Raw genomic sequence first — 70489 nt, forward strand, 5'->3', positions numbered from 1 at the left:
AAGTGCTTTCTATCTAACATTCACACAAATCCATACTCTGATGCAACTTGGGGTTAGTATCTTGCCCAAGGATATTTGGCATGCAGAATGGAGTAGATAAGGGTCGAACCACCAACCTTCTGGGTAGTAGGTGACCTGCTTTAAACTCCTGAGCTACAGCCACCCCTCACCCAACCTGTCCCCTCTTCCTGATCCAAGAGGTTTCATCCTGTCAAAAGGGAGTTTTTCCTTCCTACAGTCACAAAGTTTTGTTATTAGGGTTTTCTTTAGAAGACTGTGGGGTCTTTACCATAGAGTATAAATAACCCTGTTGATGACTGGTGACTGTTATTGGAAACTGGTGCTATGTAAATAAACCTGAATTGAAAATGAATTGCTGGCTCCAAAAAAGCAATTCAGCTTTACAGCAGACGCAGGTTTATTCAGCCTGGTGCAAAAAATTGTGTTGTTTTTTTCATTTCCTCCTTCGCAACAGCTGTACAGGGAGTAGTCTTTTATATAACATGCTAATTTAAACTAATTAGGCATTATTGACATGTGGCATGTGGGTGTTGTTGAGCCTTGTTCACGTTCTTGTTCATATTCAGCTGTGGGCATACATGGTACCAAACATGGACGGAGCCTCTGTGTCTGAAACGTGAGGCCAATGCAGAAGTGCCATGAGATGGCAATAACTGGGGTTGCAAAAAGATTAGTTACTATTAGAAACTTTAATAAAACCCTTCAATTTAACCATTTTGCCTCCTTTTGTTTCTTTTTCCTCATTCCCTGGAACTTTTTAGAGCAAAGCAACAAGTGGGGCTCGTCCGGGATTTGAACCCGGGACCTCTCGCACCCGAAGCGAGAATCATACCCCTAGACCAACGAGCCACCGATGAGTTGCTATTGGCATGAAAGATTGGTGTAGCTACATCTATTGTTGGACATAAAGAGACCAGTTTAGCTTCCAAGCAGCCTACCTATTAGCTTAATTTAATCATCTTTAATGCCCCATTGTTAGCATCTTCTTTAAAATCATGGAAAACAGGATGAACCTTACTAACGCAGCTAACTGATGGTTAATGGCTAGTTGGTCTATCCTTTTCCCCTCTAATTGCTGGCTTTGAAAAAAAACTCAAGGGTTGAAAACACAACTTGATGTGTTCATTTTTTACAGTCTGTCCTTGAAGCCACAAAGGTCAGCTTCCACTATTGCCAAAGTTATCTAGCCACTATTCGTTTCTCCACGAAAATGTCATTGTGACCCACACAGTGGTTGTTGATATTTCAGTCTAGAGTGGCAGAAGCCAGTTTATCTCTAAAGCTTTCCTCCTATAGATTATTAATATCTTCTTGGAAAACAGATGATAGATATCTTTTATTTCTTCTTTTTTGGCATCAAACACAGTGAGAGCCTCGAGGGGATTCTTCTAACCAAACTCTCCCCTTTCAACAAAAAATCATAAGACAGATAAAAGGAACTTACTTAAATTACAGCTAAATTTGGTGGGTTTTTTTAAAGCAGCTTTAGAGATAAAAGTGCAGAGAGTGTAGACAAAAATTGCTGGTCACCAGACTGTAAAGGTTGGGTTTTGAGGAAGTCACAGGAAACCAGCTGAAGTGAGATAGAGAACTTTAATGAAGTGTTGTGCAGTAGGAGGTTAGACTTGAGCTCACAGCTAAGATGAACCGATCGCCAAGAAATGTGGTGTGTGGGCAGATGAGCAGTCACGAATCGACATGATCTTCGTTAAATTTATGAGTAATCTATTATGTCTACATCAGCGGTCAGGATTTCTGTGGAGTGTCTTTGCTGAGTACTGCCTCCATGTAAAAGACACACTCACACACACGTGCCATCTGACAGCAAATATGCTGTTAATCCAGTCTGACACACAACAAAAAGAGCTTAAATCCTTTTCTTAGTGTGTGATTATGTATATATATATATATGTGTATAAAGGCTTGCAGGCTGAGTGCAGTTGCTTAATTGAAGAGTAATCCGGATGGCTTGGAAAGTCTGAAGGAATCAGCCACTCAAACCCAGCACACACATCCCACACTTTCTCTTTTTTTTTTGCTTTTGTTTTTTGACGTCATGTTAGAAAGCTGCGACTCCAGAACTGTTGTCATAACCACTTTATTAGTTTTTATCCACCTATTTCACAATACCAAAGAAGATCCATGAAGATGCAGATAAGGACAAGCGCAACACTGTCACAGCCATCAACGACCAAACAAAACCGAGAGAGAGAAACAGAAGAAAGAAGAAGAAAGAGACGACGAAGAAGAAAACTCTAAAAAAAACCATTCTGTGGGCACGAGAGCCCTGGCAGGCACTTTACAACAGGGTGTCAAATTGTTTGCGGGAATGATGGATTGAGGTAATAAGTGAACAGAAGCACTGAGTGTATCTTAACCACAGTTCATTTTGCTGCACAGTGTTGACTGGATACATTTTTTAGCGTAGCTAGACGAAGCGAGAATTAAACCCTCGGCCCTCACAGTGCATCTGGCTTGCTCTTCCCTCCTCTATTTCCTGTGATGTCCGCCTCGCATATCCGCCTCAACTCCATGCAGGCCATTAAGCGCATCCATCTCAAGCTGGCTATGAATGATACAAATCAAATGCCAGACATCAGAGGAATACAGTCGTGTGACTTTACAGATCCCCTGCAAAAAAAACCAAAACAAAACACGGGGCGCACAGAGCATCACAGTTAAATGGGATTTTTGAATTATTTAATTAAAAAAAGTCCCGTATGATCAACCTTGGAGAAAATGTGCTCAAAACCAAACAACTTAAATCAAGGGAAATATATATAACCCTTCATTAAATGAAAAAAATGGGACTCAAATGCTTCCATGGTGCATAACTATCAATAAAAAATCCAACAAACTAAAATAATCTAAATCCTTAATAATTTTACTATTTATTTGTTTGGCTTGTAGTTCTTCAGGTTACTTAAAAGGTGGCAGTAGTTTGAGTTTACTGTCACTCAGTGGAAGCAGAGTCTTCTTTTCAGGCTGTGTTTTCTGCACAGAGCCAGCTGTTAAGTACAAAATGGCCATCATGGAATCAGTCCACCTCACACCCTCCCCCTCAGTCTGTGAGGATTTAATAAAAACATGTGTAGAGTGGGGCAGTGTGGGAATACGTACACTGTAATTTTCACCAAAAAAACAAAACAAAACATTTACATTTCGTCTGATTTACATTCAGTGATACCACAGTTATATCGTAATACCAGTTCTTGTAGTGGTGCTTAGTTAGACATGACGTTTTTATGTCAGGGGTCGGCTGAGCGCGCTGTTTGATCTAAGCTGCAAACAAAAAGAAAAGAAAAACGCTGCAACTTCACTTTGCTGGGCTGTGAGATGCACGAGAGGCTACAGCGGGCGTGGGGCAGGGAGGAGCAGACATTACAGAGCAACATTAGCAGAAGTACATTACACATTATACATTTATAAGTCCACTGGATTACCGAATCGTGGTATGCAATATAGAAAAACCGAATAGCACACAGACTTTACTCGACAGGATCATATACAGTTAGAAACGGACCAAACTCAGTTTCCCCATTGAGTAATAAAAATAGATATTACCACTAGAACATGTCAGAAATCATCTGTAGCATCATAACACAACCAGCTGGACACGGGATGAAGAAAAGATGGAATTTTGTGTCACTGTGTTGCAAAAAAACAAAAATGGAGAAACCCTTAGATGTGGCATCGTTAAAGGTTGTTTCCATGACTGCACTGAAACCTTCTCTTGGAATAATCTCGTATGGCTGACTGGCCCTAGAGATTATCATCTAAACCACAGATTCCACTCTATCAATGCAGAGTCTCCGTTTAAACAGGTTCACGCCAGAGGTTGATCGACCCATGCAAGCCTTCACTAAGGTGATTCTGTGACTAAACTCACTGTATCTCACTGCAGAAGTAAACACATGAGCGTGGACACCAACACAAAGAACAGAACAGATACACCACGCTTGACAATTTAATAGTCCACTGGTAGTAAGCTTACCAACCCCCAACAAGCAAATTATACTGGATGCTCCAACTTGGAAAAAAACTCTTTAGACTCTTGAATTCACTCCTAAATTGACCTCTTCCAGTCATTCTTCACTGTTTGGGGCCGGAGGGGTTGGATCTCTGGGCAGCGTGGCACGGGTCCAGGGACTCCTTGGTGGCGCCGCCGTAGACATCTACGTCGTGGTCGGTCCAGGGCGCAATGTTGCCCAGGGCCGAGGAGCTGCAGTCGGCCACTGCGGCCACCTCGGCTGGCTTCAGCACCCGGTCCCACAGGTTAAACTGTGAGAGCTCCCCGACCAGGGCCTGGGAGGCATCAAAACGCCCACCCAGTGTGTCCTTGGGTAGAAGAGATAGCACAGTCAGAACTTCAACACCTGCCATTTTAAACATCATTACTTTATTATTTATGGTGGGAAAAAACGATTTCCATTGGAATATCATTTGGCAGCAGTTTGCTTGACAAAGTTTTTAATTAACACTAAGTAAATAACGATCACCCACTTCTTTGGATAAATACCAAAACTATGCTTTAAATGTCAAACCAGGTAGCTGGTGAAGGCTGAGCTAAAATAAAGTTTATTCTGCAGGAAAATATTCCATTTTTTCTTGATTTTGCACAAATACAATTAAAAGCATTAATTTCCCTCTTGTGTCCTGGGAATTTTTCTCCATTAAATCAAGTCAACACATCTCAGCCAGCAGCAATCCATCAGCCATCCTCAGAGGAGATTAATAAAATACTTGCTCCCTCTCGAAACTATCCATCAAATTGCGTCGTGCTCCATCAGTGTTTTTGTCCTTTATGCAAGGACAAAAGGGCTGCAGGACGAGCTTTGGGTTGTTCTTTCGACACCAGGGAGGAGGGATAATGTCGCGTTTCGTACCTGTTTTGTAATGTAGTTGTTTCGCTAGTGAAGCAGCCAAGCGTGAAGATAAACACCATTAGGTTTCTGCCTCTTCATGTGTGAAAAGCTAATGGCGGTTCCTTAAAATAACTCTCCTGGTTTCTCTGTGTATGTTTATCCATGGATCATTCACCTATAAATCATCCATCCATGCATCCATGCATCCATGCATCCGTCTCACCTGCTCCTGTCCCAGAATGAGGACTCCCCCAGGTTTGATTGGGTGCCAGGCCGCCAGTCCCTCCCCTCGTCCCTTCATCTTCCCACCCTGGTAGGCCTTCCAAACCCCATCTCTGAGGGTCCAGCTGACACAGATGTGCTGCCACTCATCCTCTGGCAGGGACAGGGGCAGCTGCGCCACCTACAGGCCAGAGGAAACAGCAGCCGCAGTTAGAATTTCTCAAACTTGCAGACACTGAGCTCGCATGATAATTGGACCACCTTTCACCACGGTAAACCTCCACTACACTGCACTGTCTCACGGGAACTATACAGCAACTATATGAGCAATATTAAAGGAAAACACTGGCGTGCCGTGTTCCTCAATAATGCATGTTTGCTGTGGGTCCCGCCGCTACAAATGCAGAAAAACACAAACAGAGGACGCGGCCTTCTTATTTATAATCAACTTTAATCGAGGCTTTTGTTCTGGACGAAGAACAATTTTAGGCAAAGTAATGTTGCAGTTTGTGATTGAATTATGGCCGTGATAAATCACAAAAAAAGTCTGATTTTTATGCTCTTTTTTCCCTCCTATCTTGCTTATACTTGTAAATTTTTAATGTGTTGTTGAAGCGCACCGTCTGTTTTAGTTTTACGTTCTCTGCACTGTGGGAATGCACTTTTTTTTTTATTTTGGGGGTGGGGGGTTGCAATGATCGATGGTGGAAGTGGGATCAACACCAGTGCACACCTGAGGCTGAGAACCAAAACCCAAACTTAATGTAGATGGTGATTCACGTGCTGTTCACTCAAACAACAGCACACAGCTGTGACATTTTCAGGTTTGCTTTTTCCATCACTCCTTTAAAATTCCATAAGTCTGTGAGAAAGAACATGTTTACATCGCTCACTTTAATAACAGTAAGCCATCAACTATACTCTACTGCTCTGTGAGACATCATAATTAGCTTCCTTGCGGGCTTCTGTGCTTGAGTAATTACAAGAGAACCTTAAAGGTTATGAGATATTAATGATTTTCCCGAGAAGAGCCATTAATTTTCCCATGTAAAATGTTCTGACTTGTCCCAACGTTCAGATATGAGCACAGGTACAACAGACAGGTAGGTCTGAGAAACCCTCGTTACCTTGTCGTTGATAAGCAGCTCCACGGGATTGTGGACTCCCTGTAACAGAACCAGCTCATTGGGCTGCCCCGGCACAGAGTAGGAGAAGGGGGTCCCAATGCCACCCTCTTTGGCTTTGAGCCATAGGCAGGCAGTGAAGGCATACATCTCAGTAATCTCTTTTCTGACCAGGCCGTACATGTAGTTGGTCCGCATGGGGAAGGAGATGACAAAGCCGTCAGGGAACGGTGGCTCCGTCATCGCTTTGGAGACACATGAAGGAGATGAAGAGAAAGAAGTTAGACGCTGTAAGGCAGACCCAGAGAGAAAACAGCGAGCGATGTTTGCATTAATTTATACAAGGACACTGAGGCTTCTCTTCTCACTTGTCTCTGTTAGTTTGCACTCAAGCACACACTCGGGCACAGAGTGCCTGGCAAGAGCTCAGATGTTACAGTTAATGATCACCCTCTCTAACTCGAGGCCACACTGCAGCTCTTAAAGCTGAGAAGGTGTAGAGGTGGTCAGAGAGGTTGGGAGAATGACAGAGTGGTGAAAAAAAGAGGATAAATCAGTGCTTTTTCCTATTAACCTTCCTCTTGGCACCTCGCAAACTCTCAAACTCACCTCTGAGCATCCACTTCTTCCATTATCAAACAGCGTATACTCCTTTTTCGAGAAGCTTTCACCTGCAGTAACCTTATATCTGCTCAGAAAATCTGCAAATAAAGCCCTTCAAAACCAACGTGACACAACCAGACCTCGTTCCTGACAACCGCAAAGCAAGAATCCTTCCCGTGAGGATGAAGATGAAGATTAAAGCAGGTAAAAGCAGCAGATGATTTCAGATAAATTATTCTCCCCTTCCTTTATTTTTGTATTTTTAGCTCTCAGCTCTCACTTTGACATTTTCCCACCCTTAAACACTCATTAATCATCTAATTTTAATCTAAAGCATATTCTCTGCTGCTGAGATGACCCAGTTCACCCGCAGAGCTCGTTAAACTTTCATTTCAGCCTTCTCTTGCGATGCTCTGATCTACGTTCAGCTTGATGTTGCCCTTGTCTTACTACCCCTTTACATCAGTTAATCCGTCCCTTCCTTCATTTATTTATCCAACAATGTCATGTCTTTATTTCACCTCCTCTTTTTTTCTTTTTTCCCAGACTCACTGTGTTCCAGCTCAGTGACGCGGTGGCTGACGTTGTCGATGCCCTTGTTGATCTTCTCATGCTGGCCCTGAGTCTCCTTCCTCATGGCCTGTCTCTCCTTCTCTAGCATCTTTATCTTCCTCTCCAGCTCCCCTTCCAGGTCCTCCACCCTCCAGGTGCTCTTTCCACGCCCAGGGGGACCCTTAGCGGGAGGCCTGGAGGCAGAGGAGCCTGGGGAAGCGGGACGGCGGCCCCCTGGGGCAGACCCTGCAGATGGGGAGGAAGCACTGCCGGAAGGCGGAGCTGGAGCCTTGCCGGTGTTACCAGCTGTGCTGCTGCTGCTGCTGCCACTGCTGCTGCCGCCACTACTTACGCCCACAGATGTGTCTGTGAGGTTCAAAGCAGCAGGGCCTATCTCTGCCTGTAGAAGAGAAATAAGAAACATGGCATCTGTGTTAGCATTGATGCTAGTTAGTACTGGTTAGACACATTTGCAGAGGCGCAGAGAATAAAAATGATAATAATAGGAACTTGGGGGAGCCGTTGGGAACAGATGTCACCTGTGTGCATGCGCGCATGAAACCAGAAACACCCACACTTAATGATGTGTTCATAATATAATAAAATGAATCAGAATTTGTTCCTCTATGAATATTTTAACCCACTTAACTCCATAAAGTAGTGCCCGGCTCAGATTTGAGCCCAGTTCTAACCACCGTGTGATGTGGAGAAAGTCTGCAAAGGAATATGTTTCACTTTTCTGTTTGCAAAGGTAGCATTTTATTACTGATTGTAAACATTAGTAGCATGTAACACTTTTTATATTTACTTACACTTAGTGTAGTTTTAGAGTCAGGCTGGGAGAGTGGCAGAAGGATTCTAGATTATAAACTGTGTTTTGTGTTCACTGTTCAAAAGTAAAGTCATGCTACTATTTAACTGCTTTCGCTTATTACATGTGGCCCTTTAATGATTACTTTTCTAGAGCACGACCAATCATATTTGCCTATTTGCTGATATATCAGTATCAGCATTTACAACTGAAGATAAATGAAAAAATTAAAAACTAACGAAGACGTGGGAGAAACACCCTTCAGCCATGTTACTAATGTTGATGTTACATAGTTTGTCCACCAGAGGGCACTCTGCAACTTCCTTGTTAGAGTGTTTGGAACACCACAAACACATCAACCAGCTGATCCGAACAACTTGTTACAATAACAAAAAGATTATTTCCAAAGTTCACTGTCATCTTAGCAATGATTGATAAATAACTGAAAACAATACATTTTAAGCAAATCTGTTTATGATTTGTGTTTTTTAGAAGAAACATCGGCCAATATATTGGATTTCGAAATCACTAAATATCAGTATTACTCTTACATCAGTCTGGCTCAAGCCTTTTCTTAAAAGAAATGTTTTCTGTGCGTTAACATCGAACATTTTGATCCTGGCAGCATTTTCACAGCTGTTAACCAAGAGTCAGTCTGCACGGTAATGTTAGAGCTTTTTATTCAATGTCAAAAGGAAATGACTTTTTCTGAATTTCCAGCACTGAAAGACATCCTTGTCAAACAACACGGTGACACTGAATGCAGCCTGTCTAGACACAGAGGCATCTCCTTGTAAGCCATTTATCCTAGATGGTGCTGTACTCCTGGCTTTCCTGACCCATGATGTCTGGAAATATCTGCCCAAAAATATGTGTTGTTACATGCAGAGACACATTTTCAACATGTAGGCTTTGTGCCAAAAATAATATATTTAGATATAACTCATTTGTTGTCATGAAAATTTACATTAGTAATTGTAAATGACTACAAATTTTAACATTTTATAACAAACCTATATTCTTACATGGTATCTATGTAGATTAATAGTTGGTTTTCTATTTAATTGCTCTCCTTTCTTTTATGTAGTTTTTATCTTACCGAGACATCTGCCACTGTGATATTTTAATTTATTAAGCTGTATATTTAACTACATCATTTTCAGCTTATTTGCTTTTGGGATGAGTAAATTATAATTTACCATATTTCTTTATGGCTTTGTGGCCTGCTTTATCTGTAGCACTGAAAATAATCTTGCATCACCGAAGCTTCCTGTGAGCTGATTTTTTTCCACGTATGCTTAATATGATGTAATCATTTAGTTCTCCTTTGCCAAACATCTGCCCTGATCTATGCCTCAAGATCTGAATCTTTACTTTGTAATTAAATACTTGGATTACACCCAGGCTTGCAGACGCGTCCTTTCCCAAGATTAAAAAAACACAAGGACTCTGAGCTCCGTCCTCCTCAGAGCGTGTTGTCCAGATGTCGATGACCACTAATCGTATTGATCACTTTCAATTTTTAATGCTGTTTATTTGCGCCTTAGGCTGGGTGTAGAGATGCCTTGAGCAATGTCAGTAAATATTAATTAACTATTTATTATGAGAGCTGAGGGTCAGAATATTGGCTAAAAGTGGAAAATGCTGTTAAAAAAGGCTGTCAGTGCAGTTCCTTTTCACTCACTGTGGGGATATTTGTGAAAAATACATGAACAAATTTAACATAATGGCAATGAGCAGAGCTCAGTCTTGTCTTTATTGCCTCTAAATATGGCTGCCATCGATGTTAGATGTAGTGGTGGTTTAAAACTGAAATGAAACTGCAGGGAAGGGGCTCGACTAATAAGGCAGCGCCATGGAGAGAGCTATTGTAGCAGCCGGGCACTGGCAGTATTAGTAGCCTATGCAGAGCATAAGTTGAAAAAAAGAAAGGTGTTGGTGGAGGAGCAGTAAAGAGAGAGTGTGGATGAGACGGCTTCGGGGGCGATATATAATATCAAGAGAGTTGCTGAGGCAGGACTGGATCTGGACGTCCAGGATATAAATTCTCACTGACGGAGACAATCTTGTAACTGACTGTGCTTGGAGAGCACCAGCAGTGATGCAGCAGTGTTTGTGTGTGGGTGTGTGTCTCAATCTTTGCACACACACACACACACACATAGAATCTGACCCCCCTACTCCACCTCCCTCCTTCCTGTCCAGCCGGCTTCATGTTTTATTTATGTCTCCATCCTGCTGTGGGAGATGCGGTGGTACAGGGTATGAGGCAGCAGGGTGGGGGGATGCGGAGGAGCGTGAGGGCCAGCAGGTGGAAAGATTTCCCATGGGTCCACGTGGAGCGTGCGCAAGAGATCAGGGGTATCTGTGTCACGAGTTACTTGTCAGAGGAAAGAGGAGCAGAAGATAAAAGAGGGAGGGAAGAATGAAAAGCGGTGTAGAGGGATAAAGACCAGAGCACCTGTGATGAAGACAGAAGCCCTTCTTCAGGCTCAGAGAACCAGCAGAGCTGTGGCACTTTAATCTGAATCATAAGTCAATTCTAAGGGTTAGTCCTAAACTATCACAGTGGATATCAAACTAAAATTAGGATAGCTTTTGAAATGAGCCTAATTTAGACTGACTGACTCATCTGCTAATGCATCATTCTGGTGCCTCTCCAAATCTCCCGCTGTCAAACAAAACTCAGACAGGAGGTTAATCAGCGACAAGCCCGCACTCAGCATCCCTGTGTTTACCTCCAGTTTCTCAATGCGATCCTTTAGCTCCATGATGGCCCGGGCCAGCTCCTCCACGGCCCGCGCCGTCTGCAGCTGTGCCGCGGCGGATGAGGTCACATCATCCCCGGCCATGACGCGGCGGTTCCCGCTCCAGACCCCGATGCTGCGCTCCGGGACGCTACGCTCGTCCTCCAGGCCGCTCTCGCACTCGCTGAGCTTCCCGGTCAGCTCCCGGATGGTCCTCTGGTCCATGAGGATCTGGTCGTTCTGCTGCAGGACCATCTGCCGGAGTTCCTCCGCGGTGGTCCGCAGGTCTTCATCCCCGGTGCCGTAGAGCGGATCCTCCGCCTGCTGCTGCTGCTGGTCCCTCCGCTGCCTCAGGTCTTTGGTCTTACACTCTCCCACCGGCACAGGTGTACAGATGAGTCGGCTGAAGCTGAACTGCTTCGCCGGCCCTCCACCCGTCTCCTCCCCAAGGTTGAGCTCGTTCAGAGTGGGAACCTCCACGCCGATGCCGCCGAGCCCGTTTCCACCATCGTACGACTCCGCGCCATGCAGAGCGCCCAGCGGCCCGGCGTGAGCCACCGACCCCGGCTCCAGAGGCTGGAGCAGCGACTCCGACGTCAGGGTGCCGTTATCGCTGACGAGAGCGGCGCGTTTGCGCGGATAAACGCTGGCGATGATGCAGATGACCGCGCCGAGGAAGGCCAGAGTGCCCGCTCCCACGAGCACCACTGCGAACTTCATGGTGACCGTGAAGAGCAGTGATGTAGATCAGGAGTTCAGACACAAGATGACACACACACGACCCTGCAATAAAAAACAAATAAAAATAAAAATCCTTATAAAAAATAAATAATTAAAAATAAAAACAAAGACTTCTCTGGGCTTTGGAGGCTGGAACACAGAACAGCATGTAGGAAGACTGCAGCCCAACCTCAGTATAATCAAAGTCTCAGCCTTACGTGTCAAATAAAGTCGCTAGATCTTTCAGGCGGAATGTGACACTTACTGTAGGAGCGGGTAGATCCGGGGCTCTGCTGCTGTTGTTTCCTCACCACCCTCTGTGTGTACCTAGTGTTGACGGCACCGCGCTGTCTGGAGCAGAGATGCTCCGTCTCCAGTCTCCGTGTTGCTAAGCTGCTCTCCTCCGCGCGTTACTATGGGGATCTCTCGGAGAGGAGGAGCGAGGATGTGGGCATGCGCGGGTCAGAGCCTAGGTGAACCTCCAGCAGCAGCCGAGCAAACAAGGCGATGATGGATCAGCGTGTGACGGCACTGCCTGAGCGCACATCCTGTTCTGGAGGCTTGAAAGATAAAAGGAAGGGGGAAAGGGGGGAGGTGGGGTGGACACATTCTTAAAACTAAACATAAAAACCGATGTAAAGAGTCCAAACTGCATTGATAAGGGATGCAAAATCCCAGTGTGCAGCGCACTTTTTCTTTCACAACTATGTGTACAGCCTGAGTTTATTTACATGCGACATCTGATGTAAGAAATCAAACGTAAGACGAGCTGCAGCAGAAGTGGAAAGGCTGGATAGTGTAGAGGAGAAGAAGAAAGGAAAAACAGAGATGTGGGACCTTTAACACCAGGGTTTTTGTAGTGAGTAGGAGGAAGAACATGTTTTCCTCAAGAGGCAGTCCCGACTAATGCAGCACTAACGCCAACAGGAATGATCCAACCCTGACCCTCTGTCCTCTGTGGCTCTGTTCAGCAAACAAATCCTCTCCGCTGGATGGAAGAAAGACTTTTATAAAGTTTTCTCTGCATAGCAATCAGAATAAAAATGCATAAATTTAAATAAAAAGAAAGAAATGTAATCTACCACTGTAAAAAAAATCTGGTACTATCAGTGCTGAGAAGGGAAAGCAAACCTATTAATATGTCATTCTTGCTTTGTAATGAAACAACTAAAATCAGCGAGGTCACTTCCCGTGACATACCTTTCACCTAGCTTACACTTTCCAGAGATATCTCACAAACACATACTTGCTATATCCACCCTGCCCAATGTGGCGCGCTGCTTGGATTGCAGAGAATGAAGCAGAAACTTTTCACTGTGTTTTACAGCAGCAGCCATTGTGTTGTGAGGTCTGAATCATCTGCAGTTTTATAGCCTTCTTACTCACACAGACATCATCGTGCTTACGTCTTCCCCTGACTTACGACAGAAGTCGACCGGCTGAATGTTGAAAAACTGAGACATATTGTTGAAAGTGCACTTATTTTTCTCAAGCAAGCTCAGAATGCTCATCACGTCTTTTGAAAATACATGTTTTATTCAATGTTTAATTCCAGAATGAGTTTGTACTTCCTTATACTCAAAGGAATGGAAGCAACTTCTATTCTTTTTCTTGTTATGCAGCGCTTTTATTTCAGTCTACCTGAGATCAAAGATCTGTTTGGGCTGTAGGTGGACCATGAATGAGTTTGACAACCCTGGACTTCAGTGTTCTCATTTTAAGGCAGGTCAAATGCTGACGTTTGACACCAAGGTGTACTTTGCTGTTGGTGTCACGAATTACCGGATTTATGGCAGCAGGGTTGTCTTTGTTACATCCAGCGCCGCTGTAGCTAAAGGAGAATTTGTGTATCTCTGCGTGTATCACCAGCAGCTTCTCACAGAACAGCAGCTTTTGACACCCTGGGATTGCTACGTCGTTACTGCAGCAGTGTTTACTGTATTTGCTGTGATAGTGTAGGAGGAGAGTAGGTTTTATTAACATTAACCAAAGAAATTAAGGTTGATGGATATGTTAAACAGGTTCAGGGACTTGTTCATTACTTCATTTCTATTTCATTCTTAGGGGCTATTGATGTCTGTAACACACTTTCCAATAAATATTTCTCTCACAGCTGTTAATGTAAGCCTCAGCCTGGACCTCTCGATTCACAGTGACAGTTTTCATTAGCTAATGCCTTATTGCCTAATAATGTGTTGGTCCCCCTTTTGCTGCCAAAACAGCTCCGACCTTTCGATGCATGGACTCCACTGAAGGTGTAATGTGGTATCAAAATGTTAGCAACAGATCCTTAAAGTCCTGTAAGCTGCCAGGTGAGGCCTCCATGAATCTGACTTGTACAGCACATCCCACTGAAGCTCGACTGGACTGAGATCTGGAGAATTTGGAGGCTAATCAAAACCTTAGAAGCCACAGGCATGAAAGGGTGTATGTGATATGCAACAAAGTAATAACTGCCTCCACCAGCTTGTCTTCTTCCCATAGTGCATCCTGGTGCTAGTTGTTCACCAAGTAAGCAATGCACACACACCTGGCCACCTATGTGATGTAAAAGAAAACTTGATACATCAGACCAGCCACTTTCTTCCATTGCTCTGTGGTCCAGTTCTGATGCTCATATGTTCATTGTTGGTACTTTCAGGAGTGGACAGAAGTCAGCACAGGCACCCTGACTGGTCCAACCACAACAGTTCAAATAGCTTAGTATCGAACCACCAGGTGGCAGAGCAGGTCAGCCACCAATCAGAAGGTCGGTGGTTCAATCCCAGGCTGCCTCCTGCTGCATGCCAAATATCCTTGGGCAAGATACTAACCCCATGTTTGCCTACTGGTGGTGGTCAGAGGGCCCGGTGGCGCCAGTGTCCGGCAGCCTCGCCTCTGTCAGTGCGCCCCAGGGCAGCTGTGGCTACAATGTAGCTTGCCATCACCAGTGAGTGAATGTGTGTGTGAATGGGTGAATGACTGAATGTAGTGTAAAGCGCTTTGGGGTCCTTAGGGACTGAGTAAAGCGCTATACAAATGCAGGCCATTTACCATTCACCAACCCCTCCACTCATTAGCAGATGAACCTATTGAGCTACAGCCTCCACCCAAGAGTAAGTGGCTGAGGAAATAGGGTTTCGCATTTTCGTATAGCTGTGCATAGTAAATGAATTAAAGGTGTGGAGTTAAATCTAAGCTATTTTACAGAGTGGAATAAAACACACACTCACACTGTTTGGTGAACACAAGTGACTTTTTTTTAAGGATTTAATTGATGCCTGGAGAAAGACAGTGCAAGCAGCCCCATGTGTCCCACCCAGTCGGGTACAATGATGACAGCATTCAGGCAGTGAGCAGCAGTGCCTGAATGCACTGGCTAGATTCACAGCAGCCAAAACATGGTTCCCAACCAGCAAGGTTAAAATTGCAGTAAACAATATTTTCATGTGGATTATAGATGAACAGATGATTTAGAATATGAAACCAGATCCGTAGCTCCGGCAGCCAAACATTTCCCTCTGTGCTCCTCGTCTGACGTCTCTATTGTCAACACCACTCCAGGCAGCCAGTCAAATTAAAAAGTGCAGCTGTCAACTCCAGGAGATCTAAAGTGAGATTTATCATCTCAGGGCTGGTTGTGTCAGATTTTGAACCCATCCATGAACGGCATAAGTGAAAACCCGGAGCAGCTGGTGGCACTTTGTGTTTGTCAAAGTGATTCGAATTCACCGTTTGTTCAAAACGTCATGCCTATCTGTCCGGTGTAAAGCGACGGACCGGCTAAGTGAAACCAGCACTGCCGTCTGTGTACGGTTGGGAAGCAAATGTAAACACGTCCTCCGACTGCTTTCCTTCCAGTCTGCAGAGCCAACGAAGGCATCTCTGCCTCTTCTCCTCGTGTGCTTGCTCCATAATACAGGAGGTGAGGTGTCACCCATTGATTTTGCAGGGCTTGTGTTTGAGAGTGTTTTTTACATTTTTTTCTCGATGCAGCTTAACCTTGTTAGTAGTCTGTTTTCAGTGTGGAACACTGCAATCAACTTGACCCAGGCTTTTTGCTGTGAACAGGCTGAAATATTTATGAAGCAAACAGAAAAGATTCACTTTTATTACTTCTTTTGCAAGGACACACAGTTTAAATTTTCTATTTAACGGGGCATAAGGAATACTGTGGAACTACACTGCTGTGTTAGTTATTACCCTCAAGTCAAACCCCTGCAAAATGAAATAACATGAAAAATACGGAATATGTATCTATAACCATCAGAAACTCAAACACCAATTTAGATGGGCTTCAGTCTAATGACCAGTAACCCAGATTGTGGCTTAATCTCCAGAGGTGACTGATCTTGCACTCACTAATGCACATGTGTAGGTTATATACACACACAAACACACAGATGTCGGCCACTGGTATCAAACTCTGGGTCTGTTTTAGCTCCATCTGGCTCATACAGTAAGCGCCTGTGGTATCGGACCAGGAAGGAAACAGACAGAGAACCAAAGGCAGCGCGGGGAAGGAGTGAAAGGAGACTACATGTGTCTTTCTGTTATACATCCAACAGTCTGAAGGGTAGAAGAATAAAATGAAATACTGCCTGTGGAAAAGAATGAAGCTGTTTGAACTCGACGTATTCATCTCCACATCAAAACACAGAAAGATGAATACACAGGCGTGATGACCTTAATATGACCCCCAACCCTCACAATCCATCTGAAAACACAGATGCTGCTGCTCCATTACTCTGAAAGAAAATGAGCAGCTCAACAGCGCCCCACAGTGGACTCTGGCAATAGTGCTCGAGTGAAACTGGCCTCTTTTTTCCCTGATGGTCCAAGCAGGATTATTATTAGCCATTTCTGCCTTATCAGAGTAAGAACTTGTCAGTGTTTTTAAGTAGTGTTAGTAAGTGCCATCCATGAGTAACTGGAAGCCTTTTCATGCTCTATATTTCTGGGGTAAAAACACAAACTAACTTTCATATATTTTTTTAAAAGGATTCGTTTTCCAATAACAGCACTGGTCTATGTGCAGCCGGCTGTGAGAGGCCCGTTACACATCGGTGACACTGTCTGAGAACAAGTTATAAATGAACATTTATATATGTATTATATTTTTGTTTGTGTTGTACTTCGTACACACTGCCATGTGAAATGAACAAACGTGACAAACAGGGTGACCGATACGGAGAGATTACCTGATATGAAGCTCTGGCAGTCAAACATTTCCGGCACAATGTCATATACACACACACACACACACACACACACACACACACTTAAACATTCCATTAACTCAAGTACTTTTTGCACAACCCTTTGTCATCGTTGCACTTTTCTGTTGCACTTTTCTGTTGCACTGTCTTGTCTCTGCATCTTTCTGTTCGGCCTGGTGTCGCACTGTTTTTGCAAGTTTTGCACACGTGCACTTTATGTAGTCCTGTGTTGATTTTCTGTTACATGTAGCACCATGATCCTGGAGGAACACCGTCTCATTTCACCGTGTACTGTTCCATTGTATATGGTTGAAATGACAATAAAGCCACTTGACTTGATTTCCGTCTCCACCTCTTTTCTGATACAGTTAGGGCCAAGTTTTTGGCCCTTTCAGACTGATGTTAGGGTGAATTTACTAGGTCATACACTCCTAGAAAGATTTAGCACACCAGAACACTCCAGAGCAGCAAACTGTCAAAAAAGTCTAAAGGTGCTCACACTTGCTAATGAATTGAAGGAATCGCATGTCTGATTAGCAGCGCCCGGCTGCCACTTTCACTCTTAATTCCTGTGAAAGCAGTAAAGGTACACTTAATTTTTCAGAGAAATCCAGAGTCCTGTCATATCTTTTTAAACAGATGGCTGTAGCCCGGGTAAGGTGAGGTTTGATAAGTTGATCTGGAGTTGATTTTAAGTGTTGAAGCTGAATTGATGAGCCTAACTGTAGCTCTACTGTCAGCACCACTTCCAGCACCAAGTAAAATGAAAACAGCAGCTGTTAATTCTACACTCTGCCTCTTATGTTAAATCACACTAAAATATGACAACAGCCCAAAGCAAGTTTTTTTTTTTTTTTTTTTAGAGAGCTTTTAATTAAAAGCTTTGTACGAGAAACACACAGAAAGCAACAACAGTAACAGGTAACGTGACACTGAATACATAATCTGTACAATAAGGGTTTGTAAAACATGCTTCTGAAGTTCAGATACATTACAATGTCAGCCTCCAACTCCTCGTCTTTAGCATCAATACAATGTACATAATTCATATTAGCATAAAACCAGACAAAACTGCAGTCTTGACATGTAAAAATCAGTGAGAGTCCTTCTGATCAAACCCATCTTGGACTACTAAAAAAGCCAAAAGAAAATGGCATTCAAATAAACATCATCACATCGACAATGTTATGCATATTTCAAAAAAGTACTTAATTACAGTACAAACAACAAAATAATGCTTGTTTCCATTTCGTTAAGCATCACATTTCATACGTTTAAACAAGGATCCTTCTTTTTCTTCTAATTAGTGCCAAAATGAATCTAGCACTAAGATCACATAGAAAACTATTTAAAAGGGGGGAAAGAAAAGCTTTAAAAATGTGAAATTATAAAAATCAAGAGCCCTATTTGGTTGAAAGAGGCCACTAAATTGAGTTGTGCTACTCCGTATGACAAAGAATAAGCAAAAAATTTAAAACTAAAATTAAAAAAAAACATCACTTAGCAGTCTAATACCTTACAAATCTACCAACTGCAAGAGTCACTTCTATCCACCACTTAAACATATTATAGAGTAGATGAAAAAATCTATTCCAAATTACAATATATCCATTTGAGAAGAAAATAATTCTAGAAAAAAATAGGACCGCTCTGTTTTTACGGTGTCAAATATGGATTTAAGTAGTGTCATTATTAACAGACAACGATTCAAATTTGAACTACAGACCGTTTTTCTCTTTTTCTTCATATTAATGGATGTGTCATTTTGGAATAAATCCTTCCAAGTGTAACCTATGAGAGAGTACTGAAACAGCATTGACAACAACTAGAACCATTCAGTATATGACAGGAACGTCGCCTTCGCCTGTTAAAAGACACGGAAAAAGCGGTACTCGCAACTTCTGGAAAAGAAGACGACAGAAAACTGTTAAAAACTCATTACAGTCTGCGATCCTTAAAGTCACCGAGCTAAAGTCGAGATTTAATGACGTTTTCAGCCGTTCTCTTTGATAAGAGCCAAGTGTGATGAGGTTACAGTTGCCTCGAGTGCAGCCGACGGTGAGCTCTAAGGCAACGCATGCGGAAGCTTTTAATATATTCTAACACATACTGTAGATAGAGCGGAGTTGAGAGCCGAAGAGTCTGGGAAGGTCTAGAAAGAGCAGGGGGAAAAAAGAATCTGTGTATAAAGGGGTCTGTAAAGGTTTCTTTAAAGTACGGCTGGTGCGTTTGAAGGTAGGGTCAGAAACTTTGATCAATGTTGAGCTTGAGGGATTTAGCTGGAAACAACCTCCGGTTAACGTACCCGGCAAAAGGTTTACAGCCAAGAACACAAGGGCGCTGGATCAAACCGTTAGAGATCAAGCAGCTTTTCTAACCATCCAGCTCCCCGACACACCAACTGTACTGTGATCCTACTGAAAGACAGTCTGTCTGATGTGTCTGAAAAGGGGAAGACAACTGTGCCAGCATCCTCTCCAGTTATTAAACAGCGGTCCAAAGGTTTTATCCTTCATAAACGGGTAAAAGCAACAAGGCAGGAAACAAACAAACAAAACGGCGCTTCATTTAGGAAGTAAAAACAGTGTTCTGTTTGGACTGGAACATCGAGGCATCCTTGGTCCTCACTGTTCCTCTACATGTGTCCAAGAGCACTGTTTACATTAAGCTGACATTAAGCTCAACTAAGTCTAAAGCCAGGACTTAAAAGACATGTTGGGCCTCACTCATAGCAAAACAAATCTTGGTACAACAGGAGCAAGAGGCAAAGTTGTCTTACTTCTCATCATGATGACTAGAGCCTGATGGATATAGGCCTAGATTAACCCTTTTCCACTACAGTAGTGCAGGTGCCCCCTCTAGAACCAGTTTCATGCATTTCCACTACAAGAAAATATCAATGCTGGTTCCAAAAAGCCGACATTCAGCAGCTTCACAAAACTGACTGCACCAAAAGTTGGAACCACTGTTGTCTCTCAAGAAATTCACCAAATACAGATTCTCCTTCCCAAGTAAATCACCCCAGCCTTTGTTACATAACCCCATGTACTGTTCGGTTATGAATCTGTGGAAATGTAGGCTTGTCGTCGTAAGGCACCCGAGTTGGAAGTGGCTTCGCACCGGCTCTGCATCAGTGGAAAGACACGCGCATGCCCTATGGGTAGCAAGAATAAAGCACTTCTATTGACGTTACTACCAGAGCACATACTAATAAAGAACAGTTACGAAGCATAAAAGGACAAACTGGCAACATCCACAGGAAGTAAAGCATGGGAAACAGTTTTTAACCAGTCAAAAGTGGAAGATAAATAGACAAAACTTAACAGTCGCTACATTGTACAAGCCACAGCTGCCTGGATTCATGTTCCACAGATTTGAAACACCTGCCGCGGAGTCAACTTCTATTTTTAGCTGCATTTTGTCGACGGCTTCAGTCTGAACTGTGTTCAGCTCATGGACCTTCTAGACCTGGACAGTTTGAGAAGTTAATTTTTGCGATTACGGCGTACAGAGGAACTGTTAAAATTGACTGCAGACCAGTTTAGGGTCTTGGTGGACGTTACGGAGTCGAAGTAGGTGGCGGGATCCGAGCGAAAAACAAGGCAAATACGTAAGAGACTGCAAATGGCAGCAATAACTTAAAAAAAATTACTGAATTTCATATTCTTTTGCAGCCTTTATGGTTGTGCGTGCATATAAATACTTATATGTATATGCATGTGCATTCAAGAGAGCAAGAGGAGAAGGCTTTGGAAAAAATTGATAAACCACACAGAATAGGTTGGTTTTTAAATGATGCAGTCAAGTGCATTTACCTCGCTATTGCATTGATGCAATATCTGAATCCAGCTGTGTCAAGTTCACTGAGTTGAACTTCCAACGAGACTAACAGGTCAGGACACCTGCAGGCTGCTGACAGCAGCCTCCAGAGCAGAGCTTACATCTAAAAATATTATGTTTCTTCCACACAGGCCAAGTATGCCTTCTAAAAGTTCAACCTGCACACTAAACGGGCAACGGTTCCACTTTCAGGACAATGTTACATTGTACCAAACAAGACAAACTCAGCATGAAGCAAGTGAAAGAATTACCACCATTTCCATCCAAGCCAAACAGTTAGTGCTGTGCAAGTGGACAAAATATGGCAATTGAAATGACAAGAAGGACGTATTACCTGCCCCATCTCAAATTTATATAATTCTTCTAAAAAAAATATGTCATTTTTTTTTTTAAATATTCAATGACAGGGCGGTGTTGGGTTACATTTCATTACACAAATATGGACATACCCTTCAAGGTAAAGGTAGAAGAGAGTTGAAGTGGCTTGACACTTTTTTTCCTTTCTTCAATGGCATTTGACTTCATAATGTCCGTCCTCCTATGGCTTCGCTGGGGAGGGGTCGTCGGAGGCGGCGACAGGAGGGGGGGACGAGGCATTTTCGGGGCTAGCAGAAGGTGAAGCAGGGCAGGAGGCAGGGGATGGGAACTCTTTTATGGTGACGGTGACAAGGTTGGTGGTCACATCTGTGACCACTACATCCTTGCAGCTCGGAGCCATTTCAGGGTGCCAGTCGGGGTCTCCCTCAGCGGGCACCCTTTGGGGTTCGGCGGGGGCAGAGGTTTGGTCCCCGGGAGCGGTAGGGGGAAGCGCGATGGGCAACTGGTGTTTAGCCCTGCGCTGGCGAGGATTTTTCCTGCCTTCCTCTGAGGGCACCGTACGGTCCGGGGCACCCTCGTCCTCTTCGTCTTCCAGGGAGGAAGAGGGAGAGGAGGGAAGGAAGGGGGATGATGATGCAGCCTGGTTTGCATCTGAGGACGGGGCAGGGGTGGAGGACTTGGTGCTCTGGCTCTTCTGAGTGTCTGCATGAGGTTTGCTGGACTTGGGATCCTTGCTAGACGGCGAGGCCCCAGTGGAAGGCTGAGACTGGGCAGCTGTAGCATTGGTGGGAGATTTTCCTTCAGACCCACTGGAGCTGGAAGGAGAAGGAGGTGCCTGGTACTGAGAAGGGCTGGTGCGGCTTTCCCTAGCTCCTGTGCTAGAGCATGAGCCTGGGTGGGAGTGAAAAGGCACAGGTCCTCCGCACTGCAGCCCGAATGGCTTCCCGTACATCGGGAACCCCAGCATCTTCAGAGGAGGCTGGAAAGGTCTATATGGGGCTTCCCTCTTCTTCCCAATGATGCGATTGCGGGATGGGATGTTCTGACGTCCTGCTGAAATATTCCGACTCCCCGCCGCTGTGCCACCCCGGCCCGCTTTGTCGATGACCTTCAGATTGAGGATGATTCTGCCTCTCTTGACTTCCCGGGGTTTCACCCTACGGTTAAGGATGCGGACGGTTTCAGAGAAGGGGGAAACGTGCATGCGGGACGGGAAGCCACCAGGGTTGGAGAAGGTGGTCGCCATGGGGTCTGTGCGAGGCAGAGGGCGCCGGGACATCCGGTGGCAGCGGTGAATGTCTTTCTTCAGTTTGTGTGTGGCCGCAAGGGAGTTAAGTTTAGGGGAAGGTGCGACAGCCGAGCTGGAGGACGACGGTAAAAGATGCGCTGAGGCGGAGGAGGAGGAGGAGGAAGTTGCCCGGTTAGAAGTGGACGAAGTGGGACGCGAAGTGGTCTGGCGGGTGTTTGAGGCGCGGCTGCTGCTCTCTCCTTTCTGACCACGAGCCTGCGAGACAAAGCACATTTAAGAAGCCATTTTTGTAGAGTGAGCTTTTTGAACCTCTAAACTCGTTTATGGAGTGATACACAGCAACAGCAGCCACTTTTAAACATCTGGCTCAACTCCAGCGCCTCGGACTGCAGCTAACCATGGTAGCTCTTGCTCTGCTCTACAGCAGTGTGTGAACCACATCTCCTCCAGCTCATTCTAGCTACAATTCTGGAGGGTGGAGCTGAGACTATGTAACCATGGGCACTCGCTCAAGTTAGGTTTTTTTGGCAACACTAGAGTCACAATGATTTATACCAACCATTAAAATGCTTCTTGGATGACAGCTTTGTAACTAATGCCTCAAAAGTGTACACATTCCAGCTAATTTAGCTTATATTAGACTAAAGTTAATTTGAGATCAAAATTAATAAATCAGTTAATGCATCCAACACCACAAAGTTTAGCCGTGCTGAATGTAACTTCAATCAAAAGTGTCTCCTTTCTTACTCCATTTATTGTTGTTGATATAAATGACCCTCCCTTCCCAAAAGATAGTGTGGCCCCACAGACTGGCCAGCTTACAAAACAGGATACATTAGATATTGAAGTTAAAGCTTTTAAGGCTTTCTGAAAGCACTTTTCTGTGACCAAAGGTTGCTGCAGTATGTGCCTCGGGTAAAATGTCCCTGCAGCTCACGCTTCTTTTCATGTCATTTTCCAAAGACAAAGCATGCACACTATGTAGATTTAAATAACCTTCAGACACCGTTTGAGGTTCAAGTAGGTTGACCTTTTTCTCAGCTTTAACAGCAGAAACCACAAACAGAATGTTCCACTTTCCTGCAGGGTGATGCAAACCGAACAAAGGTACAGATTTCAACAAAGCTGCAGATTTAATTCATGCAAACTAGTCGTAGTTTCCAGTTCACTCGTCAAAATTTTAAATATGATTTCAGATGCAGCAGCTCCTCCCTGTGGAGGAGCATAAAAAAAAAAAGAAAACTCCATAAACGGTACCTTCATTACAAGGTTCTTGGGTTTTGGTCCCCTTTTCTTTGGCCCGTGCAACTCTCTTTCCCGCTCTCTAAAACAGAAAAAAGTAGTGACAGTTAGAATGGTATTGACCACAAACGAAAAGACACACACAACAAAAAGAACAAGACAACGAGAGCAAATAGAATGACTCAAAGGAGATGACAGACATGAAAGCTGTGGGTGCGCGTGGGCAAAAAGAGCATCTCTGAAGCCATGTCAGAACACAGGTTTCCTTTAAAAAAAAACAGTTATTCTTATTTTTTGCTCTTATTTTCATCAGGGACAATGTTGAAGAAGGACAGGAAATAGAGGAATGACATGTAGTGAAAACACCCTTTCAGTCATTTGTCTTATCCCCCGCCTGCCATTAAAAGTTTTCTGATACTTGAACTTTACTCTAAACATTTCCATGAGCAGCACGAGGCTTTCAAAGAGCTTGGCAACAGACAAAAAGAAGTTCAGTGCAGATTTTTTTTACAATTAGGCAGCAAAGAGGAGGAATGTAAAGACACGAAAGGGGGAGGCGGGGGGATGAAAGTATGAGTAAACACAAGCACTTAGAGGAAGAGACACTGGAAGTAATTTAAAACAAGAACACGTGATAAAAAGGTAAATGGGGGCAGGGGGACTGAGCAGACATGCTTTAAACTTTTCAAGATAGGAGCCAAAATATGAGAAATAAATAAATAAAAATCAAGACTCTGATTACTCAAAGCACACGCAGGGCTCCTAATGAAGCAGCTACACTCACTTTTGCTCAAACCCCAAAATCAGCCTGTCATCCAGGATGTTCTCCTCCGGCTCCCAAGTGCTGTGCCTGAACACAAATGCAGCAACATGAAGAAAAACACATGCATTCATTTTTGCTCCAAAGCACAGTTAATGTGCATTTTTCAGCTGAATCAAACCGATGCTTGCTCACATAAACACTTTGGATTAAAGGCACTCACTTCATTGCCCATCCTTTCCATTTCACCAGGTATTCGAGCCTTCCCTGAAAGAAGAAGACAAATTTTAGAATTACTAAAACAGTTCATATGACAATAGATTTTTAAAAAGGGGGGAAAAACATTCAAACACAGGGTGAGTCTTTTAATTACAAATAGGATATCCTTGCCTTTACACCAACATGGAAACAAAGCTCTACATGCTGTTAATGCACAGCAACACCAAATCTGCAATGCAACTGAATGCACTTTAGCACATTTCAGTCCAAGTTACAGCTGAAGATGACTTCACTTTTTTTTCACGTCTCCGCTAGGGTTAAATCTTCCTATGTTTTATAATAAGATCAAATACATTTCACGTTTGGGTGTCGTTTATTTTAAATCTACGTTTGTCCGTGTGTTGCAAGAAGGATACGCTAAAAACTCCAAGCAGGGACTTCTGAAACGACTGGAGCCACGGTGGGCCTTGCTGGTTAACTGTGTATACCGGCAACTTCAGAAGGCAACATGCCATAATGGACAGGGTCTCTTACATGCAAATACTGAAAACACACTGGAAACTCTCTAAAGTCCTTCATCAGCTATGGTTGAAGACTGCTTTCCCATCACCGGCGTATGAGAACTTGTGCTTCTGCAGCCACCTTTCATAACTCGCACGATAAAGTAACAAAGTCAAGCTGTCGTTAATGTGGCTGCTACACATAAACTGGGCTATGAGCTGCTGACTGTGACCGTATAGCTTTAGCTACCATTAGCTGGCAAGGAAACCAGGCCTCTCCGTTTCACAGCACAGTCCACAATACCATCAGCGGGGCTAGCGTGTCTTTGCAGCCACCCCGTTCTTTGTGTTGTTGTTTTTATTGCCCTGTCGCTGCCTCAATGTACGCGCCAGCCTCGCTGCTCTGATCTAGCTCGGACTAGCGAAGTAAAAGCATACGCAAGAAGGCCTCTGCAGTATTACATAGGCGTAAGATGACAGCCCTGAGCCTATGGACTGAAGCAGTGCCGCGCTGCCGACGGCCAACATCTGCACGTAGTCAAAACACGCGGGACAGTGGCGGCTGTAGCTCACCTTACGGACGCGGCGTTTAAGTATGGCTTCCGCGGCGAAAATGCGATCTCCCGCCGCCGAGAGCTCCATGTTTCATACCCGAACTGAGCTACCTGTCTCGGTGTCCGTCTCTCCAGACGACAAGCTCCGCTGTCTGCACGGATCGACCAAACCGTGTGAAGGGCTGCACACACACGGAGACGGCACAACAGCAGCGGCGGCGGTGCGACCTATCTGGTCGCAGCCGGCAACCCGAGGAGAAAAAAAGCCCGCGCGGCTCCGAGCTTTAAACATCAGCGTCAGAAGACACTAATACCCGCCGAGTTTAGAAGGTTATTAACGCTAATTAAATTATTACAGACCTAATTAGACTTCCCACAAAGCAAAGTTCATCGAAGGTCATCAAAATTTTATATTGCATTTATATTTTATATTGATAACTGGTTTAATAATATTTGCCGTATTCCAGTCACACAGTGGGCAGTTTAATCAATGGTTCTTTTCAAGTGTCCCACTAAGCCACGAACATTGAAAATGCCCTTCTATGCCATGAAATGGACAAATTTTATTTACATTACTTTTTTAAACTTGTATTTATTTATTCAACTATTTTAATCATAAACATAAAATAAACGTTCGGCATTTGGTTTGGATGCAAAACATTAGTCCTCCAAGTTAAAAATTCCCTCTGGTTTGAGCAAGAAGCTTTTTATGAAACAGTTATTAGTAATTGGGGGGGTCGATACAGCATAGTATGGCAATATTTTGCATGGCAAGATTGTATTGATACAGGCTCAGAAAATACTGATATTTTATTAAATCACTTAAATAATCGCTGAATACTATGAACAAGAGGGCTCATATCATCTGGACACTGGACACGCTTAGCTTGATAAAGCTACCTCCTAAATCAGAGCAAACTAATGGCTCAGTCACATAAGTAAAAACAGCACAGCGACTTTCTTGCATCTACAAAACAAAAAGGCTGTATGATTGGTGATTGTATTGCTTTGTTTTGTTCTTTCTATTCTGCGCTGATTGCAACTTGTGGTGAATACCTGGTTGCCCATAGCTTGACAAGTTTACACTCTCATGACCACTTTGGATCACAAGACGATTGCACAGGTCACCTGATAGGAGGCAACCTCTCTGCAAACAGTGCAGTCTGACTTGGACTGACTGCAATCACTGTCAGAGGGATTGTTCAAGTCTTGCAAATGATTGCTGTCAAAGTTATAAATGCAGACAGATTGCCAACATGTTGCCATCAGTCTAAATGAGTCCTTGTAAATGAGCACAATATAAGTGGACTCATCCCATCTGCCTCCCAGCTGTTGAAGTCCGCTTAGATTCCTCTAGAACCAGAAGGTCAAAACTAAAGGACGTTGAGACCTTGTGTGACCCTCAAGGAATCTAAATCTGACAGTTTGGAAACATGCATGAGTGTCCCACCAGAGACTCTGGTGGTCTCTGTCATTGGTGGGTTGATCCAGCTCTCCTCATGCCTAATGGGATCTCATCTATACTCTTAAGACTATGGGGACCCAGCAAACCTTCTTGTGGAGGCACGTATGCCATCCTAAAACAGGAGCTGCGCTACCTGTGCAACCTGAATGTGCTGTTGTGCTACCAGCAGTAACAATGACACTAACAAAAACAGAACTAGAGAAGGATCAGTCAGGTAAGATAAGGAGAGAGAAACGATCTATGGCCACCTGTAAAACCATTCCCATACCATTGTTGTTGCCTCTCAATGGCTTGTTATTCCTGAGTGGACTGACTGATATCCCTGAAACTTAACTGAGTTGCTGTTATACTGTGATAATCACATGCTCCCTTAATTTTTGGTTTTGTTTTGGGTTTTTTGCAATGTATATGTGACTGGTTTGCATTAAGGCTTTAAGTATTGCGTAATTAAGGAGTGTTGTCAAGGGAGTGACAAAGCTGACTTTATCACAGTTCATTCAGCTTGTTATTGTACTGAAAGACGCAGGGCTTTCAGTTTAACTCGTCTGATAAGTACACCCTGTTATAAGCACGGTTTAAGTGTAAGTGTTGAAAACTCCCAAGCTCTAAACTCTTCTTCAAACATGATCATGTCTGTCATAGAAAAACAAAAAACAAAAAAACAAAACAAAGATAGCAAAAGCCAAAATGTCACAAGGATTCAGAAACAAAGGTGATATATGCTGGAGGCTGGTGTGAACATCAGGTTTTTGTGGAAGGAAAAACAAACAATAAGTTTAGTTTAATAAGTTTATCATAACAGGTCACTGTTATGATTTATCATAACAGGTCACTGTTATGATAAACATGTTGCTTTGAAACTTACTTAAAGCCAAAGAGCGGTTTACATTTTATGACACAGTCATGGTACTATTAAGCTTCTTGTGGGGTATGTTTTACAATAGCGTTTGAACCAAGGACTTGCTGACAACTAAAACTGCATTCAGGTTGACCTTATAATAATAATAAAAGTTTTATACCGCACGACTTTTATTTGGTAGCTTAAATTCAAGCTAAACTTTCCTTTATATCAGTCTGTCATCTCGCCTTTAATGGAAACACAATTTTTTACTCAAAATATTTTTATTGAGCAATTGTGGATACAGTTAACAAAAAACAAAACAACTAAGGGAAACATAAAAACTGGTTACAAAACAGAACTTCTCACGTTGGAACAAAACGGACATAGATAAGTGGGCCCTATGAACTACTTTGAATTGTAATAGGGAGTGACGGGCGCAGAGTGACTTAGAATTTACCAGAGTGAGGACTGAATCCCAAACGTCATCTGACATAGATATACCTAACTCCTTCCCCCATGTGGATTTCAGGCCTTCAAAGGGAGCTGAAGTTACCCTGCACAGTTTGTTATAGATACAGGAGATTATACCTTTGCCTGATATTTGCAAACTAAGGAGCTTGTCCAGTAAGTTAGAAGCTGGAGCTTCTGGAAATCTGGAGAGGTTGGATTGCAAAAAATGTCTGAGTTGTAAAAAAGTGAGATTTGGGAAAAGTGTATTTTGCTGACAGCTGATCAAATGATGCTAGTTTATTGTGTATAAAGAGATCTTTAAAGTAAATAATACCTGGTCTGAACCAGACCTGAAACAAGTTGTCCAAAGCTGGAGGGAAGAGTAGGTGATTTAATAACATGGGACTTTGAAGTGAGAAATTCTTAAGATTTAAAATAAATGGTAAATGGCCTGTATTTATAAAGCGCTTTACTAGTCCCTAAGGACCCCAAAGCGCTTTACATATTCAGTCACCCACCCATTCACACACTGGTGATGGCAAGCTACGTTGTAGCCACAGCCACCCTGGGGCGCACTGACAGAGGCGAGGCTGCCGGACACTGGCGCCACCGGGCCCTCTGACCACCACCAGTAGGCAACGGGTGAAGTGTCTTGCCCACTGTCCAAGCTGGGGATCGAACCGGCAACCTTCCGATTACAAGGCGAACTCCCAACTCTTGAGCCACGATCGCCCTGAGCCCACACCCTGAGGAAGTGCTGAATTATCGGCTTAGATGTGAAATTGTCAATTGACAAAGGTAGAGAAGAACCCAGAAAGGAGGCAAGAGAAATACCCTGAGTTGAGTCTAACTCCATAGCTAGCCAAGTGGTGTGGCCTACACCCTTCCCAGATTTTAACCAGTAGGCCAGGGAGCGAATATTGGCAGCCCAATAGTAAAAGCGAAAGTTAGTAAGTTTTAGGTTTCTGTAAATGCACCTTAGCAACTCGAGGTCGTTTACCCTTCCAAATGTAGGAGGAAATTAAAGAATCGACGGTGGCAAAGAAGGACTTAGGGATAAAGACTGGTAAAGATTGAAATAGGTAAAAAATTTAGGAAGAATATTAATTTTAACCTAATTAATTCGACCAGAGTTGTGTGGAAACACAATTTAAATTTAAATAATTAGTTTTTTCATTTCTAAAGCAAACAATTAGTTCACGTGCTTGAAGTCAATTATATAATACTGTGAATTCCTCACAGGTCGCTAATTGGTCGGTCAAAAGTCGTGTCGTTGTTGGTGTGACTTTATTTTATGCCCCGCCCTTTCTACTAAGAACCTTCACGTTCTTAAGCTGTGATTGGTTAAACACACGTCGATCAATTTCTGTTGCAGGGTTGGTTGCAGGGAGGCGGTTGTTGATGTATGTGTCAGAAGTCAGGCAGTCGGCACAGAGAGCAGCTAGCAGGTAAGCAGACAGCAGCAGGCTGCTTTTTTACTACTTAATGCGATTAGCCGCACTTCACAAGTAGCCCACTAACTGTACTCTGTGTGCTCTAAATGAGTTTGCGATAAATAAAAACACATGAACTAAAAGGGTGTTTCGCTCACAGTGTTCGCCGTCTGCGGCTTTTTAGCTTTGGTATTTTGTCTGACCGATTGTAGATAACCTGAAACTCGTGAATGAGCAGCATGAATGGAGCCACTTATTTATAACTCAAACGACAACTAGCCTCTTTTATACTCAGTGTTCACATCAACAGAGCAGGTGTTGGAGTGTGAGAGGAAGTGGTGAGTGGGCTCACCTACACTCAATTGCTAATAATAACTGTAATATAGCGCTTATATATACCTGATAAAGCAAGCTACTGTACTTGTATTTCCACAAAATAGAAACAATAAGTATTATATGTATGTATCTCTTGCACATGTCGCTCCTGTTCAGTGGTAACATGCACTCCTGGGGTGAAATAAATCATTCATTAATGTTGACAGCAATACTACAGGCTGCTGTAGTTTGTTTCAGCCTCCCCTTTGTGTTCCCAGGTAACGATGCAGTTCCTAGGGAGGCTGCTGGACACAGTCTCCTCTGTGTCAACCCTCTTCACCAACCCTTATCGGGTCCGAGATGTGCAGCTGTCTGACTATGGAGGAGGAGGGAAAGTGAAATTAAAAGAGGAGGGACGCATAGTTCTGTACAAGCACACTCAGAGTCAGTCATGGGACTGTCTCCTTACGTGCCCAGAGACACCGAATGTGGCTTTGAGGTCTGTATTGATCACATCAATACACTGTTCTGTGTGTTCTGCAGACTCTGACATGGGTGTGAAAGTTCAGTGTCAGCTGCAAAAACCTTTAGTTTGTTTTTATCAGCATAGTTGCTAATTTCATCCTGTGTCATCTTACTGGTTTACTGGTTTATTCTACATCACCATTACTCAAACATGCAGCTAAGGCCACACCTTTTATTTTATCAGCTATATAGCTTTATAGCAATCATGTAATATCCTAGTAACTGTGACATCATCCATTTTTTTGCGAAACCCTGTTTTCAGCCTTCAGTTTTAACATTTTGGGAGGCATGTTGTTGGATTTTGTGCACCAGAGTTGACCTTATGTAGACACAAGGAGGAAGTACTAAATTATAAACTAGTACTAGCAATCTTGCTTAGGAAGTTGAATCTGTAAAGTACATCTATATTTGCTATTTAGTGCTAAGTAACATTTCAAGTAAAATGTTACAACTTCAGTCATAAAAATGAAAGTGGAGACTATCAGTCGGGATTATCTGGACCATCTTTTAGTAATACAAAAAGCATATAGGTCCTGTCAGGTAATTCCATTACAAATGCTCCTAAAGTATCAAAGACCACAACCAAGCTGAGAGGTCCAGGTTTGTTATTCCTATGAGCAGAGGTGAGGAGCAAAGGTAACATGAAGTCTCCTGTGTTGTCACAATTGACAATCAGAGTAGCCTTACCCCTAACTTTAACCCTTAATAAGTCTTCACTTTAACTTGAACAGTTGTCGTGAAAAGGATTAGTCATAGAAACCAAAGCATTTGATGTACCCAGCTGTAAACATGTTTATTTCTTTCGGCTGTTAAAGTTGGCCATGAGCGTATAAGGGAGTTGACCTGCTTTTGGAGTTGGCCTCAAATTGCCACTCCAGGAGCTGCAGAGTTTGGCAGATCTGCGCTGGCATAACTTTTCAGCTCGGGATGTTGCTGCTTGGCTACAGATCTGAAAGACAGGTTTGAAGAAAGATAAAAAGAAGGTCTTAGAATTGGCCTCAACTGATACCAGACATGTCAAATATTATTAGTTTACTAGCGCAAACCAGATCCTTGTTGGGAGTAACCAGGGGGGACAGGATTAGAGATGAGTGTATCAGAGAGACAGCTAAGGTTGAGTGGTTTGGAGAGAAACTAGAGGTGAGGTTTGGGATGGTTTGAGACACAAGCTGAGGATTAATTGTGGATATATTGAAAGCAAAAGTAAAATAATTTTTATGTACAGTATGTAAAAAAAAAATTAACATTTTGGAAGCTAAAGCAGCAAATAAATAAGAGGAATAAACTTAAACTTAAACACTAATGCTTGAAGCTTTTTTGAATTATTTTTCTTAGCAGAGAGAAATACTTTTTATTCTTATTTGTCTACTAGTTCATTGGTACCACATTAGCAGAGTTTTTGTTATCTATCCACATTTGCTCTTCTTGTAATCATTGCTTTGCCTGCAGGCTGTTTCAGGTGGTGTCAGAGGAAGATGCCATGAACTGGTTCCCGCAGTACGCCCTCAAACTTCGACCTTTCTATGAAACGCTTCTTCTGAAGTGTGAGTCGACACAGCCAATCGTGGACTGCATCCGTGCTCACCCGGACTGGAGCTCCGCCCACATTGCAGTGGAAACAGGCCTGAGAGAGTGTCTCAAACATAACTATGTGCAGAGGTAAGATAAGCCAAATTGATTTTCTTTTTTGGGTTTCTGTGATTATTTTGTATTTATTGTCAGTTTAGTGAGTGAAATGTCAGACAACAGTACATCTCACAGTTCAAAGTGAATCTTCAGGTTTATGGTATTGATGGATAGGTGGATTAATAATGCAGAATGAAGAGAGATGTGACTTATTAGTCAGGAAGTCTGTGCTAGCTAAATGAATCCAGTGCAACAGATGGTATTGATTATTTAATTGGTTTATAGAAAAGCCTCCTGAAAGCACTTATGGTAATATCGAAGCTTGTAGCTCATTAGATACAAGTCATTTATTTTTTCACTGTTTTCTGTGGGAAGGGACAACTGATGGTCTTGTGCATTTTTTGAATTGCTCCCTTATTGGCAAAAGTTTCTGCGTTATTAATAAAAAATGTGACTTTTGAGTCATTTTGAGCCAAAATTAAAAGCTAATTGATTCATTTAGTCTATTAGTGGACATTTAGTTGTAACAGTTTCACAAAAAAAGTCTCTGATTCAGCCTCAAAATCATCCTCTATAAGTAGCGTTGCTGGGAAGTTTAACTTAAAAGACACAATCTGGACAGTAGGTGTGAATGTGAGTGCGAATGGTTGTCAGTGTGTATGTGTTAGCCCTGCGACAGACTGGCGACCTGTCCAGGATGTACCCTGCCTCTCGCCCTAATACATAAAAGGCAGTCCTTCCTTGACCAAAGCAACAATAAGACAAGTCTGCTTAAAAAACAAAACAACAAAAAATACCTGCTCGCGATCTCTCATGCTTTATTGATATGACTTGAAAACTTATAACTGAAGAAATTAGGAAATAAAAAGATTCTTTGGAAAGTTTGTTGGCTAAAGAACACAGAATGCCTCTGTGGTGCTTCAGGGTGCAGAGCTCCCACAACATCAGCTCAAAATCTTTGCATCTCCAGTCAGATCAACGCTCGGGACGCATCAGGTCAGACGCCACTGCATCTGGCATGTGAGCGAGCTGACGCCACGTGTGTGAAGGAGCTTTTGGAAGAAAGCCAAGCTCGCACCGACATTAAAGACCGCAACGGCGAGACACCGATCCACTACGCTGCCAAGCAGGATTCTACGGTAATCATCCAGGTGAGACTCAGCTAAAGCAAGATGGTAGAGTCAGACCTCAGACCCTCTAAAGTGCACATTAAAATGATTTCTCCCTCTCTCCACTTTTCCTGCTGTTTTCATTCTCACCTTTCTCTCCTCATCCAGGTCCTTTGCTCGCGGTTATGCTCCGGTGTGAATGAACTCAACAAGAACGGGGAGACGCCGCTCCATGTGGCCTGCCGTACAGGCCGAGTGGAGGCTGTCAAGGCCCTGTTAGGAGGTGGGGCCAAGTGTGACATCATTGGCGGTACAGGTTACCCCATCCACAGCGCCATGAAATACAGCGAGAAGGGGTGAGTGGGAGGAACGATGAGTTAGTTTTGTGTCTATAGATCAGCAGAATTTGCCGACAGTGTGTCTGTGTTTTACTGCACTAAAGATCACTGAAAATGGGAACAGCTTCTCTGCTTCTCCTTTTTGACCGGTTTCTAGAAATAGTCTGTCTGTAATGTGTGACTGCTCTAAACTATAATGAAGACTGTAGTACATATTGAATGTTGTTGTTTTAATTTCGTGTTCATCTCTTAGTTGTGTGGAGGAGATCCTCAAAGCAGATCCAAACCAGCTCCAGGCAGAGGACTCTTTGTATGGAGGGACGCCTCTCCACTGGGCTAAAACCGCTGAGGTTAGAAACACTACGTTGTGTGCTGTGTAGAAATTCATAATGGTGTGTTTAGTTTTGGCATTGCTCTTGCAAACATCCTGAGAAATTCACATGTCAAATTGATGTTTGACTGAGTTTAATCCTGAGTAAATCTAGCTGCCTGCCAGTGATGGCTGTGCATCCTCTGGTCTCTCAAATCAGCACGTCTGCGAGGGATTAACACGAAGCCAGAGACTTGACTTCATGTTTCTTTCTGTCTTCATGTCTGGGTGATAGATGTGTCGCATGCTGTTAGAGTGTGGCTGTGAAGTGAACTACCTCAGTAAGACCGGAGAGAGCGCCCTGCACATTTTGACCAAGAAGGGTCGCTTTGAGGCGGCTATGGTGTTGCTCACTCACGGAGCGAATGCAAACCTGAGGGGCCAGGATGGAAACACAGCTCTGCACCTAGCCATGAAGGTGTGTATACGATCTGCAAAATGTTCATGAGGAAAAAAGAAAAGGGTTACTGTTTGCAAGACACTGTGAGATTACGGGAGTTGTAAAGTCCCAGCACGTTTGAAACCAGATTGCAACACTCATAAAGAAAACTGAGGTCATGCTTTCTGTTACAGCCAGCGTGTTCACACTGCAAAATCTCCTTCCAGTCTGTTTCGATGAGTTCTTATTCAACAGCAGATGTTTGTTTGTGGGGCACATGGTTAGCACTGCCGCCTCACAGCAAGATGATTCCTGCTTCAAATGTCCTGGCAGGCTGGTGCCTTTGTATCTGGAGTTTACATATTTTCCCTGTGCTTTCTTCCCACAGACCAAAGATGTGCATTGTAGGTTAGTTGGTGATTGTAAATTTGCCATGTGAGGTTGATAGTGTGTATAGCATTAAAGGACTGCATGAATGTATGGTTAGAGAAATATGGCTAAAGCTAAAGTGCAGTCTGAATTGCCACAATGTTTCCATTTTTAAAAATATGTATTATTTTAATGTGAGCTGCACAACTGAGATTTTTCACAATGGGGTTACAAGCCCAGCTAAGCTATTGCAACAAGTACTGATTGTTCAAATACAACTGCAAAAAACTTAAGATGCTGTGTGAAATGTAACTAACTACAAAATGTAATGATTTGCAAATCTGATAATCATATTTTACTCAAACTAGAACTGTGAAAGAAATGTTTTTTTAAATGTTTAAACAGTGAAAATGTGCCAGCTTAAGAAAAACATTTGCTTATTTTGAATTTGATGGCAACAACACGTCTCAAAAAAGTTGCGACATCACTGAGTAGCAGCCCCTCTTGTTTTGACAGCAGTACGCAAATGTCCGTAGAATCAGGAGACCAGTTGCTGGAAGTCTAACTGTTGTCTGATTTAGGATTCTAGCTGCTCAACAGTCCTGCAGACTGCAGGCAGGCCAGCTCAGCGAACTCTTCTCCTACAAAGTCATGCTGTTGTAATAATTGCAGTATGTGGTTTAGTATTGCCTTGTTGAAGGGAAGCATATGTTGCTCTAAAACCTGCTAGTACCTTCCAGCATTTGTGGAGCCTTTCCAGATGTAATAGTTTCAACAAAAACTTCTGGAAGTCTTCTTGAGCCCAATCAGTGAGTTCCTCTATAAACACATTTTTTCCATATTAGGGAACCTCTGCCTATCTTCACCTATGAGAAACTCTCAGAATTACATTCTGTTTTTATTTACTTTTTACCCAGCATCCCAATTTGTTTGGAATTGGGGTTGTATTTTTTGTGTTATCCTTTTTTCCATATCAATAAAAAAATCTTCTCATTTGTTGTGACTGTTCAGATGGACCACATAGAGTTGATCAAAGCTCTAATAGTGTTTGGTGCAGATGTGGAGATTCACAATGATTTGGGGGAGACACCTGGACTCATCGCTGCACGCACCAGCAAAGGTAATGAAAGAGAGAGAGTGAGACGGGGGTTAAAAACGAAACATTTAAACATATAAAGAACGTAGAAGACTGAGTGTGGACTTGTAGTGTTAACAGTGAAATTAGGAGTTAATGTGCTTGACCTAACAACCCTGTTTAATCTCATGTAGTCTGATTTGAAAGCATGTGTCCACTGTGGATGATATTAGTCTGCATGTTGTGGTGGAGCTGTAATTAAGGGTTTATAATCTGCCATTTTATCCCATTATGTATTAATATTAAATGATAACACTTCCTGTTACAGATATATTGCTTCATTGCTATGAAGCCATGAAGCAAGAGTAGTTATTGCTTATAGTCAGTTAAACTTTGTGATCATGCTTTTTTTTTCAGTATGTAATATTGCAACTTTTAGTGAGTGATCCGATTAGATTAGGTTAGATTTTGGTCCACAGAAGCAGAAAATAGAAAAAAGCATTAAAGTAAACTCACTAACTCTAAGTCATCCCACAGGAAATAAAAAAAGTTTCTAATTTCTTTCTGTTGATATATGCAGCTGTTAAACAGTAGAGGGCAGTGCTACAGTTGACTGATATTTAATGTCTTTGTTGTGCCAGACTGTAAAGGTCATATTTAATTGCTGTTATTTTTCTGATCACCCAGTTTTTTTGGCAGAAAGATGGAGACAACGACAAAGATTATAAATTTCACTCTGATTTCTTAGAAAAGCTCAGAGCATCGTTCCTGCTAAATTGTGCCAGCTAATGGATGTTTGCTTTCAAATACAGAGACTGTGCAGGAAACCATTCACAAAGCAGAAATGGCAGTAAACTGAGTTTGTATTGACTTACTGATTTTGAAAATGCATGATAATTGCTAACAGCTTGCTTATGTTCTTGCTTTCTCTCTTCCTCTCATCTCTCTCCGTCTCTCCTCTTTATGGCGTGTGTGCACATCTAACTTGTTGGCTGCTGCTCTGTGTGTGTGTGTGTGTTAACATGAAAGGTCCTAATAGAAAGATACTGCTGGACTTGCTGTGTAGTGTAGGAGTACAGCGTTGTCTCCCTCCCTCCCCCGGCAGTCCTCCTCCTCCTCCTGTCTCCAAGAAGGTCAAGCCTCAAGGCATAGGTAACACCACCACCCCCTCACCTCTGCTCCCCCCTAATGGTTCTCCATTTCCATTTTTCTGTCACTTTAAATGTTCGAGTTTGTGTTGTCAATCAATTTTTTCCCCTTTTTTTCTTAGCTATAGATTATTCTTTTTGTATTATATATTTAATGATTGATTTGAGTAGGTTTTCTAATACAACTTGTATAATCTTAAATCGTTGTAAACGTAATGTAAGAGCTGGATTCAAGTGTTCCTTCATATTTAAATTTAACATGACATTTAACCCTTTAAGCCCGAACCATAAAATAATTGCCTGAAAATTCACATTTTGTGTGTTGAGTCTTCTGACAAATAATAAAAAAAATATAAATTAGCATAGTTGATTTTTAATTGTATCATTTTTGCTATATTGTGCATTATTGGCAATTTTATGCTTAAAAATGTATTGCACAATTTTTTTTAAGGTTCTTTGGGGAGAATAAAAATCACAGTAATGTAGAAGTCTTAAAAACTCATAAAAACCGCATGTATATAATCTGATAGATGAGGCGTTAAGGGGTTAAATGATACAAAAACAGTCTTCAAAGACTGCTCTTAAATATTTTTAAAAGGCTGTCGTAAAATTAGGGCCCAGTAGAATTTAAATTTTTTCCGTAAAAGGTGAGCTGCATGGTGTGATGAGCTCTCCAACACTTCCTAAAAGCAGCAGACTGTGGCAGAGTGTGTGTGGTGATGGTTTTTAAAATAGTGAAACCAGTACATGCTTCATCCCTGCAAAGAATCCTGGCGACCCCATTTTTTTCTTATCGTTTATGCACGAATGTGATGTCACCTGGTTCTCCTATACCAACACCTGTTGTGATTGGCGTTTAGGATTTGAGGACATCATGTATGTGGGGGCTGCAGTGGGTGCAATGAGCAGAGGCATTTCTGAAATAGACGGCCCCCAAATGGAAACGAGAACGTGAGTATAAGACATTTCTGATTAACTCGCAGACTAAGCAACACATGTCCTTTCTGCCACTGCACACCTCTAAATCAAAGCACTCACAGAAGGTTGTAGGCAGACACTGATTATAAAAGACAGACGTGGCCATTGTGACTTTAGCTACAGCTATCATAGATCTGATATTAACTGTGCTGTAAATGTGTGTCTTTTTTCAAAGTGGATGTGACGTTAAAGAGTGGATGTGATATTCCTCATACTTTATCCTAAATCATACTCTGCTTTATCTATACTGTCTATCTAACTCTAAGTGGGGCCATCATTTCTAAAATGATCATAGTGTGTTCAGTTTTTAGATACAGATGTGACACTCACACTGTGACTGTGGCCATAAACTCCTCATGAAAGTGTTTATAAATACAACATTTTATCATTCACTTAAAAATGTAATTAAAATAAGTGTATAATTACTTCACTTTTTGCAGGAGTCACCTACTGCTCACTTTTAGAAAGAATTCAGGCTTACGTTCCTTCTGCTGTTCTGTGCTGCACAATAATAGGTTTCATAGTGTAGTAATGCCATTGTTCAGTATGCACTGAAAGCCTCTGCCCTCCTTGATTTCTTTACCATTTGTTGCCTTTGGCCTGCATGCGTTAAAGGCCTTTCTCTCCAGGTTTACTTTGCTTTGCTTTATTTTTTCTTGCTGTTCTCTGTGTTGTGATGTTTGGTTTTGCTGGTCACATGACTCTTTTCAGTAAACTCTGTTTCAGGGATTCTGCTCTGTTCCAGAGGATCCAAAAAGTTGGATATGCAAGTGATTGGCTGGATAAAATTCACCATATTGGTCATCTGACAGGATGGACAGACTGCTGTGTCTTGATGGTGGCGGTATTAAAGGCCTGGTGCTGATCCAGATGCTGATCGCTCTGGAGAAAGAGGCGGGCAGACCCACCAGAGAGCTCTTCGACTGGGTAGCTGGCACGAGCACGGGAGGCATCCTGGCTCTGGCTATAATCCACGGTGTGTCTGTGTTCTCTTTTCCAGTGCTCAGGGTTTTCATCACATAGCATCAGAACAACAATGACACTTCTTCTATGTGTAGGTAAATCCATGGAGTACCTGCGCTGCCTGTACTTTAGGATGAAGGAGCAGGTGTTCAAAGGATCAAGACCCTATGAATCAGCACCGCTAGAGGACTTCCTCAAAACAGAGTTTGGAGAAAACACCAAGATGACTGACATAAAGTTCCCCAGGTAGATGTCTGAATGTGATAATAGGCAGAAAAATGCAAAATAAAAGCTAAAATTCAAACCAATTGCAGACCTCTGCGCAAGCTGCTTGTCATCTGGGCAGTATTTAATTTTAAGCGAAAAGTATTGTATGTTCTGTATAAACATTGTGTACAAGTAAGTAATAGATAATAGGTATTGATTTGTAAATAACTGAAATAATTTGAGCTTATTATATAATATTATAACACAGTTTATTTCTAACCAACTAGCAGCTCATTCTTTATCGTTATAATACTTTCTTTAAAGCTAGCACACGTTTTGGAGTCAAAGTGAAACAAAGGCAGATGCGATACGTAAAAGTGAGGTCAGAGGTCAAATGTGACATGATGTTTAAATGCTAACTATAATGTGATATTTAGAATCCCCATATAGCAGCATCATTTACTAATTAATGCCAATACAAACGAAGGCAGCAGAATTTTAAACACCATTTTTAAAAAAAATGACATTTTATGAAAGTTTGAACCTATCTGACCTTGAAGAAGACGTCAGGGATCAACAGTAACATGATATTTACAATCCCCATATACCATTCCCTATATAACTATATGTTGTCAATACTAACAATGGCAGCAAAAGACAGTTTTAAATAGCTCTAAATAGCATTATTATCACTTTAACCTTCAGTTTTACATTGAAGGAGAGGTCAGAGGTCATATGTGACATTATATTTTAAATCTTTATGATACTTTATATATGTTGATGTGTTACATGGCACACTTGTAAGAATCACAGTTTTTAAGTTGTAAGGCTATTTGTCTATTTTCGACTAATAAATCATTAGGTTGGCCTTGAACACCTTAGTGGATATAAGCCAAATGGATTATTAACATGAACCCACTCTACACTCCTACAAAGTTTTACTATAATTCATTCATAACTTTTCGACCTGTCACGCTTACGGAGAAAACGACAAATTGTTGCGTTCTAAATGTTATGCAGCCATCTGCCACAAGATGGCGCTGCAGCTTTTACATTGCTATAGAAAAGCACTCCTACAAAGTTTTATTATAATTCATTCAGATTTAACTTCAGACCTCAGTGTTTCTTAGGTTTTATACTAATCAATTAGCCCAAAATTTTCGTTATTTAGTCAACTAAGAATTTAGTCGCCCTAGTTTCTGCTGGTGCTAACAGTGTCATATAAAAGCTTTAAATATCCCACTCTTTTGCTGTGATTGGTCAGTTTTTGAAACTTTGAGCTGGTTTTACCCTGATCACCTAATTTTTTTACTTCCTGAGAATTAAAAAAGAAGTACTGACTGGCTTAGATATGTGTAGCATGGCTCTGTAAACACTAAAATAATACATCAGGAGCCAGATTTTTAAAAATATTTTTGTAATTTGGTTGAAATGATGCTGTTCAAATTTTCAGGTGTTTAAGGAGAACAGGCAGAAGTTTACTATGACATCATGACTTTTCCCTTCTTTCTTTCTTTACAGGGTAATGGTGACCAGTGTTCTGGCAGACAGACATCCAGGCGAGCTTCATATATTCAGGAACTATGACCCTCCATCCGTCTCCAGAGAGGCCCCATACACCACCACTGCCACATTCAAGCCTCTCACCATCCCACAAGGTACATCAGATATCACCTGTGTTTGTTGGGCTACAGCACCAGCCCTCAAGTGTCAAATGTATTAAATGGGATAGTGAACATACCACTGGATGGCACCAAAGGAATTTTCAGCACTCATATTTTAATGTGAGGGTTATGTACTTTCACTTCACTGAGGCAATAAAACCTGAAAACTACGCCTGTGCATGAACACAACACTGAAACTGAGACTGTGTGTGCTGTTCATGAAGGAGTCGTGTCCTCTGCTGTTTGAGTCCCAGCCATGTTGTTGTTACAGGCTGGGAGGATGAGGATGTGTTGATAGTACGATACACAGAAGAGCCACCCAGAAAGATAAGGAAGGTGACAGATGAAGGTGTGTGTATGCGTACAGGACCAAGTCCTGGAAAGTCGTGAAAAATAATAATTAAAAAAAACAGATTTTAGACAGACAGGAAGTGATAATTATGAACTCAAAGCAGTGTAATTGCATTGACTATACATTACTGTCTTACTTATATCCTTGTGTTCATATCAGAACAACTTGTATGGCGAGCTGCTCGCTCCAGCGGCGCTGCTCCCACCTACTTCCGACCAATGGGGCGCTTTCTGGATGGAGGGCTGCTGGCCAATAACCCGACACTAGATGCCATGACAGAAGTCCATCAGTACAATAAGGCCTTAAAAGCAGAGGTAAGCAACTGGAACTCTATTCACTTTCCTTCCTTTATGCACTTAATGGACGTTAAGCCACATGGATTTGTTCATGACTTCTTCTCTGCACGTGTCTCTCTTAGGGCCGTGAGAAGGACACAAAGAAGCTGGGTATAGTGGTCTCTCTTGGAACAGGTGAGCCAAGTAACTTTGTGTCAAATTGTTAAATTGTGTGTGTCAGGAGAATTATTCTAAAACACTTCTTCAGTTGAGAATCAGAGAGGAGAAACACACACTGCAGTTAGTTACTTGCAAGCAAGGGCAGCCACAGCACTCGCACAGAAGTACGGGCTCTGAGACTCGCCCCGTGCCACTGCCCTGGTCTTTATTTATACATCAGTGGGTGTTTGTTCCTTACATTGGAATGTGAATGTTTAGGTGTGTGTGTGTGTGTGTGTGTGTGTGTGTGTGTGTGTGTGTGTATGTGTGTGTGTGGGGTCAAAGCATGACCCCATATATGACTTCCCTAAACCTGCTGGCCTGGAAGTCCAGCAGTTCATCTAAACAAAATGCACTTAGAGTAAAACTGACATAGCTACGTTTATAATACCATAAAACAATAAAAGAAGGTACGACCTCTCCCATGCTCCCAGGATGTGGGGGGTGAATACCAGAACACTCTGGAATCACACAAAGCTCCTAGGATGAGACATTCTTTCAATATACCATCTACTACATACTTCTAAACACAAATGATTACATGCAGCATTCTACCATAAGTAAACCTATATAATTAAAAGATTATACTGACATTATATTGACAATGTGAGTGATATCTCTTCTTCTGTGTCTTTAATATACATTAATGCAAAGAAAACTGATATATACACACACTGGCCACTTTATTAGGTACATATCACTAGTACTGGGTTGGGCTCTGTTTTGCTTTTAGACCTGCCCTAATTCTGTGTGGCACAAATTCAACAAGGTGCTGAAATGATTCCTCAGAGATTTGGGTCCATATTGACGTGACATCACAGAGTTGCTGCAGATTGGTTGGATGCACATAAATGATGTCATGTTCAAGGAACCAGACATGGCACATTGTTCTGCTGGACACAGCCTTCAAAAGATTGGTACAGTGGGATCATAAAGGACCACATAGGCATACAATATAGACATAGCAACAATAGTCAGGTAACTGTGGTGTTTAAATGATTTCATTTAGCACTAAGGGGCCCAAGAGTGCCAGGAAAGTATCCTCTACACCATTACACCACCAGTAGCAGTGCAGACGTTTGTGTTTTTCATGCCAGATTCTGACCCAACACTCTAAATGTTGCAGCAGAAATTGAAACTTATCAGACCAGGTACTGTTTTTCTAATCTTCTGTTGTCAGTTTTTGGTGACATGTAGCCTCAGTGTGCTGTTCTTAACTGATAGAAGGACACCTGTTGTGGTCTTCTGCTGCTTTATCCCATGTGTTTGACATGTTTTATGTTCAGAGATGCTCTTAGTTACCTTAGTTGATACTTAGTTGACCATTCTCTTGTAAACCTTAGAGACGGTTGTGTGGGAAAATCCCAGCAGATCAACAGCTTCTGAAATACTCAGCAGCCTGTCTGGCACCAACATCTGTGTCACTTAAATAAAGTTTCTTCCTCATTCTGATCCTCAGTTTGATTTTCATGTCTAAATGCACTGAATTGCTGCCATGTGATTGACTGATTTAGATATTTGTGTTAACATGCAGTTGAACAGGTGTACTTAATTAAGTGGCCAGTGGGTGTATATATCAGTTGTCTTGGCATTTAATCTATATTTAGATGCTATCTGACAACTCGACAGTTTGTGTAAATGATAACAAAAAACCCCAAACAAACAGTAATTTGCATATTGCACATTGTGAATAACTAGCTTGAGTTCAGTGTCTCTAATTGAAGTCCCCCTCCCCTTTATCATTTTGTACACGTGCTCCTGTGTGTCTCCAGGTAAACCTCCTCAGGTGGTGGTGAGCTCTGTGGATGTGTTCCGACCCTCCAACCCACTGGAGCTGGCCAAGACCTTTGTAGGAGCAAAAGAGCTGGGCAAAATGCTGGTGGACTGTGTGAGTATCATTTTTTCAGTTTATGTTTGTGAGTGGTTAACTCTGGCCATTGCTGTAATGTGCCCTGATTATTTATTTTTATTTAATCTGGTATTTGTGTTTATTCCATTTGACATTTGTGCATGTATTGGTGTTCTAATAAGAAAAGCATTTGTTAAAGCATGTTTGTCTTGCTCATTCTAAAAATGTCTCTCTTACTGCACAGTGTACAGACTCTGATGGCTGTGCAGTGGACAGGGCCAGAGCGTGGTGTGAAATGATCGACACCATTTACCACAGGTCAGAAACGACACACGTGTTAGTTTTGGTTCTTTTTTAATGCATCCTCTTTTCTCAGCCTCTCTGTATTTGTACCAACTTGCTCTCATCCATTTATCTTAGAATGCTTGTAGTTGTTTCTTATTCTCAGACGCTTCATCTGCAGTGGTTTAAAAGGAGTTCCTGTAAGACTGAGTGTTTACTTCAATTTAATTCAGTTTTATTTAAATGGTGCCAAATCACAACAACCGTTATCTCAAGGTACTTTATATTGTAAGGTAAAGACCCTACAATAATACAGAAAATAGAGAAAAGCCCAACAATCAGATGACCCCTCTGCGAGCCAGCAGGAAGAAACCTGCACCAGAATCGGGCTCATATAGGGGCGGCCATCTTCGGTGAGCGGTTGGGGGTGAGTGGACGAGACAGGACAAAGACATGCTGTGGAAGAGAGCCAGAGATTATTAATAACTATTGATTAAATGCAGAGAGGTGTATAAACACATAGTGGGTGAAAATGGTGACTGAAGAAGAAACACTCAATGCATCATGGGAATCCCCCAGCACCCTACACCTATGGCAGCAAACTCAGGGTCACCTGTTCCAACCCTAACTATATGCCTTATTAAAAAGTTACATTTTAAGCCTAATCTTAAGACTAGAGATGGCGTCTGTCTCCCGTGTCCGAATTGGAAGCTGGTTCCACAGAAGAGGAGCCTGAAAGGCTCTGCCTCCTATTCTACTTTTAAACACTAGAAGCTACAAGTAAGCCTGCAGTCAGAGAGCGAAGTGCTCTAATGGGGTGAGACTGGTCTATGAGGTCATTAAGGTAAGATGGGGCCTGATTATTCAAGACGTTTGTGAGGAGCAGGATTTAAAATTAGATTCTGGCTTTAACAGGGAGTATGACTGCATCCACATAGATATGATTCACACGTGCATTACATGTGAACTGTCACAGTCATCAAATCTGCAGCATGTCAGTTATCTAGAAGTAGGACAATTATGACCAACCTATATATGACATGACTGCAGTTTTGTCACATTCTACATTACTTTACATGGATGTAGTTATGACATTTTAGTTCAGTTTGGTTTTAATTAAGTTTTATTTATATAGCATCAAATCACAAGTCAACTCAAGGCACTTTATATTATAAGGTAAATTGCTTTACAGTAAGAGAGAGAGAGAAAACCCCCCAAATCAGATGACTCCCTATGAGCAAGAACTTGGTGACAGTGGGAAGAAAAACTCCCTTTTAACAGGAAGAAATCTCCAGGCTCAGGGAGAGGGGCGGCTATATGTGGTTGAGGGTGAGGAGAGGAAGACGAGGTAAAAGAAGCACTGTGGAACTAACTGCTGTGTCTTTTAGCTTCATGGATAGATAAAGGTGCACATCATTTAAATAGCAATAGAAATATATATAATATGCCTGCCTAAGAGAAGCATGTAGAATATAAATTGAACTGGTCCCTGCAGAGAACCCTGTGCAACTCCATATTTAACCTTATTGTGTGAAGAAGACTCCCTGTTTACATAAGCAAGTTGAAGTCTATTAGATAGAGTTGTGCCATCGCCTTGTAAACTAATCTTTGAAAGCTGAAATTTACTGTTTAATAAACTCTAGTTCTAATATTGAAACCTTTTTTTTCACTTGATGTACCTAATTTACAGTTTCATTGCAGCACAATTTGAGCTTTTTAATTTGCAGACACGTTTGTGCATTTGTCTTTCATTTCTCTCAGTTTCTCTGTGAAGAATCTAGGAAGAATCTGTATTTTGGGGACGGCAGGAAGACATGCATCTATAAATATATAGATGTTTGTGTTTATAAATATGATATCAGTTCATACATATAAATTTTGATGTCAGTGTTTCCGTTAAGTTGTGTGATAAAAAGGACCCTAAAGTGTCACAAGGTCATGAGGTTATGTTGCATCTCCTCTTTTTCACTGTACTCACGTGAGAACCTGAGACCAAATGCTGTAGTTTCACTTCTGCTAGAAACTCATAAAACACCAAATAACAGGTTTGCACTGCAGTCAGTCAGTTTAGCACACACACTCTTTCTCTGTTGTAACACATGGTTCAGCATTGTCTTGTAAGCAAGCCTACAGTGGAAAAGAAGCATGAACGTAGCTCCAAAAGCTCTTCAGCAGTAATGGTGATTTTTTTTCTGGTGTTTTTATTTAACCTTTTTTTTTTTTTTACATTTAGTCTTTACTGTCTTTAGAATGTCTCTCTGCACAGTTAGTTATCATTATTTTGTTTATTAATCACTGTGTCCATTGCATTGTGTGCAGATTGAGTCCCCAACTATCTCAGGAGGTGATGCTGGATGAGGTGAGCGACGCAGCCCTGGTGGACATGCTGTGGGAGACCCAGATGTATCTGTATGAGAAGAGGGAGGTCCTCCAGTCTCTGGCAGAATTACTACTGAACAACTAAAAGCACAAGAAAATCACAAATGGAGGCTGTGAAGAGTGTTTGAATGGAGCAGTGAGATTACTGAGCTGTATGTCTGACTAAAAACTGTAATGTGTGTGTTGTTGTGCTCTGTTACCAAACTGAATGAATCAGTTTGAGTATGAGTACAAAAGTATTAAATATGTGGAAAGCTAACCCAGGAAACAACTGACCTACTAAAGCCTGTTTACAGGTGTTTTATGTAGCATCATGTGACCTTAGCACTGATCCTGTGGTGGTTTATCAGGTTTACTTCTAACATATGAACCAATGAAGAAGTTGAAGTTGTACTGGGGAAATGTAAACTGACTGTTACAGTGTCATGTAAGTTTCCACCCCCCCTACACTGTGGGTTAATCTACCTCTGGATTTGTTGAGGTAAGTCTGGAGTGTTTCCTTCCCTTTTTTCTTCACTTGTTCGTCACATTCACTTCAGACACACACTTACAAATACACCCGAGTCATTGAATTTTTCCCTTAAGCTGTGTGATAAAAGGGACCCTGAGTTGCCACCAGAGCATCAGCAGTATTCTGAGGTGCAGCTGAGATGGTGGTGATGTTGAACCAGTTCTGCCTTATGTGTGGGACCCACATTTGTACCTTTTCTTCCTTCCGTAGTGATCTAATGCCTTTCTGAGTTATTTAAACTGACTTGAAACGTAATATTTAGCCTCATGTCTGTTGATAAAATATGATATTAATATGAAATCTTAAAACTGACATGAAAGATATATTTGAATGAATCATCTACATGAAAGATAAAGGAACAGAAGCCCTGCTGCTATCTGCACAACACGGACAGGAGGAACAAATTATTTTGTATTTGTATTTTTTTGTATTTGACTTAATCCTGAAGTATAAATGGTATGGGAATAAAATATCTGAATATTGACCGAACTGCTTTGTTGTTGTTTCAGTTAATCTCAGTCAGCCTGCACCGTTATAAACTTGGCTGTTTATTGCTTTGAAACCCTCTATGCATGATAAGGAGCTTTCTTGTATTGATGTCAGTGGCTTCTATTGCTTCCTTTGGCCAACTTCTTGTCCCAGCAGAGTATCTGACCAACAGCAGGGTGTAGATGTTGCCCTGGATCTTGTCCACCCCATTTGGCTGACTCCTCAGAAGTCGCCTTACTCTCTGCAGGTGTTTGGTGGTTGCAGCTTGCCAAGCGGCCTCTTCATGGTTGCCATTTGCCTGTGTGATTCCAAGGTACCAGTACTATAGCTGTCCTCAATGCTTGAAATGGTTACTTTCTGGTAATGCAATCAGACTGCAATTCTCCGGTAGGAATGACATTCCAGTGTCATTGCTGGTTGCTGGATTCAACAACAGAAGTTTGGTATGTTGTAACATCTGTAATGATGATTTGTTTGTCAGTCCAGGCATGATTTAGGTGATCCAAATGCAATTACCTGAACAAAGTCTTTAATGTTGTCCTAACTTAGTACAGTAGCAGTGGATGTGGGTTGGAGTTGCAATGACCTTCAACCTGCAGGTGACCACACCATTTGTGACGGAGAACTCATCTCCATGTGTCATGCAAGGAAACAATCATATTCTTTAAAGCCGTTATATTTGCTCTACTTAAAAAAAAATGTCTGCTCTCGCAGAACAGAAAAGATTGACAGGGGAAGTTTATTTCTGCTGCTTGTATCTGTGATCTCGTTCTTTCAATCTTTAAATCAAGCTTATGACCATAGGTGAAGACAGGGGCGTAGCTCAGACAGTAAATTGAGATCTTTGCTTTTACACTCAGCTCTGTCTTCACTTCAAACTGGGAGTTTAAGATCTGAACCAGGGCCTCTGTCAGATGTCTCCAGCTCAGCTCCTCTCCTCACCTGAGTGTCCAGACCATACAGCCGCAGATACCCAAGCTGTTTATTGAGGTCAGTATCTCTCAACCCAAGACACTAACTCAGGCTCCCTCCCCAGTGTCCCGAGAGGTGACATTTCATGTCCCACTCATCAGCCACTGATAGCTCTGACCACCGTCCGACAAACAATAATGTCATGAAAGCGTATTTTAAAATAGGGTTATGCAAACATAGCTATTAACTTTTCATTCTGGACGCCTTCTCTCTGTGTAAAATGAATTTGTTATTTTATTTTAATTACATGGTGTGTATATACCTTTCAGATGATCAGAAGACAGGAAAACATCAGTAAAGAAACAATTTTGCCAAGCAAAAGTGCAAATCAAATGAAAAGTAACACAGGTTAGTCTAAAGTAGAATTAAACTTCGGCAAGATTCATATAAATGTGTTACGTTCCCCTAAAACGGTCTAGGGGATGAGGAGAAGTAACAAAAAGTGTCTGGGTCAGAAAAAGGAGACAGAGGCAAAATGTTTAAATTAAAGAGTTTTATTACAGTTTCTAGTAATAGCTCAACTAAAAGAGACGGACAAGCTGCTATTACCATTTAAAGAAACAAAAAAAAAAAAAACTTAGGCGTCAGTCAGTAAACTGAAAAATAAGGTATAAAGAGTTTAGTCAGCAAACACTCCACAGAGCAGCAGTAAACAACCTCCAAACAAAAACAGCTCACTAGCTGCAACCACCAACATGGATCTCTGGCACCAGAGCTCACCTTTCTCTGGCCTTAAATACCTTTAACTGCTGATGGGAGTCAGCTGTACAAAAGAAAAAGGTGGCACCTGAGGCAGGAGAGACAGTAGGACATGCCTACACAGGCGACTTCAGGAGGAGGCCCTGCTAGGACCGTAACAAAATGACGCCAAAGATTACTAATATACTAATACTTACCACTCGATCAACGTCTTTCTGCTCACTTTCTAGAGTTGCAAGACTTTGATAAATATTGTTGAGTGCAGGTCCAGAGCTTTAAAGAAATCTCTTTCCACAGACAAATGACTATTCTATATTATTCAGGTATTCAGGAGCAGATTTTTGTCAGGGCACCATACAGCTAGGTATACCTCTTCCCTTTTATTGATGAGATAGCAGAGTAAAGTTAGAGCAAATGGAAAGTACTCTGTACAAAACCTGGAGCTGTACTCAACTACAATACTTTAGACTTTTTTTTTCAAAAGGCATCAACAACACAGACACAGTGGATATCATTCACAGAACAATGTTTTCAACCAGGATGTAAACGTTTTTATTTCTGCTGTTAGGTTGTTATAATTGGACATTTTCACATGTTTTAAATGAGACAAAATGTTCACACTTCAGATGTTTTGTTAAATCCAATTGTTTATTTGATTGGTTGTAGTTTTTTATGGGTAAGATGTTATAATACCCTGGTTCACTCAGTGACTACTCCGTCTCCTAAAAATCTTCTTTAGTTCAGTTCAATTCAATCCAACAGTATTTACATACAAATGAATTGAATTGAACTGAACTAAAGAAAAAACCCAACAATCCCCTATGAGCAAGCACTTGGCGACAGTGGGGAGGAAAAACTACCTTTCAAAAGGTAGAAACCTCCGGCAGAACCAGGCTCAGGGAGGGGCGGCCATCTGCCGCGACCGGTTGGGGGATGGTGGAACCGATGACAAAGTTATACACAACTAAATATTAAAGCAAATATGCTTTTAAATGGATGTTTAGGCACTGGAAGTGACTGTTAATATTTAGTTGTATATTACTGTGATTTTATAGGAGACGGAGTGGAAGTCACTTAAGTGAATAGTCTCAAAAACCAGTTGCGCTTCGTTTTCTTTTTTGGTTTTTCTTTTGGCACTTTGTCTTCTCGGGCCTCTGGACTTTCTGGTTTGGTTGTCTCTTGCAGATACTGCAAAAACTCCAGAAGTGAGATCTTTTCTTCTTCTGTTTGCCCGAGTTGGTTGCAGATTGTTGTGTCCCCCAGGTTTTGCTTCTCCACGATTTCCAGGTGGGAAGCTTTGGTTTTCTCCAGCTCTTCTTTTAAGTTTTGTGCCTTCAAATCATTTTTTTCACAAAGAGCCTCACTGGTGCTGAGTTTGTCTTTCAGCTCAGCGAGCTCACAGTTGGCTCTTTGTTCCTGATCTTCACGCTTTGCAACTTCCTCTTCTAGAGTCTTTGAGTTTTGAGGAGCTGCTCACGGAGTTGTTCGATCTCTTCTTGCTGTTTTTTGCACTGGATCTCCAACTCAGCTTCTCGATCGGTTTTCACATCTGTAGAGTCTGTGTGTGGAGCTTCTGCAGTTTGTGTTGAAGCATCCACACTCAGCTCTGCAGCTGTGACAGCTGTGTTGCTGTCTTCAACAGGAGCCTCACTCACCTCAGGGGTGAAGTTCTCCTCGGGTGTCTTTCTACGAGACTCTTCCAGCTGTGTTTGGAGCTCAAGGATGGTTTTTTGAGCGTTTCCTCTGCAGCACTGTAGCTGAAAGCGAAGCCAATCTTTCTGAGTTTTAGCTGCAGCAGCTTTGTGGTTTGCAGCTGTCATTTTATAAAGATTGGTTTTGCACATGTTCTGAGCCTCCTGCAGGTGGAATCTCAGCGCACCCAGTTCATCAGTCTCATTGTATGGACGACTGCCATCATTTGGTGTTAAGTGAGGCTGTGGCTGAGATGGCCCATTGTTGGTGTTATGGTCAGGATGGGGCTGATGTGGCACACGCCCTTGTTTTGGCAAAAACCGTGGATTTTGCCAATGTTGCCCAGGCCCATTATTGGGTTTAAAGTGGGCATTGGGCTGATGTGGCCAAGGCCCTCGATTGGGTCCAGGGTTTTTGGCTCTGGGGTTTGGGTTTGCATTTTTCTGCATCTTCTTCTTGTTTGCACCCTTTTGTTTGGCAGCATCAGATGGAGTCCCCTCATTTGGTGCCTTGTTTTTCCCTCTTTGGTTTGAGTTTTGCTGCTTAGGGTGAACAGCGGCCGACGAGGTCCCTTCCTGGGGATCAAGATTTTGCTGCATATGTTGCATTTCTCTTGTCTTCGGTCTTACAGTGTCGAATGATATTTTTTTCTATTCGATCGGGGTTTGGGTTTGTGTTTTGTTGCATACACTGAATGTGTCAAATCTTTGTCTAGAGGATGGCTCGTGGTGTGTTCCTATACAGTTGCACAGTTCTGAGACATACTGAGTGCATGCTGGTGTCCTACTTAAGGACTTTTGAGAGAATGTTATTGCTCAATTTCCTTTTGATCCTTTGATCTGGAGTTTGATGTCATGGAGTGCAAATGGAGCATGATGTCATCCACTTAGCAGAGAGTCTTGTTTTTCTTTGAAATAGAATTCTACCAAACTCAAATAAAAGTCTTTAACTTTGTATGAGATGTTAAATTCCCAATGGAAAGGCCAAATCTACCCGAGAAGCTTCAATCAATGCTTCAGGATCAACATGTTTTCTATATACACCTTTAGGATGTTGCATCTTCAAAAAATAAAAATGAAATGACTGAGCCTCACACAGGAATATTGTTGCTACTTGTTTTCTGAACCTTCTCTTAGCCACATGTTCATAACATCAGTGTCTGTTCACTGCCTCCTGCAGGACGCTCTCTTCTTCCACTTTCTTACAGAACCGATACTGCCTCTCCTGGCATTACCAGTGTAACAACACACTGTCGTTTATCAAACTCATTCTGTCTGTTTCTTCAGATGAATAACATGATCTTGTATCTATGTATCTTTAAAAGAGTCTTTGTCACAATAATTTCTGTCCCAATGCAAAAAGAAAGATTTTCAAAGCTTCAAGTTTAAAAGGAAATAATGTTATTTAAAGTCTGATGCTAGCTGAAGTGATGATTACAATTCTAAATGTTCACTTGTTTGCTATACATATCTATATTTATGTGCCATTTGTGGCATAGAATGGAATATGTTCAAAGCAAATCTTAAAATAATTGGCTCAACACAAAATAACATTGAGCTACTGCTTTTGGCAAATTTTGCATAGTTTGATCTCTCCTAATACAGACACACGGAGAAACAGAAGCTTGAAAGTTTGTTAAAAATAGGAAGGTACTTACTTTTTTATTATTTCACGTCTCAAGGATTACTCTATCATTCTGGCAAACAAGGTTATACAGTCATATGGCTTACTAATTCAGTGTTCTGGTTCACTTTCCCCACTTTTTACCTCATTTGGTGGCTGCAGCAGGGAAAAGCAAATGCCAAGCATACAAATTTGAATATCAAACCCATTTGGAAAAGACTCAAGACTGGATTGAGGGAGTGAAACGGTAATCTTCTGTGGTTTTGTAACCTTATCGTTCTGTGCGAGCAGGAAAAAACTTAAATGACGTTGAAGCTGTGCTGAAAAAATAAATGTAGAAAGAAATCTCATGTGCAACTGAAATATGTATTTTGCCTGATCATTAAACTTTAATGGTAACTTACTGGTTGTGATTTACAGTAATTTAACTATTAATAATAAGTGAATGCCATATGCCACATATGAGACTGAATAAAAAAAATATAATATATATTAATTTTCAAAGTGACAGAATGAAAAAGTTAAAATCTTAATTTACAGTTTTTTATTTTTTAAAGTTAATAAATTGAATGTAAATATATTTAAAAAACTGAAAAAAGTCTAGAAAAAAACCCTGTTTAAGTGAGACAGCACAGGGTTTACAAATGAACTGGTGAAATTGTACCTATTTGCTGAGGCAGTACAATGAGAGTCCCGGGTGGGGTGGCTGTAGCTCCGGAGGTAGAGCAGGTCACCTACTGATCGGAAGGTTGGTGGTTCGATCCCTGGCTCCTCCAGTCTGCATGTCAAGTATCCTTGGGCAAGATACTAACCCCAGTTTGCTCTCTGATGCATCCATCAGAGTGTGAATGTCAATAGAAAGCACTTGGAGACAGTGATTGTGGCATGTTGTATAGAGTGCTTTGAGTACTCCGGGAGAGTAGAAAAGCACTATATAAGAATCAGTCCATTTACCATTTGTACAGTATAATTTGAGGCAGCAGTTCATAACCTACAGAAATTATGCAACGCTTTCAAACTGTCGGTGGTCTAAGCAGCAGTCCTTTCTATCCACTTTTTCACTACACACTTTAACCACATTACAGTTCAATGTATTTTTTCTTAATCTCATCAGTCCGATGTTTTCCTGTGCTGGCTTGAACACCTTTAGGCTTTCACGTCAGAGACTTTCTCACTGCTCTAATACAACTCTGACTAAACTCAATGCTGCAAACTCAGTTTGTGATTACCAACAAATGCATGTCACTTTGTTCCTCATGAATCAGTAGAAAATAAAATCCACTTTCACTGAAGCCTCAGTGTATTTTAGCATAGGCTTTACAGTTAGCCTTTGAATTAGCTGAAGCCAAGATGTCATCTTGAGATTTTCAGAGAGCCTTTTCCAGAGGAAAGACTATTATACTGAGTCATGCACCACCTCAGCAGTTATTGTTCCTCGATGGAATTCACTGAAGGTGTGTGTACTCATAACTGGACGCCATGGCAGACACTGCAGGACAACACACTTCTACACTCCCATATCGATCATTCCAGCTGTTCATCCACAACATCACTGAATCCTAAATTCAGTTATTTCCATAATGATGCTTGCTCGTAACTGCAAAGCGACACTAGCAGTATTGTACTTAGAGATTAGCTGGTGAAGCGACAATTGCCTGGCACATAAAAACCCTGGATACTATTGTTATGGTTTCTGCTAATGAAAATAGCTTGCACCTGCTGTGAGCTTCAGCTGTTGTGTCTTAGGAACAAGCTGAAAACTTTCAAAAATCCACATTCATGCTCACAGCAGTTTGGTGCACGATGCTTTAATAAACACTTTTAACATCAGTTTCCATGTTTTGGTTTTTTTATGTTTTGGTTTTTTTCCCATCACCATTACGTTTTGTACAACCATCAATTTGTCTTTAACCGCTCATATTTCTGGTGTGATTAACCTCTCATAAAGACAAAAGAGCGCATAAGAGATGGCAAAGAGATGTCCTTTCAATAGTTGAATTTTTGGAAAGCATTTATACTAACATTAATGGTGACTCTCTTTATAAGAGGCCTGGTGATGATTACATGGTTGATACTGGTGGTAAATACATGTTTCCTCCTCACTGAAAACTCTGTTGATGCCTGCGTAATACCTTGTAATTGTTCAATCCACAGCTTGGAACAAACAACCTGCTGATGCAATCTAGAGGCCACAAGGTCCCCATTAACACAAACGCCTGTCTGGCAACTGTTTCGTTGGGGAAGTGAATGCCTGCTGATTGCCCAAAGGGCCGCTCATTATTGTTACATTCACTAAGTGCATTTTAGGGCATTTCTATTGTTTCTTTTAATGTCAGTCTGGTCTTTTCTTTTTTTGCCGCCCTTATTCCCAGCATATAAAAAATAGGACAGGAAAAAGCAAAGACTGTTGGTGGTGTGGCCATCAGGCTGCAGAGGGTCATAAAGGGTCATAAAGGGTCATGGGAAATGGGGAAGAGTAACCATCACTCACTGCACAAAATAGATTTCAAAGCCTTACTTATCAGGGCTCGCAAAATCGCTAGCCCGACGTCCCGGGGCTAGCGATTTTTCCAGTCGGGCTACCAGAATCTATCTCAGCCCTGCCCGTCGGGCTATCATAGGAAGGGAAAATATATGTCAATGCTTTTGCATTCTTTTGAAAATGTAGCTGGGTAATTATGTCATTGGCATCGATGAGCTACTGTCAATATGTGACATATTGAAATCGCGTTTGAATTTGCTGTTTTTTGCTTTCACTTTGCGATCGCGCGAACTGTGTATAGAGAGCGGCAGTACTGATTGGTGAGTGACGATTAATTGCGCACCAATTCCTCTGGCATCGTCTTATCACTCATTAGCTTACTATTCAAATGTGACAAGTGAAATTTCCCACAGCAAGCTTAAACATGTGAGAGGTTGATTGCGCAGAGAATCGCTGACCGTTATGTGAGTGCGTGTGTAAAAGCAGCAGGATATATATTTTAGTTCTGCTGAGCCAAATAAGACAGGTCAGGGTGAAGAAGTGACAGCCAAAGAAAAGCCGACCACAAAACGGAAAACTTATGACAAATCAGACTATGAGGGGAAAAAGAAAGTGCAGCTTTATGGTTTCATGGACAAAAGAATTTCTGTGGCTGGAATATGACAAGCTAAATAACCAGGGGTGCACATAAGTGGTCCGCAGGTGCGCATTCGCTGTCAAAATAAAAGACGCGCAGCAGATAAGAATGTGCAACACGCGTATTTGCGTACATAAGATTTTCTGGAGGAGGTCAGACATTTGTTTAGAACTCTAAAAGATGTCGAAGCAAGCTCCTTTAAGCAATTACTTTGGTGTTCCTCCACCTCCAAAGAAACGTCAGAAGGAGTCCGAATCGCAAAAGAAGCTTGTATTCTCGGAAAAGTGGCTGCAGGAGGTGAGCTGGCTTCAAACAAATGATGAACGCACAGAAATGTGGTGCAGAATATGCCGTGAAAATCCCACTCTAGCGGACAAAAACAGTGCCTTTTATATGTATGCAAACACCCGCTGCAACTTCTTATCTGGTGCGCGTCTTTTATTTTGACAGCGAATGCGCACCTGCGGACCACTTATGTGCACCCCTGTAAATAACATAATGTTCTGCCGGGTGTGTTGTTGGTTTTCCCTCGATTTCTGAGTCGACAAGCGCCTTTGTTACTGGGACCAGTAATTTTAAGAAAGACCCCCATTAGAACCCATGAGAAATGCAAGAAATGCATTATTGCTCAGTCTGCAATATCTTTCCCAGAACAAACACCAAAGAACATACTAAAAATAAACCTGAAACATCTGTTTAGAACAGCGTACTATGTTGCAAAGAGTGAACTACCATTGGCAAAATTTAGCAGTCTTTGCAAACTTCAAAAAAAAAAAAATGTCCTAGATCTTGGTTCCACTTACCCCTTACCCGTGACTTCAGTGGAAATTTCAAATTCAGGACCTGACACAGACTGATTCATGGTCTACACAGTTTTACAAGTTCATAGAAATTTCTGTTCAATTAGAACCAAGTATTTGAGTTGATGATTGTAATTTTTATACAATGTTGTAATTTGTGTTTCAACAATTTTTTGATTCATGTTTTGTTTGCGTTACAATATTATACTTTAATGTATAATATTGTAAAGGAAAAAAAAACAGGAAAGAAAACATCAATAAAAAAATTGCCCTATTTTTTATTCGGGCTACTTAAATTTATTTTGGGCTACCAAAAACTGAAGAGTCCCTGCCTGAAGGGCTACCAGGGATTTTGAAATTTTGCGAGCCCTGCTTATCATGCCATCATTAAGAAGGTGCCAAGGAATTGCAGCATAAATTGTATACATTTATGTGCATCTGTCCATTTATTTCATATGATTTATAATGTTAGTTCTAATTGTGGATACAACTGATCATCACACGATGGTGATGCTGCACAAAATCACCACTTGAATTCCTTGCTGCGACGCTTTCAGCTTGGACATGCACACACCTAAGTATATGTACACTTCGTGTAGACAAAACATTTAGAGACTGGAGCTTGAAACACACTCCTGCATCTGTGAATTTGCATTATATGCCAATAAAATACAACAATAATGCTAATGGCACAAACATTTTAAAAAAGCTTACCAAAGTTAGTTCATTCTAGGTTGGCAGCAGTCTCCAGGGTTAGGGTAGCTAAAGCTGCTAGCAAATGCTAGGTAACGCCTCAGCTAGTTAAAAATCACTGAACATGTTTGTGCTCTTTCGGACCATTTTAACAGGTTTATCTGGCAAATTATATGTCTTCTGTCACAAAAAGCTCTGTGACTTAAATTGTAATACTGTATGAATATGCTTCAGTCTATGTATGCAAGTTGCTAATCAAGATAAACCACATTAGCTGCTAACTAGCTGCTAATACTACATCCTCTCATCCAAATATGGCCATTGTTTACTCCCAAAGAAATAACATGGTGACAGCCAAAATGCCAACCTTGAAGCGTCAAAGCAGTAGTCCACAAAAGAGTGTGTGCTCTTGTTGTGATTGGGTCCAAATTTTATGTACAGTGTTTGACTTTAGGTAATGTTTAAAATAGTGATCATATTATCAGTGTGAAATACTGTACTTTTGGTTTACTAAATTTAGCCTATTCAATATCTACAGTTACTAAAAATAGCCCCATCTTTGCAAGACAGACCAGTAAACATTTGTAAGTTACTTTAGCCCAAAGTACAAAGATCCTAAGCTTGTATTTTCACAAAAACACATATATGCTTTCAGCAAGGCAAACATTTGCACTATAAACATTCATCTGTGATATTTCTTTGGGGAAAATAGTGGGTTTATGATGTGTGTACACTGTTTATGACATACAATAATAATACATAGTAATGTTCTTTTCTTTTTTTAAAGCAATTTCACTCGAAGCAGGAGAGCATAGATTGAGCAGAGATACACCATCAGCTAATTGGCTATCCGTTAGTCCTACTCCCTCAGGGAATCTACTTCCTCTGTTGCTGTCTAATTAACAGATTTGGACTGGATCCAATCTGCATCCCAGCCACCTCCACACCGCTGCCTGCCTCCACACTTTTTATTACAAAGCTGACAAGTGCTCACAGATTGCACAGAGTCTGATCAATACTCTTACAAGCATGTCATGTGGATCAAAGATCTGCAAATGCAAACATGGTCACAGAACGGTTATGGTCGACACATATGGATGGACTTATCTATGGATAGATAAACACACAGGGAGGTGTTCGTGTGCAGACATGAGTCATTTGGCCCTAAGGGAGTGACTGAAGTTAAAAAACACAGGAGACTGTGCAGCACCCACAGTGTCACACTGCTTGTGGAGGGTAGATTTTTAGGAAGGTATACAGGATTTTTTGGGGGGTGCATTAATGCTTACGTGCATTGCCACAGTTCTGCTGAAACCAATATCAGCAACACTTTTATCCTCTTCCTACACAGCGTGCAGGACACATGCAGTTTATGAAAAAAAAAAAACGTACCACAGGTGAACAGACAAGAATGAAAAGCTTTAAAAGCTAAAGAGTGGGTGACCAATTAAATTAAAAGCTCTGTTTCCTCGGACAGTGAAAGAAAGAGAAAACAAAGGGTCACGTAGAGGTTAATTATTTTTTTACCTGTTTCACGGCAGTCCATTAATTCAAGCAGCAGGGCTTCAATAACAGTGTTCTAAACCTTATCAGTGATAGTGGAGCAGATTTCATATTCCTTCCTCTTCTTTCCTCATCTTTATTTCCTCTCTACCCTGTTGTTGTTTTCCCCTCATCTCCTCTTCTATCCCCTACACCGCATGTCACCCTTCTTCATCTCACTCTCTCCTCATTTCTTCTCTTGTGACTCCTATTCCTCTTAATTCTGCATTTTTCGTTTTTAGTTTGAGTTCAATTTCTTTATCCAGTTTCTATTCCAGTGTCTTTTTTTGTATGTGTGACCCTTTAGAGTAAATCGAGGCCTCCACTTCCACCTGTATCATTTTTAAAAGCCACATACACAAAAATCCTAATTTTTACAGTAATTCCAGGAGTTCTGTATCAGCAGCAGACAGATGAGCACCATGACTGATAATGTTTTTGGCTTGCTGCACCTCCAGAGACACGACGCGAAATATATCTCACATTAATAAACAGTATTAGAGATTAGAATAAATCCCACCAATACGCAGCAACAACTAGGACAAAACAGAAGCAACACAAAGCACAGACTGCTAAAGTGAACCTAAACACGGACACCAGCCACCTTCACCTGATGTATTTACATGTAAGCACGAGTTTATGACTGTGTGCTGTCCGCTATCACAGGTGAATTATGCAAATAAAAATGCAGCCAGCTGACGGCAATGGCTGCTTTTGTTTGGACAAGGCATCAAGTTTATGTTATTAAGTAAGACAAACTTAACGACGCTTCATTTTCACAGGCTCGTGTTAGCGGCAGCGTGGATTAAAAAGGCTGTCCTGCACACTTTAAACAGAGAGTAAAGACATGACGAAGGGAAAAAAATACTTACAACTATCCGCTCACTGTTTTTCACCGGTCTGCACTTCAGCTGAGAACAGACTCACTCGGAGCCGTGCACAGCGGAGACTGTCTCAGAGCTCTGTGAGCTGAGGGGGTTTGTAAGAACAGCCTCCACCTACAATACCCACGCGCGCGCACACACGCGCCCGTGTTTCTTTTTTTTTCTTTCCTTCTGTTTTTGTCGGAATTTCGAGGACCCTGCAGACACGACGTATTAGCAACTCTCTTAACCAATACAAACCCCAACCCTAGTTCCAGAAACAATTTTAGATGTTTTATATATACATTATATTATAATGGTTATGCTCGGCTTAATCACATCCTGTATTATCCTCTCTCGTAGCTGAGCAGCGAATGTTGTGGAAATCTGAAATAAATCAGGTTTTCTCTGTGACTTTTATTTGACTTTGCATTGGTTCAAATTACCAGCAGGTCCACGTGCTTTTTTACAAAGCGGGACGCTAACCTCCAATATTTACACGTCACTGCCACGATCACAGAATACGGTCAGAACACTGTGTGCGAAAGATAACTGATGCATGATCGTGGGGTATACCTGAAAGATTATTCTTTGCCATCATAACACAAAACAATACTTTAATGCAACTGAAATAAATAAAATCTGTTTATTTATTCAAATTATTAGGAAGATTTGCTCAGAATAAAGTGAATACATACCAATCAAGTACATTTCATTTGGCCAGATTCCATTAAACTTCATGTTTTACGCGGGACTTACTGAAAAAAACAAAGACACAGAAAGTTGACACGAATTCAATTAAAATCAGCATTCAGCATAAATATTTTCTGAGTGCATGAAGACAGAATGACAAAACATGACAAAATATGGAGCCTTTCACTGAGTCAGGTCAGCTTCACAAAGAGTCTTAAAATTTCCCATTACACTAATCAGTTGTTAATACCTTTGCGGGGAGTGCACAAATTAACAAACAGCTAAGCACCTGAATCTCTGGAGCCATTACTCATAGCAGCAGCTTTGGAAAACCATCGCTTTAAATAAGTGCCATTACCATAGGTTCATTTTTTTTTTTACTTTTTGTGCACTTAAATTTGAGTCCTCAAGACAAATTGGTGGTAAGAAGTACTGTATAACAAAGTACAGGGATAGTGCTATCACAGTGTCTGTTTTAATAACACAATGGGCAATGTAGTTGTAAATTTGTTATATTTTGCACAAAGCGATTTTAAAAAGCTGTGTTTCTTTAGACATTTAATTCTGATTCAGAAATGCAAACAAAGTGTTCAAAAACAGAAATTCATACAAACACAGCAGGCTCTTTGCTTTGCTCTCTCATCTTTCTGCCTCTGTGAATAGCTGTAAGTAAAAATGGAGGGGCCACTGATTAACAGTCCATGTTCAGACCAGACTTTTTAACTGAATGAGGCAGTCACTTTACGACCATCAGCCAGTGCATTTCACCTTCCTCCTTAGCAATAACTAAGACAGAAAATGCAGTTCAACCCGAGTCACAGTGAGAATGGGCTTCATGAACATGGCTGAAGCAAATGTCATGTTCACAGAGTGAGATTTTTTCTCAGAAAGACTAAAAGCTGCATGCTAAGTGGTGCATAAGTAGTTTGAGTCTCCTTAGAGAGTACTCTGAAGCGGTGCCTGCATGTGTGTGTTCTTCTGTCATCTGTCATTCCTGCACACGGTTCCAACATTGTTACTTTTCAAGCACCTACACCTGTGCGCCCTCACACTGCAGCACATTTTACTCCCCTGGTTGCAGAAACCGTTCTATATTTTGTCACAGCTGCAAAAGAATCTCTGCTCAAAGAAACTCAAAGAGATTTGGAAGATGATGGAGAGGAAGAGATTTCAGAACATGAGGCCTTTTGCCAGACAGCAGACAGGAAGGTGGGGAGAGAGTGAAGCGGTATGGCACACAGGAAATGGTCGAGGCCAGACTCAAACCCAAGCTCCTGCAGTGGGAACTCTGTGTCCCCACTCAGCCAGGTGAGATATAGCAGAACCATCAATTCAGAGTCTGACAGTAAGGGTGAAGACGAGCCTGACTGTTGGTCTGCTCCAAAACAAGCCCATAAGCAAGCTTTGAAATATTATGTCACAAAATTGTGAAACTGGGACATGAAATTTAATTTGAAAATGAAATTCATCCTGATCAGGAGCTGTTATGATCTAAATGGTGTTCTAGATCCAGTAAGCAAAAAGGAAGAGCTGCAATATGTGTGCTTTTTCATTAGTGAATAAATAATAAAAAGCTATAGTGCAGACTACAGCGCCATCCAGTTGGTGTTCGCTCTCTCTGCGGTAGAGTATCACTTCCTGTTCCAACACATAGTGGTGTTTTTGTGTAGCTTATCTGTGCAGCAGTTTAATTATAACCTTATAGATAACTTGTTATTTCATAGTGTAATCTTCCTACTAGAACATGACATGCCCAAAGGGAACTGACTATTTTGCTTTGGATGATTTGTGTTTACATCTTTTTGTAGAATCTGTTTACACATTCAAAATAAAGAGAGAACTTTGTTTGTTTTTTGTTTCTTTCAACTTTCATCAAAGTCAGAAGTATGCATACACTTCCTTATTATTTGGTAAAATTGCCCCGAAACTGTTCCACTTGGGCCAAATGCTTCAGGTGTCCTTCCACAAGCTTTCTGCAATAGTTTGCTGGAATCTTGGCCCACTCCTCTTGACAGAACTGGTGTAACTGGGTCAGGTTTGAAGGTCTCCTTCCTGAGCGGTATGATGGTTGTACATTCCTGTACTTTTTATTCTCACCTATTATTGTCTGAATGGATGAATGTGGGACCTTCAGGCATCTGGAAATTGCACCTAACGATGAGCCACACTTGTGGAGTCTACAATTAATTTCCTGATGTCTTGGTTGATTTCTGGTGATTTTCCTATGATGTCAAAGAAGGAGGCTCTGTGTTTGGGGTGTGGTTTTCAATGCATCCACAGGTGTGCCACAAATGAACTCAAATGGACTTAATTAACCTATCGAACCATTTCAAGCTAAAAATAGAAAATATCTGGAGTTTTCCTTTTGTTTAAAGACACAGTAAACTTAGTGTATGTATACTTCTGACTTTGATGAAAGTAATAAAAGAAAATACATAGTTTTCACTCTTTATCCTGATAATTCATGAATACAAAGAATATGTTAACATTGATTAATCTAAAACAAAAAAGTTTACTCTTATCTGATGTTTGACGGTAAAGAAAAAAATGTTTTGGGTTTTTTTTAAGTGTAAACATCTGGTTTCAACTGTAGTAGTAGATGGTGTTTTTAAATGACTATATTTTTTATAAATAAGTACTATATGCAGTAGTTTATTTTAGTTGTATGAGAAGTACATTGATGTTCTGTGTTGTAGGTTATAATGGTTGCACACCCATTATGAATCAAATCAGCTTCTAAATAATTTGCTGGTTTTCCTCTCTCTCCTTGCTTTTTACTTTACTTGAGAGATACTGACCTCAGTAGACAGCTTGGGTATCTGCAACTGTATCTTATGGACACTCAGGTGAAGAACAGAGCTGAGCTATCAACTGATGATTACCTGATGGTGTGTTGGGTCAGGTGGCGGGGGGCGGATGCTGGACACCCCTTAAACTGCCACTTCGACAGCATTCTGAGGGAGGCTTTGGACACTGAGTCAGAATGGACAATGTTCTGCACCTCCATAGCTGAGCCTGCTGTAAGGAGCTGTGGCAGCAAGGTGCTTGGTGCCTGTCGTGGTGGCAATCTCCCAGAAGGAAGCCATTAAACTGAAGGCGGAGTTCTATCAGGCTTGGTTAGCCATCAGCCGGTGGCCTCCGGCTCACACTGGAGGGTTCACAGTGTGCGATATACTGAATATACTCAATGTAGCGCAAGTTTTTCCACAAAAAGTCAAACACTGCCTGGACTGACAAACAAACCATCCTTAAAGATATTAGAACACACCAAGCTTCTGTGTTATTTGAGCCAGAGACTGCACTTGTGGATGAACAATAAAAACATTTTATATTTATTATATCAGTAATGTAACTTGCAATACAAAGTTATGAGAAGCTTAAACTTAGTTTCAGAATAATTAAATCTGAGACTTTGTTTTATTGTAAGGTTAATAAAGTTTTAGATAGTGTGACAAATAAAAATATAAACTTTAATTCTGAAAATATTTATTATTATATATTATATAATATTTATTATTAAATAACACCAGCTACAATATTGGTAATATGTGTGTTGTTCAGCAGAACAGTGTCCAGTATGTTGGCTGATATACTTTATTTACATTTTAAAATAACAGTTGGGCTGATTTTAACACATTAAAAGGAGTGTTTTTAATAATTATTTTTTAAATAAAAATACAGTGTTTATATTAAATGTTGTACTAGAAATAAGTTCAAGGACGATAAAAGGTCATGTGATTTAGTTACATTCAACTTGTATGCAGCAAAATTAAAAACAAGTTACCACAAAAAGTGTTAAAAGTAGTGGCCGTATTTGACCTCATCACCAGGAGGAGTTGGAAATACTTCAGTTTCCCTCAGGTGGCCTTTTGCTGGTTGGATTGCCACTACAGTCTGTAAACTGTAGAGGTAATGTTGTGAGCTCATTGGATGAACAGTTTCTGAAATACTCAGACCCATCTGGCACCAACAACCATGCGTTCTCTTTCCCCCATTCTGATACTTGGTTTGACCTTCAGCAGGTCATCATGAACATGTCTGTATGCTTAAATACTTCAATTTGCTGACATCTGATTGGTTCACTAGATATTTGTGTTTAACGAGCAGGTGAACAGGTGTACCTGGCAAAGTGTGTGTAACCCTCAGTGTTACTGACATGTTCAACACTGGCCCACAAAAATATTCTGTGCCCCACACTGTTTTTACTAAGTATGTCTAATCACTGTAGACATTACAAATACCTTCTTGAAGGAGAGGTCAAAGGTCAGTTACCTTTATAGGTTCCTGCTATATGTTATGCCATATACACAGCACAGTTGTAGGTATGATAGTTTCTAAGTTCTAAAGCTTTTTGTCAATTTTCACCCAATAAATCATAAAGTTGACCTTGAAGACCACAAATTTTAATGGATTGTTAACATGACCCCACTCTACAGCCCTACAACATTTTAACAGGAGTCATTTAAAACTTTTCCAGCTATCCTGTTGACAGAAAAAGATTAACAAGCAAAAAACAAAACAAACAAAAGAAAAAAAAACAGGAACAAAATGTAATTATTTCTGATTAGAAGCTGTACAGTCAGGACTGACAGTTAACAAATGTGCTATAGGCTCACCTGGAAAAAAGTGAGATTTACAAGACTGATTTTCGTGCCAAAGGCTTGCACAGACCTCAACCAATCCTAAGGCTAATTAGCACGATAGCCTTTATTAAAAAACATTTGCTAAACGTTTTCATTGCTAACATATACCTGTGTTACAGCATGGTGAGTAGCAAGAACGCTAAGCTATTGTTACCTTTGAAAAGAAAAATGTGAAGATGTAATATTAGCATGAGCTATATGCTAATGTTATTCACTCAAGCAAACATCTCAGTTACTGACTTGCTGCTTTCTAATATCGATGTTTATTTCTGGATATACCTACATGCCTACATGGTTATTATACATCCCACATAAAGGGTGACAAAGGCAGTAACTATAAATGATCATAAATTAACTGTAAATTAAGCTGCGCTGGCCTCCATTCATATAGTTCTATCACGTGCACGCACACGCACGTTGGCAACCGTAACATGCGTAATTTCAGGAAAATAGCTCTACCATTGACCAATCTCACCTGTCCTAAGGTCATTGTTCTCACTTCCTATCACTTCCTGTTCCAACACATGGTTGTGTTTTTGTGTAGCTTATCTGGATAGCCAAAATAATTAAAAACTTATAGATAACTTCTTATTTCATAGTTTAATCTTCACTTGCTTCATCTGAAGCACACTCTCTTTCACTCACTGTATTTTTAGGAATTTGCTACCTTAGCTTAGCTAAGCCAGATAACACACACCAATTAGTTAAACTACATGAATGTCTTAAAGCCATAAACACCTGGATGACCTCTAATTTCTGCTTTTAAATTCAGATAAAACTGAGGTTATTGTACTCGGCTCTGAAAATCTTAGAAATATGGTGTCTAACCAGATTCTTAATCTGGATGGCATTACCTTGGCCTCCAGTAACGCTGTGATTTTTTGACCAGAATATGTCCTTCAATGCACATATTAAACCAATATGTAAGACTGCTTTCTTCCATTTGAGCAACATCTCTAAAATTAGAAATATCCCGTCTCAGAGTGACGCTGCATTTATTACTTCCAGGCTGGACTACTGTAATTCATTATTATCAGGATGTCCTAAAAAGTCCCTGAAAAGCCTTCAGTTAATCCAAAATGCTGCAGCAAGAGTACTGACAGGGACTAGAAAGAGAGAGCATATTTCTCCTGTTTTGGCTTCCCTTCATTGGCTCCCTGTTAAATCCAGAATTGAATTCAAAATCCTGCTCCTCACATACAAGGTCTTAAATAATCAGGCCCCATCTTATCTTAATGACCTTGTAGTACCATATCACCCTATTAGAGCACTTCGCTCTCGCTCTGCAGGCCTACTTGCTGTTCCTGGAGTATTTAAAAGTAGAATGGGAGGCAGAGCCTTCAATTTTCAGGCCCCTCTTCTATTGAACCAGCTTCCAGTTTGGATTCAGGAGACAGACACTATCTCTACTTTTAAGATTAGGCTTAAAACTTTCCTTAGCATATAATTAGAGCTGCACCAGGTGACCCTGAATCCTCCCTTAGTCATGCTGCAATGGGGTGGGCTGCTGGGGGATTCCCATGATGCACTGAGTATTTCTTCTTCAGTCACCTTTCTCACTCACTATGTGTTAATAGACCTCTGTGCACTGAATCATATCTGTTATTAATCTCTGTCTCTCTTCCACAGCATGTCTTTATCCTGTCTTCCTTCTCTCACCCCAACCGGTCGCAGCAGATGGCCCCGCCCCTCCCTGAGCCTGGTTCTGCTGGAGGTTTCTTCCTGTTAAAAGGGAGTTTTTCCTTCCCACTGTCGCCACAGTGCTTGCTCATAGGGGGTTATATGATTGTTGGGTTTTTCTCTGTATGTATTATTGTAGGTCTACCTTATAAAGCGCCTTGAGACAACTGTTGTTGTGATTCTTTTTCTGTATAAATAAAAATGAAATTGAAATAATATAATAATATAGTAAAATAACATAATAGTCACATGGAGACATAGGGCACTGTTAATTCCTTTAGTACATTTTCATGACAATATAGTCATATTTTTAGTTTATGTGCAGAGAACAGAGACAGTTTGCTGAGGTACAGATGATGATGTTGGGCCATCACCAGAACAGCTTCAGTTCATTTGGCTTTGATTGGTCCAACTATCAGGAACTGTAATTATATGATGAAACACAATTCTTTCACGCTGGCCTGAGATCTGATATCTGTGAAGACTATATCATATAAATAAATCCTTTTACGAGTCCACAAGAAACACCACAAATCACAGGGCAGTCTGTGATCTTTCAGGACAGAGACATCAACAACAGTGACAGGACCCTCAGCGTCTTTCTGCTGAAGCTTTCAGGCCCGGCTCAAATTTGAGCCACAAGCCTTTGGATGAAACTTAATTCAGGTCTTGACCAAAGTACATTTATGGTCAGTTCATACTGTATATCTTCTATATATATTCAGGGTAATAAATCAACGGTTTACACAATACTCAAAGTTTCATTTCTCAGCTTCATTTCCCTCCAACCACTTTATGAAAGGCAAAAGCAAAAACTGCTGATGAGTAACTTTGCACAAATGTGTGGAGTCAGATGATAAGGCTTCATAATGACACTGGTGACTATACAATGGTCACCATTCAGACAGAAAGGCAGTTGTTAGAGGGTGAATGGCAGGAACACTGTGTCTGGTGCCTCTTCTCTTGCCTCTGTGTATCAGTGAGTATTCAACATCAGTTTCTATATTTAACTGCTGGTTCTTACTGCATAATTCTGTCTGTATAATATGAAAATGATTAAATGCATCGAGTTATGCCAAACCTCTCAGAAACTGTGCACGTGGGTATTCAGAATTGCTGTTCGGCACATATACGCAGAGCACAGTCAGAGCCTTACCCTCTGCAGCTTGAAGTCACACAGAGGTAACCCACTCGCTCTCTGTCAGCACTCAGTCGGAGTCTCATGAGTGAAGTGTTTTTTTCTTTTGTTTTGCTCTTCTACTCTTAAGAGCTCCATTAGCCACACAGAGGGCACAATATGTTCTGCATTGCGTCTCAAAGTTAGCATTGGTTAGTGATCATGGCCTGTTTTAGGTTTATAAATCATTGGTTTACACCATATTCCTCTGAATTAATGTCACAAACTGACAAACTGACAGTGAGATACACTGAAGCATGTAGAACATGTAATTCAAATCAGTGAGTGCACGAGCAGAACAAGAGCATGAAGCTGAGATCAAACTTCATTTGCTTCCATCTATAAGGTCACTGAGGTCTTCTGACAGAAACCTGCTGGTGGTTCCTCGTTCTAGGCTGAAAACGAAAAGAGACTAAGTGTGTCTTCAAGGTTGTGGCTCCTAATCTATGGAATGCACTAATATTATATTTGATCTCTGCGGTCTGAACATTTTAAAGAGCAGCTCTACTAATTTGTACAGGCTTGATTTTAGGTAGTGGATATTATTATAGTCTTTTAATGTTTGTATTTATTTTTTGTTGATTATTATTTTGAAGCACTTTCTCTATAGAAACATTTTACCTTCATTTCCCTTCTGTCACTTTATGAAAGACAAAAGCAAAAAGAGACGATAAGTAACTTTGCATAAATGTGTGGAGCTTTGCATTTGCAGCTGATAAAGCTTCATAATGACAGTATGTGACTATGCAGTGTCCAATATTCAAACTGAAAGGCAGTCATTAGAGAGTGAATGGCAGCAACACTATGTGTGGTGCCTCTTCTCTTTTCTCTGTGTATCAGTGAGTGTTCAGCTACAGTATCTATATTTAATGGCTCTGGTGCTTACTGCGTGGTTCTGCCTTACGTCTGAGAGCAGACATTTTACAGGTACAAAGAAAAACTGGCAGTGACCTGGTGGGGCGGGGGATTCCTCTTTCAGGTGTGACGGTGAACACAGAGGTGGCTCTGCAAAAGAGAATCATTGGAGGTGATGAATGTGAGCGACAGTATCATGTACAGCTCAGAGCAGTTTATCCACATGGACCTTCCAGCTTGTGTGGAGGCTCTTTGATCAGTGACCGCTGGATTCTGACTGCAGCTCACTGTCTGAAGCCAGGAGGGTGAGGAGATCAGAGCAGCAACTAAAACTTGTGAACCCAAGGAATGTCTAGTAGCCATGTTTTTGCTATTCAGTAAAAAGTAAAATACATTCAGACAAGATGAGAAATAGAATATGGTGACCATCAGTAATCAAGTTTTATGTTTGCTGTGCACATGCAGGATCATGTTTGCAAATCTAAGTGTGCATCAAGGGGGTCCGGAGCAAGAAGTGCAGATAACAGCAGAAGCTGAGATCTATACAGACAAAGACACCAGCACAGGCAGAGTTCATGACATCATGCTGCTGCAGCTACCTAGCAGCTCTGATGTCCAACCTATAAAACTACCTGACTGTGATGAACCTCCTAAAAGGCGAGTTGTGGATGTTTCTGCTTCAGGTTCATGTGTTCTGACAGATACTGACCCGTCGTGCTAACTTCAGTTTCAGATTGAAATGATACATTTATATTCCCGCGACTCTAAGTTTCTTGCTTTGAAGTTTTTTTCTTAAAGTTTCTTCTTGACCTGAGCTCTGTGCTGTGAAGTGAGTTCAGCATATGTAGAAGATCTTTCCTTTATCTTAACACAACAGTGGGAATCCGGATAAGTACTCACAGGAAGCTGCTTATCAATTCAAAGCCCTGGTTATCAAGTTAACCAGGGCTTTGAATCCTAATGGATGTGGCTAAACTATACTGGCAATGCAGGTTTTAAAAAGGAAGATAAAACTGTAATATTAGAAAAATATGAAGGGTTTAAATGCACAATACAGACTGAAGGTAACAGCTGCTGCAGAAAAATCAGTGTTGTGTGTGTGTGTGTGTGTGTGTGTGTGTGTGTGTGTGTGTGTGTGTGAGTGGAAAATTGCTGTAGGGTAGCTTAGTAGTAAAAGCACTATATGAATGTGCAAGAACTTCAGAACCTTTGTTCAATAAGACTGGATGAAATCTATATCAATAAAGTCTAGCCCATTTGAAGACAAGCAAGAAAAACAGCAAAAATCCTGACTGATATCACGGCCTGTCATTACACAGGAGAATCTGATGGATCATTAATCAAGTATTTCATTTAATTAATGTTTGAAAGACAGTTTCAGCTTTTATTCTGTCAGCTACAAACTTTGTGTTGTTTATTAGTGTAAGAGAAAATAAAACTTAATATAACAACAGAATTTAAACAGGCTGCAAACTGAAAAATATCTATGAAAAAATGCTATTGAAGAATTTTAGCCCCTCCCACTGTCCATGTAGTACAGTAGGAGGGTCTAAAGTTGAAAGTTTCAAGGGATCTTCCAGGAATGGTGATGCTGCTTTTCTGGACAAATGATCTCTAAGCTTGAACCTAACCAGAGGGATATAGTACAAAGAAAATTCAACAAGGCTTGGCTTACTTTGTGTTAGCTGGCTTGAGAAAACGTAAAACACCAGTCAGTGTCACGCCGCCGGGTATATCAACTTCTCTTTTAAGCTGTGCTTTCTGCTTCATGCTCCGTGCCCACGCATGTAACAAGGGCTGCTACAAGGCCCTTTAAAACAGGAAGTAGCATGTGCTGCAGTGAGCTTGAATGGTTTCCCACTGCGTTGAGCAAGCACAGTGCAAGCATGCTAGCCAGGTGTGGCACATGATGATAAAGTGGTGACTAAAACTGTATAAAGGACATAACTAATATAACAGCAGGTCAGGGTTAATCTTACAATTTTCTCTGGTAAGAAGTCAAAATCCTTCATATAGAACTCTGAAGTTACCTGAAGAGATGAGATCCTGCTTCATAGTACAGGCCTCAGGGCAACATTTCAAAGTTAACGTGCAAAACAATCAGTATATATGTATTTGTATGTAACTGACAAAAAAAAGGAGAGAAAAGCGTCCAAACACTTCTTGTGTCATTCCAGAGTTGAGATCGCAGGTTATGGTGCCATCACCGGACTAGCTAATGAGAAAAGAAGTAAGATGATTTTTAACAAATTTGTTGTATTAAGAAAAAACAAACCCCCAAA

The 70489-nt window shown here is 41.3% G+C and overlaps 4 protein-coding genes, 1 long non-coding RNA gene and 1 other non-coding gene across 9 annotated transcripts; 2 read left to right on the top strand and 4 right to left on the bottom strand.

Moving 5' to 3' along the window:
• Positions 1–798: 798 nt before the first annotated feature.
• On the bottom strand, positions 799–870 carry trnap-cgg (transfer RNA proline (anticodon CGG)). Its single transcript has one exon. It is a non-coding gene; the product is annotated as a tRNA-Pro (tRNA).
• Positions 871–2103: 1233 nt separating this feature from the next.
• On the bottom strand, positions 2104–12178 carry nptxrb (neuronal pentraxin receptor b). Its single transcript, XM_005464876.4, has 6 exons — positions 11931–12178; positions 10937–11728; positions 7388–7787; positions 6236–6477; positions 5110–5289; positions 2104–4359 (listed from the first exon to the last, which is right to left on the bottom strand). Exons 2-6 carry the CDS (start codon positions 11663–11665, stop codon positions 4114–4116), a joined length of 1797 nt encoding a protein of 598 aa, XP_005464933.1. The 5' UTR covers positions 11666–11728; positions 11931–12178; the 3' UTR covers positions 2104–4113.
• A 5527-nt stretch (positions 12179–17705) lies between these two features.
• Positions 17706–25835, bottom strand: cbx6a (chromobox homolog 6a). Of its 3 annotated transcripts, none has more exons than XM_005464878.4 (5): positions 25657–25835; positions 24496–24539; positions 24297–24362; positions 23528–23594; positions 17706–22525 (listed from the first exon to the last, which is right to left on the bottom strand). In XM_005464878.4, exons 2-5 carry the CDS (start codon positions 24498–24500, stop codon positions 21242–21244), a joined length of 1422 nt encoding a protein of 473 aa, XP_005464935.1. In that variant the 5' UTR covers positions 24501–24539; positions 25657–25835; the 3' UTR covers positions 17706–21241. The 3 variants fall into 3 exon arrangements, with proteins under 3 accessions (XP_005464935.1, XP_005464934.1, XP_019215892.1); XM_005464877.4 differs by having other exon boundaries at positions 25565–25835; XM_019360347.2 differs by lacking the exon at positions 25657–25835 and adding an exon at positions 25026–25507.
• Positions 25836–29676: 3841 nt separating this feature from the next.
• On the top strand, positions 29677–47153 carry pla2g6 (phospholipase A2, group VI (cytosolic, calcium-independent)). 2 transcript variants are annotated; one of them, XM_019360348.2, is made up of 19 exons: positions 29677–29749; positions 30328–30548; positions 32024–32233; positions 33171–33351; positions 33478–33665; positions 33901–33997; positions 34253–34435; positions 35777–35885; positions 36870–36992; positions 37849–37939; positions 38779–38942; positions 39025–39175; positions 40658–40794; positions 41072–41149; positions 41312–41466; positions 41571–41622; positions 43419–43534; positions 43740–43813; positions 46097–47153. In XM_019360348.2, the coding sequence occupies exons 2-19, from the start codon at positions 30334–30336 to the stop codon at positions 46239–46241; spliced, it is 2469 nt and encodes an 822-aa protein (XP_019215893.1). In that variant the 5' UTR covers positions 29677–29749; positions 30328–30333; the 3' UTR covers positions 46242–47153. The 2 variants fall into 2 exon arrangements, with proteins under 2 accessions (XP_019215893.1, XP_019215894.1); XM_019360349.2 differs by lacking the exon at positions 41072–41149.
• An 11804-nt stretch (positions 47154–58957) lies between these two features.
• Positions 58958–70061, bottom strand: LOC112847073 (uncharacterized). The gene is made up of 3 exons (XR_003220401.1): positions 69883–70061; positions 68304–68357; positions 58958–59917 (listed from the first exon to the last, which is right to left on the bottom strand). It is a non-coding gene; the product is annotated as an uncharacterized LOC112847073 (long non-coding RNA).
• On the top strand, positions 67081–68977 carry LOC109202581 (kallikrein-8-like). The gene is made up of 3 exons (XM_019360350.2): positions 67081–67154; positions 68332–68512; positions 68673–68977. Exons 1-3 carry the CDS (start codon positions 67106–67108, stop codon positions 68926–68928), a joined length of 486 nt encoding a protein of 161 aa, XP_019215895.1. The 5' UTR covers positions 67081–67105; the 3' UTR covers positions 68929–68977.
• Positions 70062–70489: the final 428 nt, after the last annotated feature.

This window comes from Oreochromis niloticus, linkage group LG6 (genome assembly GCF_001858045.2).
Source record: "Oreochromis niloticus isolate F11D_XX linkage group LG6, O_niloticus_UMD_NMBU, whole genome shotgun sequence".
Lineage (NCBI taxonomy): Eukaryota > Metazoa > Chordata > Actinopteri > Cichliformes > Cichlidae > Oreochromis > Oreochromis niloticus.

Coding starts and splice junctions, on each gene's coding strand:
- nptxrb (XM_005464876.4), bottom strand. CDS start 11,665: ATGAAGTTCGCAGTGGTGCTCGTGGGAGCGGGCACTCTGGCCTTCCTC. Junction 7,788..10,936: donor ATCGCATTGAGAAACTGGAG/GTAAACACAGGG, acceptor TCTCTTCTACAG/GCAGAGATAGGCCCTGCTGC. Junction 4,360..5,109: donor TCATTCTGGGACAGGAGCAG/GTGAGACGGATG, acceptor CTTCTACCCAAG/GACACACTGGGTGGGCGTTT.
- cbx6a (XM_005464877.4), bottom strand. CDS start 25,633: ATGGAGCTCTCGGCGGCGGGAGATCGCATTTTCGCCGCGGAAGCCATA. Junction 23,595..24,296: donor ATTTTGGGGTTTGAGCAAAA/GTGAGTGTAGCT, acceptor TTTCTGTTTTAG/AGAGCGGGAAAGAGAGTTGC. Junction 22,526..23,527: donor CCAAGAACCTTGTAATGAAG/GTACCGTTTATG, acceptor TTTGTCTCGCAG/GCTCGTGGTCAGAAAGGAGA.
- pla2g6 (XM_019360348.2), top strand. CDS start 30,334: ATGCAGTTCCTAGGGAGGCTGCTGGACACAGTCTCCTCTGTGTCAACC. Junction 39,176..40,657: donor ACTGACATAAAGTTCCCCAG/GTAGATGTCTGA, acceptor CTTTCTTTACAG/GGTAATGGTGACCAGTGTTC. Junction 41,623..43,418: donor AGTGGTCTCTCTTGGAACAG/GTGAGCCAAGTA, acceptor GTGTGTCTCCAG/GTAAACCTCCTCAGGTGGTG.
- LOC109202581 (XM_019360350.2), top strand. CDS start 67,106: ATGGCAGGAACACTGTGTCTGGTGCCTCTTCTCTTGCCTCTGTGTATC. Junction 67,155..68,331: donor TCTCTTGCCTCTGTGTATCA/GTGAGTATTCAA, acceptor TTCCTCTTTCAG/GTGTGACGGTGAACACAGAG. Junction 68,513..68,672: donor CACTGTCTGAAGCCAGGAGG/GTGAGGAGATCA, acceptor GTGCACATGCAG/GATCATGTTTGCAAATCTAA.